Source organism: Macaca thibetana, chromosome 4 (genome assembly GCF_024542745.1).
Source record: "Macaca thibetana thibetana isolate TM-01 chromosome 4, ASM2454274v1, whole genome shotgun sequence".
Classification (NCBI taxonomy): domain Eukaryota; kingdom Metazoa; phylum Chordata; class Mammalia; order Primates; family Cercopithecidae; genus Macaca; species Macaca thibetana.
The window spans coordinates 33452692-33524780 of record NC_065581.1 but is presented as its reverse complement, the minus strand read 5'-3'; the positions used below and the strand labels follow the sequence as shown (position 1 = coordinate 33524780).

The window sequence follows — 72089 nt, the reverse complement described above, 5'->3', positions numbered from 1 at the left end:
CGTCAGCCGGGGGTTCCTTGTGCGGGGCCAGCTGAGCCCCGCGCCCGCCAGAACTCACATTGGCTGCGTCTTGAAGAACTGTAACACTCACTATGAGGGTCCGAGGCTTCATTCTTGAAGTCAGTGAGATCAAGAACCCACGGGAAAGAATGAATTTAGGACACATGGGCACCCCGAGGGCTAGGTGAAGAACTTGCAGACATCACTTTTGCACCAGATGCCAGCATGGGCCCAGCGAGGAGAGCTGCCTACCCCAGGCTGCCAGAAGGTGTGACATCCACCTGCCAGCTCCACGGACTGGGTGTGAGCACCGCCTTCCTCCCAGGAGGATCCAGGCCTCTGCATTCCAGGCTTTCAATGCCAAAAAGGGCCTCCTGTCCCTGCTTGGGGGATGTCTGCTTCCACTGCCTGACCTTTCCCAGCTCTCAGGCGCCCACTGTGATCTCAGAGTGTAGTTGGGGCCAAGCCCCAGTGCTGTCACATCCTGGCCCAGTGTGTGCATGCTCAGGGCAGCATTGACACGCCAGCCTCCTGCCACCTCAGCCACGGGGAAGCTGAGGAAAAATGGGCGGAAGGCAACTGCTGCTGGCCTACAGGTGCCCCTTGGCATGAGCAGCCTTAGTGCCATGGATGGCGGTGGGAGGCAGACAGCCTCCTGGGCAGAAGGTGGCAGGTCCCTCATGAGGCCTTTCCTGCAGCCCACGGAGGGCCTGAAAGATGCTGGCTGGGTTGCCACTCCTGCTGACAAGATTGGGAACTTGTGCCTTTTCTGGACCTGCCCCATGGCGGTCCGTGGTGCACACTTCCTCCCCTCTGAGGCATGTTAAAGTCCTGAGCTCAGGCAGTGGAGAGAAGAGAGAGAGAGGACGGGGAGATGAGGGATGACCTGCTGCAAACAGAAGTTGGTCTCCCCACGGTCTCCTCTCAGTGGCAGAGTGGAGCTGCCCTCCCAGGGTCTCCTCTCTGCTGAAAACGGAGGAGAGGACAGGACGATCAGCTGCAGAGTGGAGCTACTCTCTCTGCTGAGAGCTGAACAGGTGTCGGGACAACCTGGCTGTGGAGAGGAGCTGCCAACTGAGGATCTCTGAGCTCTTCCATTGCTTAATAAAGCTCCTCTTGATCCTGCCCACCCTCCACTTGTCTGCATACCTCATTATTCCTGGACTCAGGGCAAGAACCCAGCATCTACTGAATAGTGAGGCTAAAAAAGCTGTAACACAAACACGGCTGAAACATGCCCCTTGCTCGCCATGTCGTGAGCAAAGAGAAGAGAAGAGCTGTGGCTCCTCAGGGATCCCAAACCTGGGAGCTCACCAAGACAGGGATGTGACTCCCTTTTTGGGGCCTGTGGTTCCTGGGGTCCCCAATCTTCCAGGTGCCACCATGTTCCCCAGTGCCAGCTGTGGAAGCTGTTTGTGGTGCGCCTCATCCAGCTGCAGCCTCACAGGCAGCTGGGACCCATGCTGGCACCTAGAGCTGCCCACTCTGCACTGCCAATATTCCTGGCTGTGCACAGTGTCCGGATCACACGCTCACTTGCTCACACATCCCTCGCCACCTGACTCACCCTTGGCAGGAGTGGGATCCAGGCTGGTAGAGTGAGCCGAGCACAGCCTGCCAGGCGAAGTGGGTGGAATGAGCTCAGCTGGCCCAAGCAAAACTCAGGCAAAGGCATTACCAGCCACGGATTCTGACAAGAAAACCAACACCGCAAATGATCCTGTAACAGTGACATGGTTAGGCTGGCTGTTTCCCCACCCAAATCTCATCTTGAATTACAATCCCCATAATCTCCACGTGTCCATGGTGGCACCTGGTTGGAGGTTATTTGATCTGGGGGCCATTTCCCCCATGCTGTTCTTGTGATAGTGAGTGAGTTCTCATGAGATCTGTTGGTTTTATAACTTGTCAGTTCCTCCTACGGGTGCATTCTCTCCCGCCTGCTGCCGTATAAGATGGGCCTCTTCCCCTTCTGCCATGATTGTAAGTTGCCATCCCATCCATACAGAACTGTGAGTCAATTAAACCTTTTTTCTTTATAAATTACCCAGTCTCCGGTATTTTCTTATGGCAATGTAAGAACAGACTATTACAGGTGGCAAAGAAAAGTAATTCTTAATCAATAACATACTGAAATACGGTTAAAGGGAGCACTTTCAAAACTTGTTCCCAATCACCATGCAATGCTTCTGGAATACACTGTGTAGGATTCTTTCTCTACTGTAGAATTTTCCAAACATTCTATGGGGACGTTCTCCGTGTACTTATTGTGTCAAGGTTCTTCAAATAATGATTTTTCTGAATATACTATACTATTTTGATGGTTCTTTGGTGAATTTTCTGGTGTTTGAACTGGTTATTTGCAGTGAGGGGAGCGGGAGGATTTGTGTGATCCCTTCATCCTGAATTGTGTGAAGGTCAAATGTATCAAATAAGCTCTGGAATTGTCAGAGTAGGCAGACAGCCAGAAATGAGCAGGCAAGGGAGCCCCTGGGAAAAGGAGTCTTGGAGTCACTGCCCACTGATAGTCAGCACTGTGCACTAATAGCAAAAGGACAATGGCCACACTGGCTATACCTGGCCTTGTGGTTGGTCCCTCTGTCCCTGGAGGGAACTTATCAGGCCCTAGGCAGAAACAGCCATGGCAGGGACTCTCTCCACTGATGAAATTGTGCACTCCTCCAATAACTTCCCATAGAATAGCCTGTTGCTCATTATAACAATAAAAACCACAGCGCTGGGTGGAGATTTTTAAATACTGAGACATTCAACATATGTAGTAATATGTACAACCCCAGAGCATACGCACCCGAGGAATCCTCCCAAAACATGTTTGCAAGTGACACCCCCTCAGGTCCCTTCATGAATAATCATGTGAGATTCTCATAGACAGTCCTTCAGCACTGGCTGCTTCTGGCTCCTTCTTTTGAGCAGCCCACTCTGTCTCCTCTTTCAGAGCGTACTGTCTCTTTAAATAAACACTGCTACTATTCTTTTTCCCGCTGGAACAGCCCAGAACCGTTTTTCCACTCCTCCCTAGGAATGTACTGTATTTTCCTTCAATAATCTCTGCTACTCAACCCTTGCTATGCATCTCTTGACTGAATTCTTTCTTCCAAGTTAGGCAAGAATGGAAGATTCGTACACTTGTTAGTAACAGAATTAATCAGAAATGTCCAGGCTCATTGGGTTGGTCTCTTTCTGAACATGTGCAGGCAATTCTGTGTTCTCGTCCTCGGGAGGAAAACGCTAAAGCAGGGTTTTCTGTTGTTGTTGTTAAGAGACCTCTACTGGGCAATGGGCTCAGAATCAGTTTTTGATTCTTGAGTCTGCAAGTCAATGACATGTCTGTATCGTCAGCAGAGTAAATCTGAAACCCCAGGGTTTGGCCTCTGAGAATGAGTGAAACAGATGGAGAGGAGTAGATGGGGGTAGACTGGGGAGTAGAATGAGAAGAAGACCCACAAATATGACAAGATTTACATATCAGCATTGCTCATTCCAAACTTAATGAGGACTGAGATCAGACACTGAATATTGACATTGCCTGTTCTTTAAGAAAAAGCCCTGGATGCCTGTTTTATTCCCAAGAGAACAGTCTGACTTATTATTGAAACCATCATATATTTGGACACGTGTATTTGGGTAGAAAAACTGAGTAATGGGAGCAGCAGCAGGATATAGCATTAAGATGAGAAGAAAATATTAGAAACACAGTGAGCTCTTGCTAATTTGTCTGTAAAAGTACGACAGTATTTGTTTCTGAAATGGTTATGAGAACCTACCACAAAACATAAAGACAAATTATCCTTGACAGTGTGATAGACTGCAAATAAATATGAGTTAGATTTAGATTTTACCTGGCTGTATAATTCACTAGCTATGTTTTCACTGATATCTGGCCTACCTTAGCCTTGCCTATTATCCTCATAAAAATCCTGATAGTAATTTTTACTGCACTGAATTATTATCAGAATTAAAGGGAAAATGTAAGCAAAGGAATTAGGTACCATGTTTGGTGATAATAAAATATTGCACAAACTATACTTTCCATTTGTTTCTCAAAATTTCCACACCCGAATTATAAAAAATAAAAAAGCACACCCCAAGCCAGCACAACCTTGTAAGACTTACTAATAAATAACAAATTTCTCTGTGTGTGGTTTAGAGAATCCAAGCAGAATTTCTAGCATATTACAGATAGAATAGGCATAGGTGTTTTGTAACATATCTATAATTTTAATATAAAATAAGTAGATGAGTAATAGAGAATGCTGTCAAATGCAGACAAATATGGAATAAAAAAGCAAAAATAAATCCATATTGTTCTATGTAAGGAGACCATTATTTAGAGTAGTTTTAAATGTACAGAAAAATTGCAGAGAAAGTTCAGGGAGTTGCCACACCCCCTTTTCCCTAAAACAGCCCTCTGTTCAGTGTCTTCTATTATTAACATCCTGCATCATTGTGGTACACTTGTTACAACTGATGAACCAATACTAATACTTATTGTTAACTCAGGTCCATAGTTAAATTATGGTTCATTCTTGTTATACAACTCTGTGGGTTCTGACAAATACATAATACCATATATCCACCATTAAAGTGAAATGGTGGATCTTCAGGTCTTAAAGCCTGAAACTTATATTTGTTTTATCTGAGTTTCTTTCCAAAAACAGATCCTACAGGTCTATCAAAAAGTATAAAATAACGAACTCACCAGATCATCTCATCCAGACAATGAGACTCCCTGTTCCTCATTCATCATGATTGTTCCCTTACCCCTCCCTAGTTCCTGTTTTCCCATACCTAGCTACATTTCTTGCCTGATATATAAACTCCTAAATTTAGTCAGTCACACAGATGGATTTGACACCGGTCTCCCACCTCTTCAGCTGCAGCACTTGATTGAAGCTTAAAGCCTTTTTCTTTGGCAATACTCATTGTCATCTCAGTGATTGACTTTCTGTGTGGCGAGCAGCAAGATACAGACTGAAGCCCTTGTGTGCAAGACCTAGACTGAACCTGGTGTTTTAGTAACAAAAGTATCCTATGAAGTAGTTGCATTGACCTAAAATTGTCCCGGACTCCACCTCCTCATTCATTCCTCTTCCTCCCGAACCCCTGGAAACCACTATTTACTGTCTCTGTATTTTTGCCTTTTCCAGAATGTTATATAGTTGTAATCATATGGGATGTAGTTTTTTCAGACGGGCTTTTTCACATAACAGTATGCACACAGGGGCCGGGCTTGGTGGCTCATGCCTGTAATCCCAGCACTTTGGGAGGTCGAGGCAGGCGGATCATGAGGTCAGGAGTTTGAGACCAGCCTGGTCAATATGGTGAAACCCTGTCTCTACGAAAAATGCAAAAATTAGCTGGGCATGGTGGAACACGCCTGTAATCCCAGCTACTTGGGAGGCTGAGGCAGGAGAATTGCTGGAACCTGGGAGGCTGAAGTTGCAGTGAGCCAAGATCATGCCACTGCACTCCAGTCTGGGACACAGAATGAGGCTGTCTCAAAAAAAAAAAGAGAGAGAAGGAACAGTATGCAATAGGTTTTCTCCATGTCTGTTCATAGCTTGATGGCTTGTTTCTCTTTAATGTAGAATAATAACTCATGGTGTAGATATACCAGAATTTGTTTATCCACTCACTTACTAGAAAATATCTTGGTTGCTTTGATTTTTTGGCAATTATGAATAAAGCTGCTATAAACATTCGTGTACACTTGTTTGTGTGGACAGACGTTTTCCACTCATTTGGGTAAATACTTGGGATTGCAATTGCTAAATCTTATGGTTGAGTGTGATTAGTGTTATAAGAAACAGCCAGAGCATCTCCCAGATGAGGCAGGAGACTAGGGTCTGGAGGCAGGGAACTTAAGGTGGTTTCACGCTGACTTCTGAATAGAACTAAATTCAAAAGAAAACCCTAACTTTCTACGCCTAAGTAACAAAGTAACCAGAGACTGCTACTCCCTTGGCAAACCCCCACCTTTTCTGCTTGGCAGATGGTAAATTGAAAGTACCTCTGATTGGTTGTTTTTTGCAACTAATCAGATGTTTGCATAGAAGTATAACTTTGTAACTTTATTTTGGCCTCTTACTGGTTGCAGAGTTTTTTTCCTCAAAATTTCTACAGCCTAGTGATAAAAACCTAAGAAAAGCAAGATAAAACAAGCACAAACCAAGGTGGCATAACCTTGTAAGACTTACAAATAAATTATAAGTTTCTTTATCTATAGTTTAGAGAAAGCTGACTCGAAAATGTTGCAAATAGAATAAGTTTTTGTTAACATATCTACAATTTTAATATAAAATAAATAGATGAACAATAGAGAATACACTCAAACTCAGACAAGTATAGAATGAAAAGCAAAACTAAATCCATATCTTCCCATGTAATAAGACTATTTCTAAAGCGGTTTTAAGTGTAGAAAAATATTTCAGAGAAAGTTTAGGGAGCTCCCACATACTTCCTTCCCTAAAACAGCCCTCTGTCCAGTTTCTCCTATTCACATCTTGCATCAGTGTGGCACACTTGTTACAAGTAATGAACCAATGATGATACTTACTGTTAACTGAGGTTCACAGTTATATTAGGGTTCACTCTATTACACAGTTCTACGGGTTCCGATAAATACGTAATGTCATGTGTCTACCATTAAAGTGAAACAAACCCAATAGTCCCATAGATAGTTATTTGGATAAACATAAAAATTGACCCTTCTGCTCTTAAAACTTGAAATTTACATTTTTAAAATCTAAGTTCCTTCCTCAAGAAAGGATCCTGAGGTCTCTCAAAAATTATCGAAGAACTTTAACCCAGCAGATCATCACATCCACACCATGAGATGCCAGTCCCCATCTGGCAATTATGGAAACAATTATGACTGTTTCCTTATTGTCTGGAGTTGTTGTTTTCCCATACATAGTAACATTCCTTCTTTGCTACATAAACCCCTAATTTTAGTCAGTCAGGGAGATGGAATTAAGACTGATCTCCCATCTACTCAGCTGCAGTGCCTGATTAAAAATTAAAGCTTTCTTCCTTGGCAATACTTGTCGTCTCAGTGATTGGCTCTGTGTGTGGCCAGGGCAGGAGTTAGACAAACCCAGGGTGTTTCAGTAACAAAAGCATTATACAAAGTAGTTTTCCTAATTATGCCTGAGGCTCAACCTACTCACCCATCCCTCCTCTTCCTGAACACCTGGCCACTTACTGTCTGTAATTTTGCCTTTTCCACAGTGTCATATAGTTGTAATTATACAGTATAGAACTTTTTCAGACTGGATCCTTCCACTTAGCAATATGCCTATAGGTTTCCTCCGTGTGTTTTCATAGCTTGATAGCTTATTTCTCTTTACTGTAGAATAATACTCCACGGTATGGACATATCACAATTTCTTTCTTTCTTTTTTTTTTTTTTTTTTGAGACGGAGTCTTGCTCTGTCGCCCGAGCTGGAGTGCAGTGGCCAGATCTCAGCTCACTGCAAGCTCCGCCTCCTGGGTTCACGCCATTCTCCTGCCTCAGCCTCCCGAGTAGCTGGGACTACAGGCGCCCGCCACCTCGCCGGCTAGTTTTTTTTGTATTTTTTTAGTAGAGACGGGGTTTCACCATGTTAGCTAGGATGGTCTTGATCTTGTGACCTCGTGATCCGCCCGTCTCGGCCTCCCAAAGTGCTGGGATTACAGGCTTGAGCCACCGCGCCCGGCCTTTTTTTTTTTTTTTTTTTAAGACGGAGTCTCACTGTGTCGCCCAGGCTGGAGCGCAGTGGCACAATCTCGGCTCACTGCAATCTCTGCCTCCAGGGTTCACGCCATTCTCCTGCATCAGCCTCCCAAGTAGTTGGGACTACAGGCACCTGCCACCATGCCCAGCTAATTTTTTTGTACTTTTTCTGTAAAGACGGGGTTTCACCATGTTAGCCAGGATGGTCTCAATCTCCTGACCTAGTGATCCGCCCACCTCCGCCTCCCAAAGTGCTGTGATTACAGGAGTGAGCCACTGCGTCCGGCCAACAAAAAATTGCTTTTAAAAAACTTTTTACTTGGAAATCATTATAGAGTCACAGGAAATTGCAAAGCTAGTACAGAGAACATATACATACCCTTTTGAGAGGTGAAACCAGCTGGACTTCTGGGTTGAGTTGGGACTTAGAGAACTTTTCTGTCTAGCTAAAGGACTGTAAATGCACCAATCAGCACTCTGTAAAAACGCACCAATCAACGCTCTGTGTCTAGCTAAAGGATTGTAAATGCACCAATCAGCACTCTGTAAAAACGCACCAATCAGCACTCTGTGTCTAAAGGATTGTAAATTCACAAATCAGCACTCTGTAAAACCACACCAATCAGTACTCTGTGTCTAGCTAAAGGATTGTAAATGCACTAACGAACATTCCGTAAAATGGACCAATCAGCACTATGTAAAATTGACCAATTAGCTCTCTGTAAAATGGACCAATCAGCAGGATGTGGGTGGGGCCAAATCATGGAACAAAAGCTGGCCACTCAAGCCAGCGGCAGCAACCTGCTAGGGTCCCCTTCCACGCTGTGGAAGCTTTGTTCTTTGGCTCTTCACAATAAATCTTGCTGCTGCTCACTCTTTGGGTCTGCACTACCTTTATGAGATGTAACACCGCGAGGGTCCGCGGCTTGATTCTTGAAACCTGAGACCAAGAACCCACCAGAAGGAATAAATTCCAGACACATTTTGGCAACAAAGAAGGGACTATCACCTATCGCCAAGCGGTGAGCAACATCAGACCCCCCCTTTCACTTGCTATTCTATCCTATTTTTCCTTAGAATTCGGGGGCTAAATACCAGGCACCTATTGGCCAGTTAAAAGCGACTAGCACAGCTCGCTGGACTCAAGACACTGGTGTCAGGCTTTCTGGGAAAGGGCTCTCTAACAACCCTCTGTGTCCAGAATTGGTGGGTTCTTAGTCTCACTGACTTCAAGAATGAAGCCGTGGACCCTTGCGGTGAGTGTTACAGTTCTTAAAGATGGTTGTGTCTGGAGTTTCTTCCTTTTGGTGGATTCGTGGTCTCACTGACTTCAGGAGTGAAGCCACAGACTTTTGCAGTGAGTGTTACAGCTCTTAAAGGCAGCACAGCTGGAGTTGTTTGCTCCTCCCGGTGGATTCATGGTCTCGCTGGCTTCAGGAGTGAAGCTGCAGACCTTCACGGTGAGTGTTACAGTTCATGACGGCAGTGCATCTGGAGTCGTTCATTCCTCGTGGTGAGTTCGTGGTCTTGCTGACTTCAGGAGTGAAGCTGCAGACCTTCACGGTGAGTGTTAAGCAGTGAAGCTGCAGACATTCACATTGAGTGTTACAGCTCCTAAAGGCGGCATGGACCCAAAGAGTGAGCAGCAGCAAGATTTATTGTGAAGAGCAAAAGAATAAAGCTTCCACAGCATGGAAGGGGACCTGAGTGGGTTGTTGCTGAAGGCTCGGACAGCCTGCTTTTATTCCCTTATCTGACTCCACTCACATCCTGCAGATTGGTCCATTTTACAGAGAGCTGATTGGTCTGTTTTGACAGAGTGCTGATTGGTGCGTTTACAAACCCTTAGCTAGACACAGAGTGCTGATTGGTGCATTTGCAATCATTTAGATAGAAAAGTTCTCCAAGTCTCCATCCATCCCAGAAGCCCAGCTGGCTTCACCTCTTACCGGCACTCGCCACGGGACTCTGCGGCACCCAGCCTGGGCACTCCGGCAGCCCAGAGGGAGCTCATCCCCTGATCCCGCCCAGCAGGTGCCGGGTGTCCACTCTGAGTGTGGGGCCCCCTGAGCCCGTGTCACCCGGAACCTGCACTGGCCCGCGAGTGCCATGCACAACCTTGGCTCCTGCCTGCGCTTCTCACTCCACACCTCCTACGAGCAGAGGGAGCTGGTTCCGGCCTTGGCCAGCCCCAGAGAGGGGTCCCACAGCACAGTGGCAGGCTGAAGGGCTCCTCAAGCGTGGCTAGATTGACGTCAAGGCCGAGGAGGCGCCAAGAGTGAGCAAGGGCTGCTGTCATGTTGTCACCGCTCACCCCGACTCTTTGGAGTTGGAAGGGTTGGTTTGCCTGGAGCCAGCTTCTGCTTTTCCTGTACTTCTGGCCTGAGCTGAGGGTTGACAGAGAGGAAAGCCATTCAGCTCTGGAGTCTTGACAACAAGTTGGTTGACCCTGCTGCCATGAGCGGAACTCTCAAAGTCATGTTGCCCAAGTGAGACTTGCCCATCTATCCTGTCTACACTGACCCTTGCCTCCTGGGTCCTAATGCCTGTCAGACAAACTTCCTCTTGCCTCTCTTCTACAAGGCGAGTCCTGCTTCTAAAAACCACTCCCTGTGTCTGGTGCTTGCCTACTTTCTCCTATAAGAATGATTTCTAGTACAAACCTCAGGACTCTGTTCCCTTCTTTAGGCACCCAGACTCACCAATCAGAAAGAAATAATTTTTGCCCAAAGCCCCTCTGATGGGTGGGACTATCTGGAATTTTAGAATCCTTCCTCAGACTAGCAGGCCTAACAAAATCTATTCCTGAAGCTAGGATATGGGGAGCTTCAGAAATGATATCCTTCCTATTCAAGTGGGGACAAAAGGCGTCACTCTTCCAACCCTGGAGATCCCTTCCCTCTGTCAGGTTATGGCCCTCCAGTTCATTTTTGGGGCATAGCGTCTTTATAGGACAGGGGTAAAGTCCCAGTCCTAACAGGAGAATGTTTAAGACTCTAAGAGGTTTTTGAGAATGCGTTTGTAAGGGCCACTAAATCTGATTTTTCTCGGTCCTCTTTGTGGTCTAGGAGGACAGGCAAGGGCGGAGGTTTTTGAGAATGTGTCAGTAAGGGCCACTAAATCCGACCATCCTCGGGCCACTTTGTGGTCTAGGAGGAAAACTAGTGTTTCTGCTGCTGCATTGGTGAGCACAACTATTCCGATCAGCAGGGTCCAGGGACCGTTGTGAGTTCTTAAGCAAGAGGTGTTGCTGCTGCTGCGTCATTGAGAGCAACTATTCCAATCAGCAGGGTCCAGGGATCATTGTGGGTTCTTGGGCAGGGGAGAAACAAACAAACCAACACTGTAGGCGGTTTTGTCTTTCAGATGGGAAACACTCAGGCACCAACAGGCTCACCCTTGAAATGCATCCTAAGCCATTGGGACCAGTTTGATCCACAAACCCTGAAAAAGTGGTCACTCATTTTTTTCTGCACTATGGCTTTGTTCCGATATTGTCTCTCTGATGGGACAAAATGGCCCCCTGAGGGCAGTATAAATTACAATACTGTCCTGCAGCTTGACCTTTTCTGTAAGCGGGAAGGCAAACGGAGTGAAATACCTTATGTCCAAGCTCTCTTTTCATTGAAGGAGAATCCACAACTGTGCAAAGCTTGCAATTTACATCCCACAGGAGGACCTCTCAGCTTATCCCCATATGCTAGCCTCTCTATACCTCCCCTTCCTATTAATGATAAGCCTCCTCTAATCTCCCCCACCCAAAAGGAAACAAGCAAATGAATCTCCAGGGACACAAAAACCCCAGGGCTATTGGTTATGTCCCCTTCAAGATGTAGGGGGAGGGGAATTTGGCCCAACCTGGGTACATGTCCCGTTCTCCCTCTCTGATTTAAAGCAGATCAAGGCAGACCTGTGGAAGCTTTCAGATGATCCTGATAGGTATACAGATATCCTACAGGGTCTTGGGCAAACCTTCCATCTCACTTGGAGCAATGTCATGCTATTGTTAGATCAAACCCTGGTCTTTAATGAAAAGAATGCAGCCTTAGCTGCAGCCCTGGAGTTTGGAGATACTTGGTATCTTAGTCATGTAAATGATAGAATGACAATTGAAGAAAGGGACAAATTCCCTATCAGTCAGTAAGCTGTTCCCAGTATGGATCCCCACTGCGACCTCGACTCAGATCATTGGGACTGGATTCGCAAATATCTGTTGACCTGTGTTCTAGAAGGACTAAGGACAATTATGAAAAAGCCCATGAATGAATTATTTAATGGTGTCCACCATAACTCAGGGAAGAGAAGAAAATCCTTCTGCTGTCCTGGAGCAGCTATGGGAGGCCTTAAGAAAATATACTCCCCTGTCACCTGACTCACTTGAGGGTCAATTGATCCTAAAAGATAAGTTTATTACCCAATTAGTCACAGGAATCAAGAGAAAGCTCCCAAAGCCAGCCCTGGGCCCTGAACAAAATCTGGAGGCATATTAAACCTGGCAAACTCGGTATTCTACAATTGGGACCAAGAGGAACAGGTGCAAAAGGAAAAGCGAGATCAGAGAAAGGCCACAGCCTTAGTCATGGCCCTCAGACAAACAAACCTTGGTGGTTGAGAGAGGACAGAAAATGGAGCAGGCCAATCACCCAGTAGGGCTTGTTTCAGTGCGGTTTTCAAGGACACTTTAAAAAAGATTGTCCAACGAGAAACAAGCCATCCCCTCGCCCATGTCCACTATGCCAAGGCAATTACTAGAAGGTGCACTGCCCCGGAGTATAAAGGTTCTCTGGGCCGGAAGCCCCCAACCAGAAGATCCAGCAACAGGATTGATGGTGCCCAGGGCAAGTGCCAGCTCATGTCATCACCCTCACTGAGCCCTGGGTACTTTTAACCATTGAAGGCCAGAAAATTGACTTCCTCCTGAACACTGGTGTGGCCTTAATCTCCTGTCCCAGACGACTGTCCTCAAGGTCCATTACCGTCTGAGGAATCCTGGGACAGCCTGTAACCAGTTATTTCTCCCACCTCTTCAGTTATAATTGGGAGACTTTGCTACAGATAGTAAGTATGCTTATTTAATCCTACATGCCCATGCTGCAATATGGAAAGAAAGGGAGTTCCTAACCTCTGGGGGAACCCCCATTAAATATCACAAGAAAACTATAGAGTTATTGCACGCAGTGCAAAAACCCAAGGAGGTGGCAGTCTTACACTGCTGAAGCCATCAAAAGGGAAGGAGAGGGGAGAACCACAGCATAAGCGGCTGGCAGAGGCAGGGAAAGACCAGCACAAAGAGAGAAAGAGACAGAAAGAGAGAGAGAGAGGAAGTGGCAGAGACAAACAGGGAGTCAGAAAGAAAAGAGAGAGAAAGGGGGGAAAGACAGAAAGAGAGAGACAGAGAGAGGAAGAGACAGAGAAACAGAAAGTTAGAGAAGGAAAGAGAAGAAGAGACAAAGAAAGAGTCAAAGAGAGAGAAAGAGACAGAAGTAGTAAAGAAAAAACAGTGTACCTTATTCCTTTAAAAGCCAGGGTAAATTTACAACCTGTAATTGATTATTGAAGGTCTTCTCCATAACCCTATACCACTCCAATACCACCTAGTTGTCAGTGTAAACAAGAGCATAGCCCCAAAAGCACTGAGGCCACTGACAACCCATAGCCTTCCTATCAAAACTCCTTAGCCCAACTGGGTGCCATGGCTGACGCCTGTAATCCCAACACTTTGGGAGGCCGAGGCAGGCAGATCAGAAGGTCAGGAGATCAAGACCATCCTGGCTAACACGGTAAAACCCCCTCTCTACTAAAAATACAAAACAATTAGCCAGGTGTGGTGATGGGCGCCCGTAGTCCCAGGTACTTGGGAGGCTGAGGCAGGAGAATGGCGTGAACCTGGGAGGCAGAACTTGCAGTGAGCCCAGATTGAGGCACTGCACTCCAGCCTGGGTGACAGAGAGAGACCCTGTCTCAAAAAAAAAAAAAAAAAAAAAATCATTAACCCATCAGGTTTCCTAACAGGGGATCTAAATCTTAACTAATTACCATACAAAGGTCCAACCAGATCTAGGAGGAACTCCCCTCAGGACAGGAGGATAGATGGTTCCTCCCAGGCGATTAAGGAAAAAAGGCACAATAGGTATTCAGTAAGTGATAAGGGAACTCCTGTAGAACCAGAGTTAGGAAAATTGCCTAATAATTGGTCTGCTCAAACGTGAGATCTATTAGCACTCAGCCAAACCTTAAAGTACTTACAGAATCAGGAAGGAGCCATCTATACCAATTCTAAGTTAATATGTACTCAATGAGGTCTTATTAATAGCAGAGAATAATTGAAATCCCAAACTTACAAGGTTTCCAACAAAAGTAAAGTTTACTAAAAGTTAACAGTGTAACATGTATTATCCTAACTTCTAATCTTGTAGAAATCAGATCCTATCTGTGCCCCTCAAAGCTCAAGTCCGTCAGCACAGAGCCATACAACTAATACCCCTACTTATAGGGTTAGGAATGGCTAGTGCTACAGACACTGGAATAGCAGGTTTATCTACTTCATTATCCTACTCCCACACACTCTCAGAGGATTTCTCAGACAGCTTGTGAGAAATAACAAAATCTGTGCTTACTCTACATTCCTAAATAGACTCTTTGGCAGGAGTGACTCTCCAAAACCGATGAGGCCTAGCCCTCCTCACTGCTGAGAAAGGAGGACTCTGGGCCTTCTTAGGGGAAGAGTGCTGCTTTTACACTACCCAGTCAGAGATAGTATGAGATCTGCCTGGCATTTACAGGAAAAGGCTTCCTAAATCAGACAATGCCTTTCAAATTCTTATAGCAACCTCTGGAGTTGGGCAACATTGCCTCTCCCCTTTCCAGGTCCCATGACAGCCATCTAACTATTACTCACCTTCGGGCCCTGTATTTTTAACCTCCTTGTCAAATTTGTTTCCTCTAGGATTGAGGCCATCAAGCTACAGATGGTCTTACCAATGGAATCCCAAATGAGCTCAACTAACAGCTGCCACCAAGGACCCCTGGACCAACCCACCGGCCCTTTCACTGGCCTAAAGAGTTCCCCTCTGGAGGACACTACAACTGCAGGGCCTCTTCTTTGCCCCTATCCAGCAGGAAGTAGCTGGAATGGTCATCACCCAATTCCCAACAGCAGTTGGGGTGTCCTGTTTAGAGGAGGGATTGAGAGGTGAAGCCAGCTGGACTTCTGGGTCGAGTGGGGACTTGGAGAACTTTTCTGTATAGCTAAAGGATTGTAAATGCACCAATCAAAACTCTGTGAAAATGCACCAATCAGCGCTCTGTGTCTAGCTAAAGGATTGTAAATGCACCAATCAGTACTCTGTAAAAACGCACCAATCAGCACTCTGTGTCCAGCTAAAGGATTGTAAACACACCAATCAGCGCTCTGTGTCTAGCTAAAGGATTGTGAATGCACAAATCAGCACTCTGTAAAAGTGACCAATCAGCAGACTTGGGCGGGGCCAAATACGAGAATAAAAACTGGCCACCCGAGCCAGCAGTGGCAACCCACTTGGGTCCCCTTCCATGCTGTGGAAGCTTTGTTCTTTCACTCTTCACAATAAATCTTGCTGCTGCTCACTCTTTGGGTCTGCACTATCCTTATGGGCTGTAACACTCACCGTGAGGGTCTGTGGCTTCACTCTGAAGTCAGCGAGACCATGAACCCACCAGAAGGAATAAATTCTGGACACACTTTCACCCAGTTTTTCCAAATGTTTATATCTTAAGTAGCTCTAGCACAATAGCAAAACCAGGAAACTGACTTTGGTATAATATGTGTCCGTAGTTCTATGCCTTGTCTTATCATTTTTGCAGATTTATGTAACCATCACACAATACAGTGGCGAGCTATTCCATTCCACAGAGATCTCCCCTCATGGTGCCCTTTAGAGTCACACCCTACTCCCTACACGTCATCACCCTGACAACTGACAACCACTAATCTCTTCTCCACCAATCTCCATTATAGTGTCATTTTGAAAATGTTACATAAATAGAATCACACAGTATGTGACTTCTGTGACTGGCATTTCCCCCTCAGCATAATGTCCTTGAGATCCATCCAAGTTGTTGCATGTATCAACAATTTGCTCTTTTTATTGCTAAGGAATACTCCATCAGATGGAGGCACTGCAGTTTAACTATTTCCCTGTTGAGGGACATTTCGACTGTTTCTATTTTGGGGCTATTACAAATAAAGTTGTTGTGAACATTTGTGTAAGATTTTTTGTGTGAACATGTGTTTTTATTTTCCTGTTTTTAATGTCCCAGAATGTAATTCCTGGTTCATATGGCAAATATATGTCTAGTTCTTCAAGACACAGCCAAAGTATTTTCTAGAAGGACTGCCGTTTTACATCCCACCACCAGTGTATGGAAATCCAGTTTTTCTTCATTATTACCAGCATTTATAATTGTTAGTTTTTAAAAGAATTTTAGCTGTATTAAAAGGTGTGTAGTGCTATAATATCAAGTTCTTAATTTGCATTTCCTTGATAGCTAGTGATTTGCATGGATTTAATTGTGGTTATTTGCCATGTATGTATATCTTCTGTGATAAAATGTCTCTTCATACCTTTTGCCAATTTTGTAATTAAATTTTATAGCTTTCACTCTACTACAGATTTTACAGTAGAGCTTTTACACTTGATTATATATTCTAGATAATGTATTCTTGATAACATATGTAGTTTTAAATATTTTCTTCATATCTCTAGCTTACTTTTCATTTCTTAGCGGATACCTTTCAGAAAAAAAGTTTTTAAATTTTGATAAAGCTCCATTTATTGATTTTTGTTTGTTTTTGTTTTTTGTTTTTTACAATAGCACTTTTGGTGTCATATCTAAGAACTCAGAACCCAGACACCAGGCCCTGGCTCCTGATGATTTTCTCATGTTTTCTTCTAAATGTTTTACATGTAGACATGATTTAATAGGGTAAGTGTTTTCACAAGATGAGAAAATTTGTTAAGTTTCTTTCTTGCTTCTTTTTCCTTTGTTTCTTTATTGTTTTTGTTTGGTTTTGTTTTTGTCTATGGATTTCCACTTTCTCCTGGATTATTGTTTGAAAAAACTATAGTCTATATTACCTTCATTGAATTCTTTTGCATCTTTGTCAAAACGAGTTGGCATAGCTGTATTTCTGGATTCTCTATACTGCTCCACTAGTCTCGGTCTATCCCTGCACTAATGTCAATCAGTATTGACTACTGCAGCTGTAAAAATTCTGAAATTTGGTTACAGTTACTTCTCCATGTTTTTTTCTATGAAATTTGTTTGACCTATACTAGTTCCCTTGCTTCTCCATATACATTTTAGAATAACTTTGTCTACAACTATTACAAATCTTGCTGGAATTTAGAGAGAAATGGTATTAAACCTGGATATCAAATTGGGGAGAATTGACATGTTTACAATATTTAGGTTTTTGGTTGATTAACACAAAATATCTCCATTTCTTTAGATTTTTTTATTTCTTCATCAGCATTTTAGCATATGAATTGTGTACATGATCTATTGCTATACTTATGAAGTTTTTTGAGTGCAGAAAATTCATGTTTTTCTTTTTTTTTGAGATGGAGCCTCACTCTGTTGCCCAGGCTGGAGTGCAGTGGCGTGATCTCGGCTCACTGAAAGCTCCACCTCCTGGGTTCACGCCATTCTCCTGCCTCAGCCTCCCAAGTAGCTGGGACTACAGGCGGCCGCCACCATGCCCGGCTAATTTTTTTGTATTTCTAGTAGACACAGGGTTTCACCGTGTTTGCCAGGATGGTCTCAATCTGCTGACCTCGTGATCTGCCCTCTTCGGCCTCCCAAAGTGCTGGGATTACAGGTGTGAGCCACCGTGCCCGGCCTCATATTGTATTTTTAACATTTGTTTTGATTTCTTTGTTACTGTATATTCAAATAAAATTGATTTTTTGGGTTGATTTTAAATTGTGACTTTTGTGAATTTCCTCATTAGCTGAAGCAGAAGAGGAAAAGCATTCAGTTTTCCACCATTAAGTGTAATTTAGCCACATTTTTGTAGAAATTATTTATCAAGTTGAGGAGGTAGTCTTCTATTTCTACTATTTTGAGGGATTTCTGTTGTTGTTGTTGTAGTTATCTCAAATGAATGTTGAATTATGTCAAAGGCCTTTTCTACATCAATTGATAGAATCATGCGATGTTTTGGCCGGGCACAGCGGCTCAGGCCTGTAATCCCAGCACTTTGGGAGGCTAAGACAGGTGGATCACCTGAGGTCAGGAGTTCAAGACCAGCCTGGCCAACATGGCAAAACCCCGTTTCTACTAAAAATACAAAAATTAGCTGGACATGATGGCGGGTGCCTGTAACCCCAGCTACTCGGGAGGCTGAGGCAAGAGACTAGCCCGAAGCCACGAGGCAGAGGTTGCAGTGAGCCAAGACTACACCATTGCGCTCCAGCCTGGGTGACAGCTGGGATGTTTCTTCTTTAGCTTGTTAATATGATGGATGACATTGATTGATTTCAAACATTAAACCAGACTTGCACCCTAGAATAAACGCTACTTGGCATAATTTATTTTTTCAGTGTGGCTGATTTTTATTTGCTAACATTTTGTTAGGGAGTTTTGCATCTACAGTCATGTGGGTATATTGCTTTTTAATTTTCTTTTGCTGTTCTAGTTTTGTGTGCTTTTGATTTTAGGAAATGCTGTCCTCATAAAATAAGTTGGGATGTGTTCCGTTCTCTTCTGTTTTCTGGAAGAAATTTTGCAGACTTGTGTTAATTCTACTGAAATGTTCCGTACATTTCTCCTGTGAAACTATTCTGTCCTAGAGATTTCTCCTTCAGTGGTCTTTATGTTATAATTTCTATTTCTTTCATAATTATATAGCTTTTCAATTTATCTATTTCATATTGAGTTAGTTGGAATAGTGTGTACTTTTTAAGGATTTCTTTTCCATATCACCTAAGTATTTTTGGTGTATTCTTTTGGTGGACTATTGATGTCGAAGGACTTCTAGTGATATAACATGTTTCAATTCCAATATCGGTGTTTTTTCTCCTTTTTCTCTTTTATTTTGTCCTAGAAATTCGTCAGTTCTATCAATCTTTTCAAAGAACAAACTTTTTCTTTCACTGATTTTCTCTCTTTCTCTTTTCTTTTTGTTTGAGACGGAGTTTTGTTCTTGTTGCCAAGGCTGGAATGCAATGGCACAATCTCGGCTCACCACAAGCTTTTCCTCTCGGATTAAAGTGATTCTCTTGCCTCAGCCTCCCAAGTAGCTGGGATGACGGAAATGTACTACCACTTCTGGCTAATTTTGTGTTTTTAGTATAGACGGCATTTCTCCATGTTGGTCAGGCTGGTATCAAACTCCCTACCTCAGGTGATCTGTCCCCTCGGCCTCCCAAAATACTGGGATTACAGGCGTGAGCCACCGAGTTCTGCCCTTATATTCGATTTTTTTTTCTTCTTCTTGCTTTAGATTATTTTAGACTACTTTTCTAGATTCTTGAGGTGGGAACGGAGATTATTGGTTTCTGACCTTTTCTCTTCTTTAGTGTATAGGTTTTGTACTATAAATAGTTTTTCAAAGCACTGCTTTAGCTATGTGTCAAACATTTTCATATGTTGTATTTTCATTTTCACTTAGTTGAATACATTTTTATTTTCCTAAAGACATCTTTTTTGATCCATGGGTATTTTAAAAGTATGTTATTAAGTTTCTATGTGTTTGGAGTTGTACCAATTTCCTTCATGTTGTTGATTTCTGGTTCAACTCCATTGCTTCCAAAGAACACAGTCTGCATTATTTCAGTTCTTTCACATTTGTTAAGGTTCCTTTTATGGTCCTGGGTACGGTCTATGTGTCTATGTTGGTAAATATTCCATGGACAGTTAAAAAAAGTATATTCTGTGGTTTGGTGTGGTGGTCTGTAAATGTCTATTAGATCTTATTGGTGGATAGTTTCATTGGGTTTCATTATCTTGCTGAGTTTTTATACAGTTGTTTTATTAATTTTTCAGAGATGTGAATTCTCAAAGTTTAACTGTGTATTTGTCCATTTCTCCTTCCAGTTCTGACCATTTTTGCTCTATTTATTTGTAACTTGGTTGTTTGGTGCGCACACATTTAGAGTTGCTCTGCCTTCCTTGTGAATTAACATTTTACCATTATGTAGTGTTTCTGTTTGTCTCTCAGAATATTCATTTTTCTGTGTATTTTATGTTATCTGATATTGTAGCCATTTCTGCTTTCTTTGACAAATGTTTTCACGGTTCACTTTTTTCCATTTTTCTATTTCAACCTTCTACTCTTGGAATATTTGCAGTAAGTTTCTTATAGGTAGCATATTGGTGGGTTATTATTTTTCACTCTGACATTTGCCTTTTTAGACAATTTACATGTAATGCAATTATTAATATGTGAGCTCTTATGACTACCATTTACTTTTTGTTTTCTTTGTTGTTTCCTTTGGTTTTTGCTTCTCTGTTTTCTTTTTTGGTTTTTTGATGTGTTCCTGAAGCAATATTTAGAATTCTATTTTTAATCAACCATTTTTTGGTGTATCTCATTGTAGTGTTTTGTGATTTATCTATCCATTAACATAACTTATCATAGTCTACTGGTGCTGACATTTTACCAATTTGACTCAGGTGTAGAAATTTACCTCCTTTATATCCCTTTCCACTCCTGCATTTATAATATATATTTTTTATTTTCTCTACCTGCATCAAAAACCACATCTGATGATGTTGTAATATTTGCCTCAACCATCAAATTAATTTACAAAACTGAAGAAGAGAAATCTGTTATATCTACCCATACTTTTACTCATTCTATTGTTTATTTTTTTCCTGATTGTCCAGGATTTCTTCCATTATCATTTCTATTCCAGTTCAAGCACTTCCTTTAGCCTTTGTTTTAGGATAAGTCTGCTAGCATGAAATTCTCTTGATTTTCCTTCCTCTAAGAATGTCATGGCCCGGCACTGTACCTCACGCCTGTATTCCCAGCACATTGGGAGTCCAAGGCAGGCGATCCTCTGAACTCAGGAGTTTGAGACCAGCCTGGACAACATGGGAAAACTCTGTCTCTACCAAAAATTCAAAAAATTAACCAGGCATGGTGGTGCATGTCTGTAATCCCAGCTACTCAGGAGACTGAGGTGTGAGGATGAGACTGGGAGGCAGAGGCCGCAGTTAGCTTTGGTCGTGCCATTGCCCTCCACCCTCCAGGGTGACAGAGCAAACAAAAACAAACAAAAACAACCACAACCACAACAAACAACAACAACAACAAAAGAATGTTATGATAGAACCTTCATTTTATATTAATATTTTTACTGGATATACATTCTAGGTTAACATAACATTACTTTCAGCCATTAAAATATCTTGTGCCACTTCTGTCTGGTCTGCATGATTTCTAGTGAGTAATCCACTGTCATTTAATTTATTTTCTCCTATGCATGAAGTGTCATTTCTATCTTGTTGCTTTCAAGATTTTTGGCATAAATTTCTTTGGATTTATCTTCGTTTGGGTTTGCACAGATTCTTTAATTTTTACCTTTAAGTCTTTGTCCAAATTTGAAATTGTCAATCTTCCTTCAAACACTCTTTGGGCTTCATCCATTTGTGATCTCCTTCTAAGACGCCAGTGACACAAATTTCTTATCTTTTGTTATAGTCTTACAGATTTATCAGCATGAAATAATATTAAATATTATGAAAAACTATACAAAAAATTTGCATATAATGAATAAGTTACTCAAAATGTACAATATACTGAAGCTGACAAATAATATAACATATGACGAGTGCCACATCTCATACAGAAATTAAGCCCATTCTATAAAGTTTTCCCAAGACAAGACAGCAGGTTGATCTAACTTCAGTAACTATTTAAAAATATTTAAGGAACAATCAACACTAACTTTATGCTAATTTCAAACATATTTGAAAAAAGGAAAAACATTTGCAGTTACATTTGATGAGATCTGTGTAAACTTTAAGATCTGAAAAGAACTCTACAACAAATAGGAATTTATAGACACATAACTCTTTTTTTTTTCTTTTTTCTTTTCATTATGCTCTAAGTTCTGGGGTACATATGCACAACGTGCAGGTTTGCTACATAAGTATACATGTGCCATGTTGGTTTGCTGCACCCATCAACTCGTCATTTACATTAGATATTTCTCCTAATGTTAACCCTCCCTGAGTCCCCCATCCCCAACAGGCCCCAGTATGTGATATTCCCCCGCCCTGTGTCCAAGTGTTCTCATTGTTGAATTCCCACCTATGAGTGAGAACATGCAGTGTTTGGTTTTCTGTCCTTCTGATAGTTTGCTGAGAATGATGGTTTCCAGCTTCATCCATGTCCCTGCAAAAAGGAGCTGGTACCATTCCTTCTGAAACTATTCCAATCACTAGGAAAAGAGGGAATCCTCCCTAACTCATTTTATAAGGCCAGCATCATCCTGATTGCAAAGCCTGGCAGACCGCATCCAGCAGCACATCAAAAAGCTTATCCACCATGATCAAGTAGGCTTCATCCCTGGGATGCAAGGCTGGTTCAATATTCACAAATCAATAAATGTAATCCAGCATATAAATAGAACCAAAGAAAAAAGCCACATGATTATCTCAATAAATGCAGAAAAGGCCTTTGACAAAATTCAACAGCCCTTCATGTTAAAAACTCTCAATAAATTAGGTATTGATGGGACGTATGTCAAAATAATAAGAGCTGTTTATGACAAACCCACAGCCAAAATCATACTGAATGGGCAAAAACTGAAAGCATTCCCTTTGAAAACTGCACAAGACAGGGATATGCTCTCTCACCACTTCTATTCAACATAGCATTGGAAGTTCTGGCCAGGGCCATCGGGCAGGAGAAAGAAATAAAGGGTATTCGATTAGGAAAAAAGGAAGTCAAACTGCCTCTGTTTGCAGATGACATGATTGTGTATTAGAAAACCCCATCGTCTCACCCCAAATTCTCCTTAAGCTGATAAGCAACTTCAGCAAAGTCTCAGGATACAAAATTATTGTGCAAAAATCACAAGCATTCTTATATACCAATAACAGACAAACAGAGAGCCAAATCATGAGTGAACTCCCATTCACAATTTCTTCAAAGAGAATAAAATACCTAGGAATCCAATTGACAAGGGATGTGAAGGACCTCTTCAAGGAGAACTACCAACCACTGCTCAACGAAATAAAAGAGGACACAAACAAATGGAAGAACATTCCATGCTCATGGATAGGAAGAATCAGTATCATGAAAATGGCCATACTGCCCGAAGTAGTTTGTAGATTCAATGCCATCCCCATCAAGCTACTGATGACTTTCTTCACAGAACTGGAAAAAAACTACTTTAAAGTTCATATGGAACCAAAAACGAGCCCACATTGCCAAGACAATGCTAAAGCAAAATAACAAAGCTGGAGGCATCACGCTACCTGACTTCAAACTATACTACAAGGCTACAGTAACCAAAACAGCAAGGTACTGACAAAAACAAGAAATGGGGAAAGGATTCCCTATTTAATAAATGGTGCTGGGAAAACTGGCTAGCCATCTGCAGAAAGCTGAAACTGGATCCCTTTCTTACACCTTACACAAAAATGAATTCAAGATGAATTAAAAACTTAAATATTAGCCCTAAAACCATAAAAACCCTAGAAGAAAAAATAGGCAATACCTTTCAGGACATAGGCATGGGCAAGGACGTCATGTCTAAAACACCAAAAGCAGTGGCAACAAAAGCCAAATTGACAAATGGGATCTAGTTAAACTAAAGAGCTTCTGCACAGCAAAAGAAACTACCATCAGAGTGAACAGGCAACCTACAGAATGGGAGAAAATTTCTTCAATTTACTCATCTGACCAAGGGCTGATATCCAGAATCTACAAAGAACTCAAACAAACTTACAACAACAACAAAAAAACCCATCAAAAAGTGGGCAAAGGATATGAACAGACACTTCTCAAAAGAAGACATTTATGCAGCCAATAGACACATGAAAAAATGCTCATCATCACTAGCCATTAGAGAAATGCAAATCAAAACCGCAATGAGATACCATCTCACACCAGTGATCCTGACCTTGCGATCCACCTGCCTCGGCCTCTCAAAGTGCTGGGATTACAGGCATGAGCCACCACGCCCAGCCACAATGTATTATTTTTTATAAAGGAATTATTTTAACAGGTTTACTAAAGCATAATTTATATACTACAAAATTTACTCATTGTATATATAAAATTTAGGATTTCAGTAAATTAATAGATTTGTACAATTATCACAACAATCCAGTTTTATAACATTTCTGTCACGTTCAAAATTTCTCTATTTATAGCTAATTTCCACTGACATTCCAAGTCTTATGCACCCAGTGATCTGCTTTTGTGTCTATAATTTAACTCTTCTGGGTATTTTAAGTAAATGAAATCATACAACATGTAATCTTTTGTGTCCAGTTTCCTTCACTTAGTTAACATTATTGAAGTTCACCAGTTTTGTAGAATGTATCATCATTTTGTTTCCTTTCTTTTCATTCCTTTTTATTCATGTTGTCTTTTTTCATTTGTGTAAATATATAAGGTACAAGTATAGTTTTGTTACCTGCATTGATTGCATAGTGGTGAAGTCGGTGTTTCTACAGTATCCATCACCCCAATCACAGGCATTGTACCCATTAAGTAATGTCTCATCATCCGGAGTGCAAGGGTTGAAACTTGCCTTGGCAAAACTACCTTCATGTTTGTGGTATCTCCCCTGCCAGATAAATCTGTTTTTCTTCCCTTTTATTGTTGAATGATATTGCTTTGCATGGATGTAGTACCATTTTGTTTATCCATTTACTATTTGTAGGATATTTGGATTGTTTTCAGTTTGGGCCTGCTGTGGCTAACACTGTTCTTGAATACACATTTTTGTGAGGACATATGTTTTTATGTCTCTTAGGTAGATTCCAAGGAGTGAAATTGATGGGTCATATGGCAAAGTATGTTAAACTTTCTAGGAAATTGCCAAATTTCCAGGTATTTGTAAAATTAAACATTCCCACCAGCGCCACATAAGGGTTTAGAAAGTCTGTTTATCTTCAAACGTAATTATAATGTTGAGGATACTATTAGAAATAAGATCTATCAGCCAAACATGGTGGTTCACGCCTGTAGTCCCAGCACTTTAGAAGGCCGAGGCAGGCAGATCACGAGGTCAGGAGTTCGAGACCAGCCTGCCCAACATAGTGAAACTCTCTCTACTAAAAACGTAAAAATTAGCCGGACATGGTGGCACACACCTGTAACCCCAGCTACTCAGCAGGGCCAGGCAGGAGAATCCCTTGAACCCAGGAGTCGCAGGTTGTGGGGAGCCGGGATTGCACCACTGCAATTCAGCCTGGGCAACATAGCAAGACCCTGTCTCAAAAAAGAAAAATAAATAAATAAATAACATCTGTCTTGTTAATTTTGTATTTTCTCTTTATGTTTCAATTTTTATTTATCCAGGATCTATTTAGTGAAAGAAATGAGTTTGGAATACAACTTACCAAAAACTGAAACAAAATCTCAATTCTTTCTAATTCTAGACTCTGTTTTACTAGCGTATTTAATGAAAAAAAAATCAGTAACAAATGCTTTTCAAAAAATAAATGTATAGTGTGTTTTAAAATAGCACCTTGTAGAGCTAGTCATTCCTTATTCTGCTTTTTTTCAAAAATTTCCCTAGAAAATATATTTATCTCATAAAATAACATGTCAGCATACTTGAGTTCTAAAAACAATCCTTTTTGCCTGCTTTTTTTACTGTAATTGAGTTAATGGCTGACATTTAATACTCAATGTATGCATATTTTATAGATATATATTTATGCTTTTAAAATATATATATATTTAAATACATATATAATAAATATTTATGTATTTAAAAAGACCCAAAAACCCTGAATTAAGGATGCCTATCAGGAATCTCTAGGCCTCCATGTGGAAATTAACTACAAATACTAACAACCTAATAGTACCATAATCTTTCCTTTCCCTACTCTGAAATCAATCTCTCCTACTCCATCCACCATTTCTTTATTTTTAAAAACACATGATTTTACTCCATTTCTTCCCATGTGCATCAGGCCCACTCTGCAAAGGTTGAATCCTGGCTTGTCTGAGCCCGTGTGATCCCACAGTCATTCCAATGTGTGAGAAAGTGGGTACTGGGAACACTCTAGAAACAGTTTAGTTGATCCTTATGAAGACACACAGGAAAAAGTCATATCCTTTTCCTGCCTTTGGGAGTTGTTGTGAAACAATAAGAAACCTAAAGCGGCCGTGGGGGTCCTCCTACCACCTCAGGAAAGCGGACGTGCTGTGTGTGACAGAGACGAGCTATGAAGTTCCAGGATCACTGCTGATGCCCGTGGCCTCCTGACTTGAGGAACCCCGGAGATGCCCAGCGTTGGATCTAGCGGCAATGTGAGATAATAGGTTAAAGGAAAAGAAAAATCTACTAGATGGGATTTCCTGCTATTCTCAACAGAAGCATCTTCATTCAAATATTCATCCCACACATTTTAGTTCTACCTTAGAATTCCACACCACAAGTCTCATATAAAATGAGACAAATCATTTCCTAAACTTAGGGGAAAAAAGCGTATTTGTTGCAACTCTGGGATCAAACAGAACAGACATAATTATCAGCTTAATATATTCCTATAGGATTTATATTCTTATAGGATTTATACATACACGCACTACCGTGTATGTACAATAACATATAACTAAAAACAAAATATGCATAAACATTTAATTTGATTGAAAATAACAGTTGTCTCTGACAGTACAGAAATTATGCTCAACTGATTATTTCTTTGAAGTAAACTTTTGAATTGATTATGTACTTTCAGATTTGACATATTTGATGCTGACTCTCAGATAGAACACAATGGAGAACCCTCCGTCTTCTAAATTTGCCTTTCTCTGAAATCTGTACAAGTCCTTTGATAATACTATATTATTGAAGTCTCTGGAATGAAAAACTATATACTAATTTAAAGGTATAGATTCAGAATATTGTAGGCGGGGTTAAGAAAAGCTCTGATGGACTTGCTGGCTGGTTTCTCACCTCATGTTTGCTGAGTTTGTTTCAGTTGTTATAGTCTGTTCTCAGTTTTTATGCACTGCCTTCTTGAATGTTAGGTTTACTTTTTTAATTGACAAGCAAAAATTGTATAGTGTATTTATGTTGTACAGTATGAAGTTTTGATACATGCCTATAGTGTGGGATGTCTAAATCAAGCTATTTAACATGTGCATTTACCTCACCCGCTTATTATATACACATGAAAACCATTATTCTATTGGGAAATAATCTTCCCTTTTTCTTATTTCCAGTCCTTGCAGCCAAATGGACCAGATGATTTTTAACTCTATGTTTGAGAAACATTTAATAATGTAACATATTTGTGGCACCAGGGGGAGTACAGATGCATGGGAGGCAGGAAAGTTTAGGTAAAGGGAAGCACAAAAGTTGAATACGACGCGCTGCCATCAAGGCTGTGGGGCTTCAGGCCAAGAACAGGAGCTGAGGAAGCCACGAGGGAGGACATTTTCTGCAGAGTTGCTGAACCAGTAGCAACCTGGTCCTGAGAAAGCTCTTGCGGAAGAATAGGAGAGGTGCAAAAGGACAGCCTCTCCTGCCTGGCAGGCGTGACTGCTTCTCCAGGAGGTACCAGTGTTTCTAGAAGCTATTACAGGGCTACCCCCAGTGAACCATGCTGATGGAGATGAGAACATGGAGCAAATGAAAATAGGATGTGGGAGAGGAGAAACCTGACACTCAGGGATTAGCACCCCTTCTTGGTGGGTGAGAAATGTATGAAGTCAGAAAGCTGCTCACTCCATTCCACTGTGAGAGGGCTCGTCACGCTTGGGTGCTCCACTTGGCAGGTGTAAACCTCTCCACTCCGAGGAACTGTTTCCAGCATCACCAGGGTCTGGAAGGTCCAGTCTCCATTCTGGATCAGGCCTGCAGACACCACCCCAGCCTTCTCTTCCTGGCCGTTCCGGAACCACCTGACTTCAATGCTGCCTGGATAGAAACCGTTCACAGAGCAGACCAGGAGGGTGTGGTGCTGCAGGGGCTGGGTCTTTGCAGGATACACAGTCACCTTAGGTTGGACTAGGAGAAAAAAAGGTAGAGAGAATGAATCAGGAAGTTAGAGTCTCCTTGTTTGACGGTTTGCTTCTCTGTAAACCCAGGCTCTGACCTTGACCAGGCCTCCAGCACAGCTGGCCATGTGGCCTCACAGTGTCATCAGTCTGGAATTTAATCTTGATAGTGTGGACCTATTTGATTTGAAAGATGTTATAAAAATTGTATTTGTTTCTTCATAGCTTGAAATTGGCATGCATTGTTAAAGTGTTTACAAATTTTTGAAAGTACAGCGTGTAGTAATTAAAATTGATTTCTGAGCCCGGTTGCCTGATTCAAATCCAAGGTCTGCCTTTTACTGGTTGATCCTGGAACAGTTTTTTGATTCTTCTGTGTCTCATCTTTCCCACGTATAATGTAGGTTAATTATACTAATTTACCTCTTGAGGTTATATGAGGATTAATTTACATAAAATATATAAAACAATGACTGAAGATAGCCATTAATTTATGAGGTCAGAAGCTTCTCACTCCATTCCACTGTGAGAGGACTCATCACACTTGGGTGCTCCACTTGGCACCTATTTATCATCCTCTTACACCTTGAGAGAAGAATATGTTTTAAAACAATGTGGATAGATAAAGGGACAGAGTAGGGTACATGAGGAAACCGAGTATGAATTTTTAGGAATACTGCCGCCATGCACTCACACCTTAGAACACCACAGAAATGGTTCTGACCCGGGAACGTGGGACAGAGAGAAATGATTCCCCAAATCTTTATATTCCTAAAAAATCCTGAGATTTAGGAATTAAGGAACGTCATTTTAGTTTTGAAAGTTCTTATATTTACATTTAGGTGATCAATGCATCTCCTGTGCAAAACAAGCAGAAATGATTCTCCAATTCTTTTTATTTTTTGAGATGGAGTCTTGCTCTGTTGCCCAGGCTGGAGTGCAGTGGCGCCATCTTGGGTCATTGCAACCTCCGCCTCCCGATTCAAGTGATTCTCCTGCTGCGGCCTCCCCAGTAGCTGGAACTACAGGCACATGCAACCATGCCCAGCTAATTTTTTGTATTTTTAGTAGAGATGGGGTTTCACCATGTTAGACAGGATAGTCTCCATCTTCTGACCTCGTCGTCCACTCTCCTCGGCCTCCCAAAGTGCTGGGATTACAGGTGTGAGCCACAGCGCCCAGTCGATTCTCCAACTCTTTCTCCTAGAAAAGCATGAGTCCTAAAGCAGCAAGAAGGATTAAGGAAAGCCACTTTAATTTTGAAAGTTCTTATATTTACATTTAGCTGATCAATGCATCTCCCGTGCAAAACAAACATAACTATTATCAGACCTATCATTGTAAACTGATTTTTTTCCAGAAGGACGTTTGGATCAAGGCAGGGTCTGGGACTCGTTACTTGGGGTGCTTATGCCCAGGAAAATCCCTGACACTAGCAGACTCTCAACAATACAATTTTTGTAAGAAGGAAGGAGAAACCTGGAGACAACAATACCACGAAATGGTAGATTTAAGATAGATTGTAAATCATTAATAAAAATTTGCAATATATTTTAATAAGTAAAAACGTTCAGGCGAGGTGCTGTGGCTCAAGCCTGTAATCCCAGCACTTTGGGAGGCCGAGGTCAGGAGTTTGAGAACAGCCTGACCAACGTGGTGAAACCCCATCTCTACTAAAAATAGAAAAATTAGTCGAGCGTGGTGGTGCGTGTCTGTAATCCCAGCTACTCAGGAGGCAGAGGCAGGAGAATCGCTTGAACCTGGGAGGTGGAGGTTGCAGTGAGCCGAGACCGCACCACTGCATTCCAGCCTGGGCAACAGAGTAAGACTCTGTCTCAAAAAAAAAAAAAAAACCAAAAAACAAAACAAACAAACAAACAAAAAACGTTTAAATCCTTAACATGGAAAAGAATTTTCAAAATCAACATACAAACCACAAACTTGAGAAAATGCTGAATAAAATATCAAGAAAGTGTTAATAATCTTACAGTACAAATAATCCACAAAATCACTGAGAAAAATACTAAGCCCTAGAGATAACAGACAATAGATTATTGTCCATTACCTACCAAATACAACAGGGAATTCTTAGAGCAGTAATTATAACCGGCACACAAATAGGTCAAAATTATTGAAAAGAATTACAAATCAAAAAATATAAATTAAAAATTAACCAGAAACATACATTTTCAGCTTTTGGAGAATGTCATAATAAAGGTCAACAAAAGAGAAAGTGAGGTAAGTTGTGTCACAACTATTACATATGAAATAATAATACATAACTACTAGAAAACTATTAGCATTATAATAAAATAATAACAATGTGCTAAAACTTTAATTCAAGAAGTTAGTTTCACAATCATTTCAGCTATGTAAAAATATACACACTAAGAAAACAACAAAAAAAGAAATTTAGACCTAAAGAAGCTTCAGAATTGCCTCAGAGGTCTCCTCAGTTCCCTTAGAAGTTAATCTAATGCTTTCGCAAACAAACACCATGCACTTTTATTTCAGAGATTACATGAAGGGTGTGTGCCAGGGACAGTCTGGAACTGGCCCCCTCACGTTATCCCGAACCTTCCATACCCCCCTAAACTTTCACCCCAACCACACACACCTTACACTTCCCTTCCCTGCATCTCTAAGGATCCAGGACAATCAAGGTCTCCTCTTTCTCCAGTCCCCTGCACCTGCCTCCCATGTCACCTCCCCACAGAGACCTCCAAGGATAAGAAGAAGCCCCCTCCTGCTTCCCCTCCCACAACAGACACACAGACAAATCCACACTCTACACACACCTGTGCTCTCAGAACTGCTTCCTCAGGATAGAGAGGACTCTAAATGCTCACAGATGGCTCTCTCTCTCTCTCACATACACACACACAAACACACACACACACACACACACACACACACTCTCAGATTCCCAGCTCACAGGGACTCAGGCCCTGCCCCCCGCCGCTCTCACCTCATCACTGCACCGTGAAGCTCTCAAAAACCCGGTAATTGTAACTCTGTGACAGGCCGCCCCAGTTGCGTCACCGCCTGGAACTCCCCCACGTCGCTGTGGAAGCCCAGGTTCTCCCCCCGTTTATGGATGTTTCTGTTCAGGTACTGCACCTGCTCAGACCCATTGAAGATATGACACTCACACTTAGCCTGCTCCAAGAAACCTGCTGTGGGGACACGAACGATCCAGTCACAGGGATGGCCTCCGAGGAAGACACTGACAGCAATGCCGCCATCCAGGGCTCTCTGGGCGGGGCGCGGGGCCTGGGAACCTTGATCTGCCCCACCTGCAACCCTGACCACGCACAGCCCAGGGACTCATCCTCCGTCTTCCTGAGGCCTACAGGGGTTTGGGGGACCAGGCGGGAAAACTACCACTGATTCCAAGGCTTTTGGGATCCCCTCCCTGCCTCCAGCCTGTTCTGGAGACCTCCAAGCAGGAGCTGGAGGAGGATCTGTCAAGCACCGCAGCCCGCGCTGCCTCCTCCTGGGAGCCTCCACCCCAAAGACACTCTCTGCTCCTTCTCTCATCCCACAGGCTTTACCCCTCCTTAAACAGCACCCACCGCCTTCACCCTGTGAACACTTCCTTAGTGCTGACCTTGTGCCTGGCCTGCGCTGCCTCTAGGAATCCAAACAAGGGAAAACAGACCTCTCCACTCTGCTGGGGGAGATTAAAGAGCAGTGAAAGCGATGGCCAAAACCAAACACACAAGAGCTTAGACAGGAATGAGAAATGTCAGAAGTGGGGAGTTCTAGAACAGAGAATAATAGGATGATCTCAATTACATTAGGGTGCCAGAGAAGGACCCTCTGAAGAGTGACAGTTCAGATGGGACTTGACAGGTTAAGCAGATGTGAGCCAGGGGGCAGAGTGGAGCCTGTGTGTCTGTTTGGACAAAACGGGAGGCACATTTCAGGTTTAGGAAATCCCATATACAAAAGCTTGAATTGATGAACTTCTTCAAGAAACTAGAACAAAGTTCACTAAAGCAGAGAGGCTGAGGGGAAGGAGGGTAAAATATTAGCCTGGGGAAATCACAAGAAGCCAGGTATTAAGAGTCTCGTGGATGGTGTTAGGATTTTGGATTTATACTAAAGACAATGGGAAAGTATCGAAGAGTTTTAAGGAGAATAAAACCATGATCCCTGTAAATGTCCACAAACCTTCCTTTGCATTTCTAAATCCACAAAGCTCAGAAATTCAGTTAAAAGAAATTTGTTCCCAAAACTCATTTGTCAAATCTCATCTGATAAGGGTAAGTGGTCAAAGGTGTCTCAGAGCTCTCATTGGTGACATGTGCTTCTGTAGTTTCAATACATATAAACATACATACATATATGTGTGAAAATATACACAGATGTAAAACACTTTGTATATATGCTTGATGTTTTGTCTTTATGTTTTATTGAAGTGTGAAAATGACAAAAATCACTTAAAAATAATCCTGTGGGTAAAAGTGAAATGAATAAATAGGAGCATTTTACATTGTGAATAATATCTAAAGTAGAATCACTGCAGAAATCTGAGGCATGTTAGTGAAAAATAATTGCAGCAGCATCACTATTTGTGACTTACAAGGGCAAACTGTTGAAAGTTAATAGAGATAGTGATGACCAACAACTCATGAAAATGTTGAAAAATATTGCATAAGGCAAAAAATAAATATGAAGGTATTGATCTTGCATTGACTAAATTGCCACGGTCCCTGTTGGACTGAACCAAGGAGGATGAACAGGGGAATAAAGACAAAAGACAGAAGAGTATATTTGGAAGAAGGGGTCAGGGGGCACCTTGCTCTTAGTGAACAAGGACCCTGAGGTTTGAGCTCCCTTCATATTTACTGAAAAGAGATAGCGAGAAGGGGGTGTGTGTCAGTCTGCTGCTTGATCCAGAGCAGGTTTGCAAGACTGCATTCCTTGAACAATAGGTTCTAGATGTCCCAGTACATAACCTCAAGGAACCCGGCACCAGGGAGTGATTGCCCTCAGCAAACCTTCTGGTGCCGGCACAGAAGCAAGTTTGCTCACATTCTGTATTCATGATAAACAGTTTGCTGTTTGACCATATAGCCTCTGGGGAATGTTGAGTTGGTCACGATTCTCCAGCCTCCGGCTCTCTACATTTCCCTCTTTCTGTTTATGTATTAATTGTAAGAATGTAAGGCCAGGTTGGGCAGCTCTCATTTTCTGATTGGTGGTCCATCCAATTTTACAGACTATGAACAGAAGACAGAGACAAAACAACATTATTCCCAGAATTACATGTGAGATGTTAAGGTAGTGTTTTAGGTAGGTCCAAGGATCTCTCCAGGCCTTGCTGGAATTCAGTCCAGGCTTCTAAAGAAAGCTGAAATTCTTGAGTTTGCTTATTTAAGTCAAGAATTTTGTTTTGTAATTCACCAATATCAAAGGTGATGTCAGATGTGAAAGCTCCCTGCAAATGGACTTTCACAAGGTCCCATGGATACTCACTTTGGTTACATTCTTAGTTGGTTACACAAATATGAGTGTGATTAAAATGACAATGCAATTGCTGCTGCAACTGTAAGCTTTGTACTTGTTCTCCTAACCATAGAACCGTGGATTTCAACATTACCACTTCAGTTTTTAACTCAGTGTTAATTTTATTCTGAAGTAGCCATGCCTGGTCAGCCATACGCTTCCAGTTCTCCATGTAATAAGCTGTTTGAATAGAACTGTGCAAAGCTACAGAGGACATCACAACAGAAGTTATTAGTGTGACCAAGGAAACAAGAACAAAAATTATCATGCCTAAGACTCTACGGGCATGATGAGTAAGCTGAGTTAGAAAAAGTTTCACATAATGCAAAGCAGGTGTGGCAGTCCAAGGCTTGGACAGACTAATGGGAGTCCATAGTCAAGGGATGCGACCCAAAATTATCAAGGTAGAGATATTATGTGTTTGCAAAGTGCTATGATTAATGCAGTGATATAACTGGCAAGATTTACAGGTGAAAACACAAACCGTAATTGAGTGGTGATATTCCCTACAAATGTAACATTAAAACTGTGTCGCTTACTATTGCTATTATTGGATAATATCCCAACCCAGATGCTGCCATTCATAAATGGGAGTGCTGCCTTCCACAACATCTCTTGGATTAGTCCCTTCCTCCCCAGATAATGCCACTGAGGAAGAGGCGGGCTAAAGCCTGCTCCATGCCAAGCAATCTGGGCAGCAGAATGGGATTGGATCCTGGTGTGGTATAAAGAAGAAGGATTATGAGCTTGCCACCAATGCCAGCGAAGTTTGTGCCATGATTTCTGATCATTAGCTTTTCTATCTAGTTGACCTTTAGACCCCCAATCCACAATATCTCCAGTTAACATAGATTGATTTTTAGCCAGTGGGCCAAGACACTGGGTCCACAGAGGGAGATAGGAACTATTGAAGGGAATCCATTCCATATGGTCAGCACAATTAGGGTGACTGGCCCAGGAATGGTTAGTTAGCACACCAGTTACATTAATAGAACCAAGACTTAACAAGTACATGATTTTTCCATAGTGACTCAACCATGTTTGAGCTTGAGTTGTAAGACAGCTATGGCTGAACGACGTCTTTGCGGTGATACACAAAGGGAGTCCTTCCAGTGGAGCGGTATAATTGATGACATTGTTCTGAGAGTCTAACTTTCTATGTCATGGGGAGTTAGGGGTCCTGGAGTCGACGCTCCCTGATCATGATAAGTCTCAGGAGGAGTGTCACTCCAGAGTATGAGCCATACAGCTGGGGGATTGGGAACATATGCCCAATATGTTTTTACCTCTGCAGAGGGAAAACATACTGCACAAGACGTTACGGCTATCATAGCCAAGAACTTGGAATCAGGGGTTTTTGCCTGTCCCTGATGCTCCAGTAGTTTCTTAGCTTCCTGCATGGTTTTCCTGAGTTACCCCAGTTTATGGGGATTGATGTCATTGTGACTCTGATCAGCCTTCTCTCTGTCTTCGCACTCAGGCTCAGCTGGCTCATGGCTCATAATGGAGGGACTGGGCCCATTGTTGGCCGCCCTGTGCTACTCCAGTCTCCTGTTCCATGGTCGCACGCACCTTTAAGGCACCCACACAGTTTGTCCATCTCCTGTAAAAACACAAGCATACCCTCGTCCCCACATCAGTAAATCCACCGGACTTTTCCATTGTCCTTTTTCCGGGGATTTCCATAACACTTTCGGAAAACCTCTCCTCTTTTTCTCTAACAGTGGCCAATGTCTTTCTGCTGGAGTCTTGCCATCCATACCACGAGTCAAAAAATTTAAAGTAAATAAGGCTAAGTGTAACTTTGATTGCAGTGGTAACTTGTCTCCTACTCCTCTTTTTTGTCTTTCCAACATGCCCGCTCTATAATGTCTTGTCCTCTAGGATTATAAGGAATTCCTGTTTTATGGGTTATAGCCCAAAGCTGTAAGAAATTCTGAAAAGCATGACTAGTATAAGCAGGTCCATTGTCAGTTTTTAATTGTTTAGGTATCTCCGCATGAGCAAATGACGACAGACAATGTTGCCGCACGTGACCAGCTGTCTCACCTGTTTGACATGTAGCATGCAGCATATGTGAATAAGTGTCTATAGGCACATGAAGCTTACCAAAGGCTGCTATGTGTGTAATATCCATTTGCCAAATTTCATTTGGAGCCAAGCCTGGTGGATTACATCCTTCTACAGGTGTGGCTCCAGGGACATGCTGGCAAATAGGACAGGCTTGTATTATAGATCTATCTTGGCTGTGAGACAAGTGAAACATACGAGTAAGGGCAGAGGTGTTTTGATGCAGTAATACATGAGAGGCTTGAGCTTGCTGAAACATAGAACCAGTCAATATATCTGCTCTATCATTACCTAGAGATAGTGCTCCAGGAAGTGTGTGTGTGAGAGCGAATATGAGAAATACAAAAAGGAGCTGCATGAGAGCGAATAGTTTGCTGAAGTCTTAGGAAGAAATTAAGCAGTTCTGGTTCTAAGGTACTTTTAATTGTAGCAGTTTCTATGTGACTGGCTTCATGTACAACATAAGCTGAATCACAATGTTGACAGGATCTGAAGCTGTGAGCTGTAAAACCTGAATGACAATCAACTCTGGCAATGGCAGTCAACTCTGGCAATGGCAATCAATGGCAATCAACTCTGAGCATTGAGCTGAAACCCAGGAGGTCACTATTGTTTGAGTTTGCTTGGGTCCATAAATAGCTGCACAACCTTGGGAAGAGCCATCAGTAAAATGGGTTTGTCTCCCTGGAATAGGCTTGTGATGAGTAATCACAGGAAAAATGAAAGAATAGAGTCTATAAAACTGCAAAATTTTGTCTGAGGGAGAGTAAAAGCAAAGGTTTTTGTAGCTGTGGCCAGGAGGCATGCTGTCGCTGAAGCATCTGTTCCATAAGCTGTAACTCAACTCTACCTCTGGTCAATTGCCACTGAGAATCTAATGAAGACTCTCCTTGTAGGGTTTGATGAAGATGTGTAAGTTGATAAGCGGCAATACCTAGCATCGGGTGCAGCCAATTAGTATCCCCTAACAACTGTTGAAAATCATTGAAGTCTGTAACCTGTCTTTATGGAGAACTACTTTGTGAGGCTGTACACTTCTTTCAGTAACAATATTGTCTAAGTAATGGTAGGTGAAGTTGTTTGTACCCTTTCTGAAGCTATTTTGAGAGTTGAGATTCCATTTAGTTAAAACCTGCTTTGTTTCTCTGAATAATGATATAAGATTTGATCTGTAGGAGTGGACAAAAAAATGTCATCCATAAAATGAATGATGTAAGCAGCAGGAAACATATTTCGAGGCTCCTTTAATGCCTGTCCTACAAAATGCTGACATAGTATAGGACTGTTAAGCATGCCTTGGGGTAAAACTCTCCATTGATAGCAAGAAACAAGCTCTCTTTGATTAATAGAAGGCACAGGGAAGGCAAATCAAGGCTTATCCTTCCCGTGTAATGGTATAGTGAAGAAAACAGTCCTTAAGATCTATTGCTGCAAGAGTCCAGTCTCTAGGAATGACCACTGGAGTTGGCACACCTTGCTGTAACAGACCCGTTGGTTTAATCTGTGCATTAATAGCTCTCCAATCATGCAGCAGTCGCCATCTTCTGGACTTTTTTGGAATAACAAACACTGGTGAATTCCAAGGGCTAACTGACTCGTCTATATGTCCTGTGTCCAGTTGTTCTTATACTAACTGCTGAAGTTGCATCAGCTTCTCCTGTGATAGGGGCCATTGATCCACCCATACGGGTTTGTCACTGGCCATTCTAATGGTAAGGCAGAGGTTGGAGGAGAAATATCAATAACCCCCATTAGAAATCCTGACGTCTTGGCCCTTTTTTATCTGTTTTTTCAGTTAATGATATCGGGTTAGGTTTTCCTGGTAGGAATTTCCCTAAACCTTTCCCACTCTGATATCCCATGTCCTTCAACATTTTAAATCCTGGGTTATCAAACCTTTCATTTGTAAGTCTCACATTCCACAGTGTAGGTAAGTCTCGATCCCATACATTGATTGCTATATTTGCAACATAAGGCCGAAAAGTACATGGCTGTCCATCCGGACCAAGACAAGGTAAAATCTCAGCACTCTGTTGAACACTTTTAGCTGCTCCTACTCCCACTAGGGATGTGGAGGTTAGTCTGAGAGACCATACTGGGGGCCAGTCCTTACTGGATATTACTGACACTTCAGCTCCTGGATCCATAAGCCCATAAAACTTCTTTCCTTTAATTTGTACTACACAGGTGGGTCTACTTGTGGGCTATGGGCTGGGATAGATAGATTTTCCATGTAATTGTGCTCCCAAACCCTTTATTTTCTTGTTTCTCCTTTTGTGGAGAAGGGTGTAACTTGCAGGGAATAAGCAACAATTGAGCAATATATTCTCCCAGTTCAAAAACCCAAAGATCTTTTGACATTAAAACTACTTGGATTTCTCCTTCATAATCGGAGTCAACTCCTCCAGGGACTACAGTGATGCCTTGCAAGTTAAGGGGGCTTTTGCCTAAAATTAGTCCTATGTATCCTGTTAGTAAATGTCCCCAAATGCCAGTGGGAACTTTGGTAGGTTTGTCTCCTCCAACTAGTGTAGTTCTTTCTCTGGTGGGGAGATCGAATCCTGCGCTTCCTAGTGTTCCTGGGGTGAGGAACACCAGGAATCAATGTTTCTCCTGAGACCCATCCCTGAAGTGGGACTGTGGTCTGAACTGGAAATGCCCTCATTGTTTGAGGGGCCTGGGTCCAGGCCCCCTTCTAGTTTCCTGACAGAGGGGTGCTATTTTGATGAAATTTTAAGCGGCACTGATTAGCCCAATGATTTCCTTTGTTACAGCTGGGACAACGTCCTGGTGTTTTTTCCCGCTGGGTGAGGCACTGCATTGTAAAGTCCTCTCTGTCCTGAGATCTGGCGGCATTGCTTTTTAAAATGTCCGGTTTTTCCACAATTATAACATCTTCCCATTTTAGGGTTTGACCCTTGGCTCCTTTTAGATTTGTCAACTGGTAAATTAGCCATTGCCTGAGCTAATATTGTAGAGCGATGAAGCTCAGTTCCCACATCTTGACAAGCTCTGAGAAAATTTCCCAAGTTTTTTTGTATACCTCACAAGTGCCAATGCACATTTACAATCTGTGTTTGCATTCTCAAAAGCTAGAGTTAAGGTTAGCATTTCTGCAGCAGAGGTACGAGGAATCTGATGTTTATATTGCTCGCAGTAACTCTTTAGGGCACTGACCTTATATCTGCTGCCAGCAGACTCATCCCAGGGTCTGCATTTGTCCTGTCAATTTCAGTTCCTCTGCTCCAGCAGAACTTCTTTGTTCACAGCCTCATGTCCCTGGGTTTAGAAACCACTATAGTGTTGCCCTGATGCTGTTTGAATGTCACAATGCCAAGGACTCTGTTGGACTGAACAAAGGAGGACGAACGCAGGAATAAAGACAAAAGAGTACATTTGGAAGAAGGGGTCAGGGCACCTTGCTCTTCATGAACAAGGGCCCTGAACTTTGAGCTCTCTTGTAATTTATGGAAAAGAGATAGTGAGAAGGGGGTGGTTGTAGGTCTGTTGCTTGCTCCAGAGCAGCCTTGCAAGACTGTATTCCTTGAACAATATGGCTCTAGATGTCCCAGTAGATAAACTCAAAGAGCCCTGAGCCAGGGAGTGATTGCCCTCAGCAAACCTTCTGGCAGCCGGCACAGAGAAGAGTTTGCCCCTGTTCTGCATTCATGATAAACAGTTTGCTGTTTGATCATATAGCCTCAGTGGAATGCTGAGTTGGTCATGATTCTCCGGCCTCTGGCTCTCTACACTAAATGGATTCAGCAAGAAAGTGGTTGAATTTATGCAACGGTCCAGTTTTTTTATAATGAAATAAACAAAAATTAATCATAAAGAAGTAAATTGGGTGGTGAGTATATAAAAGATGTGAGTATAGGTCGGGCTTGGTGGCTCACTCCTGTAATCCCAGCAGTTTGGGAGCCTGAGGCGGATGGAACACCAGGTCAGAAGATCGAGACCATCCTGGCTAACACAGTGAAACCTCGTCTCTACTTAAAATACAAAATATTAGGCGGGTGTGGTGGCGGGCGGGTGTGGTGGCGGGCGCGTGTGGTCCCAGCTACTCAGGAGGCTGAGGCAGGAGAATGGCATGAACCCGGGAGGTGCAGCTTGCAGTGAGCCCAGATCGCGCCACTGCACTCCAGCCTGGGTGACAGAGCGAGACTCCGTCTCAAAAAAAAAAAAAAAAAAAAAAAAAAAGATGTGAGTCTAGACTTTTCAGAAAGAGCACAGTGTGAACCAGTGCTCTCAGCCTCAGCACTATTGACATTTTGGACTGGATAATTCTTTATTGGTTATGGAGGCTGTTGTGTACATTGCAGGTTCTCTAGAGGTGTCCCTGGCTTCATTTCATTGCATATCAGAAGAAATCCCTGTTGTGACAACCAAAAATTCCTCCAAACATTGCCACACGTTCCCCAGGACTGATGGGAAGAAAGGGAGGGGTGGTGAACTATCCCTGGGTAAGAATCATGTGTGTGAACCATCTGAAAAAATCTGTGTAGAACAAGCCACTATTAGTTATGGAGAAGCTGAGAATTACTTTGAAAAATATCTGTTGAAAATCTTGGTCCTACACAAAATGAAAGTGTTGTAGAAATCTGGTCCCAATACAGTGCTATGTTTCCAGAAAATGAACTTGTTAAGAACCAAGATTTACTGATTTCCTTGCCTTAACAATCAGTCACTAAATCATATCATTTATCTTTCATAGCACCTTCTTTCTTAATTTCTGTGCCACTGGTCCACTGATTATCTGTAGTAGTGAATCACAACCACAGCCATTTTCTTCCCGTTTAAAGCCCCAACTAACTCATGTCTTTCAGTCTCCCATTCCCAACAATACTAGCAGGCATCAAATTACCAGCCTTGGCCAGAGGCAGAACTCTAGGTTTTGTAGTCAAGTCCCCTCAGAAAGGGAGAAACCAAGAAAATGACCTTCTCATACAGACAGTTTACAAAAAATGAACAGCTCTCCAGACTTTGAGTACGACCTTCACAAAACTTCCTTTGCCTTTTAGAAACAATGCCCTGGATCAAAAATGTCTGTCTTTTTATTCTTAAATTAGGTAAGCACTTTCTTTGCAGAGAGAAAGTTAAACAATAAACATGTGTCAAGTCGCTGTCATTGTGGCTTGCATGGTTAGCACGGTAATCCATGCTCATGTGTCCCAGTCAGGGTTGAAAGTTTGGCAAAGAAAACCAGAGGATGCCCCGTTAAATTTGGATTTCCAATAAATTATGGTGTGTATCTGAAATTCAGATTTAATTAGGAACCTGTATTTTATTTGGCAACCCCCGGCCAACTTGCTAGTCAAACCTCAGAACAAGGAGTGATTTAATACTTCCTTGTGTTCTTCAACACATGCGCAGGGTAGACATACAGAACTTTTAAAATGATAAATGCAAAATGAATGAAAGTTTCTCCTCTACATTGGAACTAGCAGCCCTTGCATCTCTGCTCCCACCTCAAGAAACAATATGACACATATGCATATCAGGAATTCTGTCAATAATTCAGACACAATCTCGTCACTACTCACTAATGATGGACACTCTCAATCTCTAGAATCAGAAAATCTGAATGGAAACATGATCTCTTCTCCTTCAGTAAATTTTTACCAACCATAAGCCTTTTTGTAATCTAGCAAATACATTTAATAATAGCATCATCCTCACAGGATTATTTTAAAGGTAAAATTAAATGACTCTTCTTAGCACTGACCACATAATAAACACTCAAATATATTTCCATTTTAATTTTTATGATCCCTTTAGCAGCAGCTCACATTGTTTTTCCTATTCCTTGATTCTAAAGCAATTACTGTCTTCATCATGAATGTGCAATTGTCTTCTGTTCTTCTACTAGTTTCATAAAGAGTTGTCATGTTGAAAACATAGGGCAGAAACATTAGCTTATGTCTAATAAAGCAGTATACCTGAACAAACCTCACACAAAAGGCATCTGTTGACATGGGAGAAAGGGACTTTCTACATGCTCAGATTTAAACTGCAATCTGATTTCTAGCACTACATTTGGGATACTGGGTTTTACTTATAACCTCTCAATTTTAGATTCCAGAGATGTGTATGTTTTTAAACACCACTGATACAATAGGATCATTACTGAAATTGCATACTGAAATTCATAGACCTGGAACACAGTCACTGCAAAATGTTATATGACCTGTACTGATGGAGACCAGATTCATTTTATTCATCACTCCATTCTCATGACTTAGAGTAATAGCTGGTATATTCTAAGTCACTAATACATATGGGCTGTGTGAAATATTGGCTGTGTGACGTTTTGCATGAGCAGTCACCACTACACACAGGGACCCTCTCATATTTCTTTGCCAGTAATGACTGAGCATCTCTGGTTCACAGGTCCTCCTCCTTCTCTTCAGCTTCTTTAGCCTTTTCCTTTAGATTCAGCTGGCTCCCTGAACCCAGAGTGCAGTCCTTCCCTGAAGCTTGCTACTCAAAACAGTCAACCTTAACCTCGTCCTCACTTCTACTCGCTCTTCAAATGATATAATCCATTTTCCATCCTGGATACTCCAGTGACTGCAAATATCAACTCCAGCAAACCCAGCACTCGCTCCTCTCTCAAATTTTCACTTCACCCACTGAGTGATACTCATTGACCTCTCACTTCTTCTTGAAAAAAACCTATTTTACTTGACTTACATGCATTATATTCTCTTGTTTTTTTCCAACATCCCTGGGACTCCCTCTCAGTCCCCTCGCTCGCCTGTGCCGCCTTCTTTTTTCTACACACAAGCTATTACCCCATGTATCCTCTTCCACTCCCTGGAATTGAACACAGTCCACGTATTGATGCTGTCAGCATAAACACCTCCAGCCCTGGACTCACCGTGAGTCTCTCAAATTCCATTGACCTTCTGATTGTTCCACATAAATATCAATAAATCATTTCTAACCACCCACTTCAAATAATTTCCTCCCACAATTTTTTCCTATCTCAATAAACACCACCACCATTCACTTATTTGTCAAGACAAAATCCTTAGGAATAAGCTTGATTGTTCTATCCCCTTTACAGTAATCCATTAACAAGCTGAGCAAAATACATGCCGAGTCTGTCCACTTAGGGTTTTTACTGTCTTTATCACTAATGCACACCAGAAAGCCTTGAGCTGTTTTCCCTAAGGATTCCCTGCTGTGCTTCTAAATAGGCTTCCTGACCACTTGTGAACCCCAGCAATCTAATCCCCGTCAGAGTAACTAGAATTAGTTTTAAAAATTGAATATAAATGGACTCTCCTTGTAACCATCCAGTAGCTTCCCATATCTGTTTAAATAAAATTAAAATTTCTTACTATCAACATCAGGGTCTAATATGATGAGGCTTCTGACTTCCTCTCTGCATCCTACCTCATCTTCTGCCTCTCCATTTCCTTGCTTCTTATACGTCAGTCCCTTGAGCCTTCTTTCTGTCCCTGTACACAATTTCCCACACCAGGGTTTTCCCCCCATTTGTGTCTCTCTGGAACATTTGGCCCTTAGATCTTCACATGGTTGTCTACTTATTTTGTTGTCTCAGCTGAATGTCACTTTCTCAGGTAGAGCTGCCTAAGCATATGAACTAAAGTTGGGTAAATCCAATTCTCTCTTTCCACAGACCTCATGTCTTTTCTTTTGTGCACGATGACTCTCTAAAATTTTCTTCTTTGTTAAATGATTATTGGGTTAGTGTCTATCTCCTCTATGATTGTGTAACTTCCATGAGTAGGGACGAATCCACTCCATCTTACTCAAATAGAGTGATTTGAACCTAGAAGGGAGCCCAGTACACAGTAGCTGCTGATAAAAATAAGTGTGGTTTACATGAATAAACCAGGGTTCTGGGAACTGATCACTGTGTGGATCCTGGAAAGTAAGAAGGGGCTCAAGCTCCAGCACTCTTTCATTTTGATGTCATACTAGACCCCTTCTCTTTCCGCAGAGAAATACAGTCAAACTTCTTCTTTCTCCTCCTTCTAGTTGGAAGAATAATTCACAGATAAGGACACAGTAATTCTTTTTTTTTTTTTTTTCTTTTTGGGATGGAGTCTAACTCTGTCACCAGGCTGGAATGCAGTGGCATGATCTGGGCTCAAGCGATTCTCAGGTTCAAGCAATTCTCCTGCCTCAGCCTCCCAAATAGCTGGGATTATGGGCACGTACCGTCATGCCCAGCTAACATTTTTATTTTTAGTTAAGACAGATTTCACCATGTTGGCCAGGATGGTCTCGATCTCCTGGTCTCATGATCTGCCCACCTCTGCCTCCCAAAGTGCCAGGATTACAGGCGTGAGCCACTGTGTTCAACCAAGGAAACAGTAATTTTAAGAAAAAATAATTTTTTTAAAAAAATTAAGATTCATCACTTTTCATCTAGGCACGGTGGCTCACATCTGTAATCCTAGCGTCTTGGGAAGCAGGAGGATCACTTGAGCCCAGGAGTTTAAGATCAGCCTGGGCAGCATGGCAAAACGTAGTCTCTACCAAAATTACAATAATTAGTTGGGTGTGGTTTCCTGCCTATAGTCTCAGCTACTCTGGAGGCTGAGAAGGGAGGATAACTTGAGCTTTGGTGGCAGAGGTTGCAGCGAGCCTCTATTACATCACTGCACTACAGCCTGGGTGACAGAGCCAGGCCTTGTCTGAAAAAAAGAAGAAATTATCTCTTGAGATAAACCTCATAGTGCTCTGAGTCTGTGCAAGCTTTAAGGATTTCAGGAAATAATGACAACAGAGCTGGGGAAAAATAGAGAGAAACTGGAGGAAGAGGTAAGCAGACATGGCTAATTAAGAAAAGCCAAGGGCATAATGGGTGAACTTATAAAATTTAGGACAAGACCCGAGTAAGACAATGAGTTTCCAAGACTTGCTCATTGACTTTCAGTCCTATGAGATGTGAACAATGTCCACATTATCTCAGTAACTCGGCTCAGAGTAAATAGTTTGAACCTTAGCAAATTTCTGATATTTGACTATTTTTGACTTAGAAAATATAATTTCATACATTTTATCCTACACTCATTGTATCTCTTCTTGTGGTGTCTAGTTAGAGTATGTAGGAGAAGCTAGCATAGAAAGGTTAAAAGAGATTTATAATAAACACTAACCTGGGCCATGTGTTCAGAGGATGCCTTAAGTCCTTTAGGCACCGAAGAACACCCCATAGATATTCTTTGCCTGTACAGTGAGTACTAAAGATCTCAGCTTCAGTTCCAGGGATTTTTCCCCATAAGAAAGAAAGAGCACTAAGCATAATTTTTGTCAAAGAACCTACATACACTATAGGCTTTATAAAGATTAGAGTTCAGACAGAAAAGAAAGGAGACAATGGGGAGGCCACTGGTATATCCTCACATATGAGGAAGAGGGTCCAACACCACAGGTCCTGTGGAGGACATAACACTGGATTGTCTAGGAGAGACACTTTGAATTCCCTTGACTCCCACAAAATTTTCAGTAAAAAAACCTCATTTTGTCTGAAATAAGTCAACATAATAAAGGTAAGTGCTGTATTGGGAATTTATTTTAGCATCCTTATTTTTAAATCCTCTAAAGACCCTGAGGAAATGTGATGCAAACGTTTTATTGGTGGAGATTTAAAGAGAAATGGCCTATACAAAGGCCCCTTACACAGTCTCATGGAGAGGGCAAGTAGACAAGCTCCTTTTGTGGAGGAAATAATTTGGGATCCATATGATAAAGATGGGCAATCCCTGTTGAAAACGTCACAAATTCTTAAGGGACATGGCCTGGGCACAGTGATGAATTTAGCTCCCTACTTTACCCACCTTATAGTAGCTCAGCACCCACAATGTGCATTTACGTCGGGTGTCCCCAGTCAAAGCCAGTGGGGAGCTCAGCACCATCAGCGTCACAGTCAGAGCTGCCATGCAGGAGCCTCCAGGGAGCCTAAGACACACCGTGCTGGAGAACAGGACAGGACCAGGTGCCAGGGTCGCAGGCAAGTCTCACATTCACGGAGAACTATGACCTCCCTCTACTCACATCCCAAACATAGGGAGTAAGTTACTAATTTCTTTGCTCCTGGATTGGGTAATCTCGTGTTGGAGAACCAATCAGCATCTGAGTTCAATAGCATCATCAGTTGCTGCTCAGAGATGCTGTATGAAGGTCCCCTTCTGAAACAATTTCCTTCTTTAAATGATTGTTTTAATTTCGTACTTGGAAGGTTTGACCCAGTTCCATGTAAAACACTTTAATTGGGTCCTTATTGTGAACCAGCTCTGTGCTGGTCAGTGATGTGTTCACAAAATGCAGTCTTGTAAGAGCATTCATTTCCCACTTGACAACAGAAGTATTTGCAACAGTGACTGTGTTTAGTAGTAAATGAGATGGAGGGAACATGGTTGAAAATCATGACACCTTTCATCTGGTCCTTATTGCACCATATCTTAATGCTGTCGATTTGGGAAAATTACTTCATGTCTCACAGTTGATATGAATGCACTGCGATCTTTCAGGTCTCTCAATACTGGAAAATGCTGTGATTCTGTGGATGCCTCAAGGAACAACAGCCCCGGGTATCTGATGATATGACAGAATGACAGCTGCTGACTGGAGAATGTAATCTATACCTATTTCCAGATAGGGATGTCTTTAGTAAGTTAAAGGAAATAGAAAGTTTGTTAATAATTTAATTTGAGTAAAAAGGTTTTTTTCAAATGTGTTTCCTGTTGCTGCCCCCAAGTTTAGTGGCACCTCCAGAACACACACAGACAAGGGGCTTGCAGGGGCCACCTATGTGCAATGGCGGGTCTGAAGGTGCCTTTGTATAGCACTTACCCTAACAATGTGAAAAGGTCAACTGTCCAATCAGAGTATTCAGGGGGCTGAGAGATCGATCAAGGACTCAAAGTCAGCTGTTGACAGAACCACTGTGTTTTAAAATAATTTTATGTGAAGAGTATTCAATCCCTCATTCCTGGTTCCCTTTAGGATTTCCTCATTTGATTGAAGCTGTGGCCCTTTACTGTTATGCTTCTTTTGTCTTATCATAAGGGAAGATATAAGAAGACTGTACTAACTAATACGTTACAGAATGTTCAGCAAAGAGAACCCTAGGGAAAAACTATGAATTACATCAGTTGACATAACCATATAATTTTAAACATATAATTCTACATTTAGATAATTATTATGCTTTTTATTTACATAAATGTGACATCTAAGATTCAGAATGGACTTCAAAGTACAACTGTACGTATGAAGCTCTGCAGTAATTCACACTGTACCACAGTTCTGATAGGCACTCCTTCCTTATGTGCCTTAGTGTTTCCAGAAGCAGGATTCTCATCATGCTGCAATAAAAATGAGCATTTTACTTTGTACTCAAAATTGTACTAAAAGCTTTCTATACTTCATGTTTTTATTTAATTCTCACATCAGCTCAGTAAAATAAACACCTTTTTCATGCTTACAGGTGGAGAGACTAAAACGACGGAGATAAAACAACTTTTGCAAAGATACACTAGTAAATGGTACACTGTAGACTGAACCAAATTATACACCCCTCAAGCTCAGCCACTCTATCACACTCCTTCAGAAAGAAGGAGAAAAGACAAAGAAAAAGAAAAAAGAAACAAATTGTGAAAAGAAGAAGCGAATTGTGATGGTAGTAATCTAGGAAAGCCAGCTAAGGTTCACCTTAGTATTTTAGGGTGAAAGGGTGGTGATGCTGGCAGTGGCAAGCTGTCCAGAGTGGCGGGCTGTAGCAGGAAGCTGCAAGCGGTGGCAGCAGGAGCCACTGTGGGAGCAGTGGCCGTGGTGGGACCCTTGTGCCCCATGTCCCCTGTGCCTCGTGTCACTGAGGCAGCGGACTGCACTGCCCGGACCCTAGAGCAGCCGCGGGACCACCCCCACGCCCATAGCCTTTACCACTCCTGCGTTGCTGCTCTCACCCTGCAGTTGTGGGGAGGGTATGGAGCTGGGGCCACCCTTCAGTGGCCCCGGGGTGGGCCATGGGAGTGGCCTCACTTTGAGGACCCGGCCAGCGGCAAGGCCACTGTCCCATCCTGCCAAGGGCGCCCAGTTCCTGCCCCTGAGGAAGAGGCTCTGCCCGAGGTCGTCCAGGGTTTTGGCCTTGTGGGTGGCCACCAAGCCTGATTCTCCTGACAGCCAGGCCCGGGCTGTGATCCGTTCCACAAGGTGCCTCCCCCACCCCATCCAGGCGAGAGGAAACCAGGGGCACCCTGAGTGCTAGGAGAATAACTTGCAGAGACATCATCCTTGCCCCACATGCCGGCCTGGGCACAGTGTGTGAAGCTGCCCACCCCAGGCTGCCAGAAGGTGTGACAGGGGTGCTACCTGCAGGCTCTACGTAATGGGTTGGAAGGCCCACCCTCCCAGCCCTCCCCGCAGGCAGCAGGATCTAGGCCTCTCTACACTCTGAGCCCTCAAGACTGAGAAGGCCACCTGTCCATGCAGGCTTGGGGGTATCTGCTCCCACTTTCTGGCCTCTCCCTTGGCCTCACCCGGGTCCCAGGTGCCCACTCTGATCTCAGAGTGGAGTTGGGGCAAAGCCCCAGTGCTGTCACAGACTGGCTGGGTGTGTGCACGCTCAGGGCAGTGTTGACACACCAGCTTTTTGCCACCTCAGTCACACGGAAGCCAAGGGAAGATGTAATATTCGCAGTATCTAATAGGCAGCATATCAATGGGTCATTATTTTTCACTGTGACATTTGTCTTTCTACACCCTTTACATGTAATGCAATTATTAATATGTGAGCTCTCATGACTGCCATCTGCTTTTGGTTTTCTTTTTTGTTTCCCTTGGTTTTTTTCTTCTCTGGTTTCTTTTCCTATTTTCCAATGTGTTCCTTAAGCAATTTTTAGAATTCCAATTTTAAATCAACCTTTTTTTGGTGTATCTCATTGTATAGTTTTTGTGATTTACCTATTAACATAACTTCTCATAGTCTACTGGTGCTGACATTTTACCAATTTGACTAAAGTGTATAAACTTTCCCTCCTTTATATCCCTTTCCATTTCTGCATGTGTAATATATATTTTTTATTTTCTCTTCTTGTATCAAAAACCACATCTGTCAATGTCGTAATTTTTGCCTCAACCATCTAATTAATTTACAACACTGAAGAAGTCTGTTGTATCTAACCATATTTCTACTCATTTATTGTTTACTTTTTTCCCGATTGTCCAAGATTTCTTCCATTATCATTTCTATTCCAGTTCAAGCACTTCCTTTAGCTTTTGTTTTAACGTAAGTCTGCCAGCATGAAATTCTCTTCATTTTCCTTCCTCTAAGTGTGTCATGGCCAGGTGCAGTGGCTCTTGCCTGTAATCCCAGCACTTTGGAAGGCCAAGGTAGGCGGATCCCATGAGCTCAGGGATTCAAGATCAGCCTGGGCAACATGGCAAAATCCTGTCTCTGCCAAAAATACAAAATATTAGCCAGGCATGGTGGTGTGTGTCTAATCTCAGCTACACAGGAGGCTGAGATGTGAGGATCACATGAGCCTGGGAGGCAGAGGCTGCAGTGAGCCGTGGTTGTGCCACTGCCTTCCAGCCTGAGTGACAGAGCAAGACTCCATCTAAAAAACAAACAAAAAAAAAAAGAAAAAGAAATAAAGGAAAAAAGAGAAAAAAAAGACTGTCATGATAGAACATTTTATAATAATATATTTACTGGATATACATTCTAGGTTAGCATTCCTTTCAGTCGTTAAAATATCTTGTGCCACTTCTGTCTGGTCTGCATGATTTCTAATGAGCAATCCACTGTCATTTTATTTATTTCCTCTGTGCATGAGATGTCATTTCTCTCTTGTTGCTTTTGAGATTTTTTTTGGCATAAATTTCTTTGGATTTATCTTCATTTGGGTTTGTACAGATTCTTGAATTTTTACATTTAAGTCTTTGTCCAAATTTGGAAAATAGTCAATCTTCCTTCAAACACTCTTTGGGCATCACACATTTGTCATCTCCCTTTAAGACTCCAGTGACACAAATTTCATACCTTTTGTTATAGTCTTACAGATTTATCAGCATGAAATAATACTAAATATTATGAACAACTTCAAAAATAAATTTGCATGTAATAAATTACTAAAAATGTACAATGTACTGTGCATGTAATGAATAAATTATTCAAAATGTTCAGTGTACTGTGCAAGTAATGAATAAATTATTCAAAATGTACAATGTACTGAAGCTGACAAACAACATAAAATAGGAAGAGTTCCACATCTCATGGAGAAAGTAAGTCTATTCTATAAAGTTTTCCCAAGACAAAACCCCAGGTTCATCCAGCTTCAGTAACTTCATACAAACTCCAAACATATTTGAAAAAGGACAAGCACTTGCAGTTACGTTTGATGAGATCTGTGTAAACTTTACTTCAAGATCTGAAGGGAACTCTGCAACAAATAGGAATTAAGAGACCAGTAACTCTTATGAGCCAAGTTCTTAAGAAAATATTAGCCAAGTGAATTCAGTGATATAAAAGATGGCTACTACCTCATGACCAAGTGGAGTTTATTCCTGAAATGTGAGGTTGTGTGAGCATTTGAGAATCCATTAGTGTGATTCACTACATGAACTGAAGGAAGGAGATCACACATGCAACCACCTTGATAGAGTTGTGAAATATGATTTGACAGAATCCAGCACTTGGCCTTAACTTTTAGAAAACCTGTTTTCAAACTTGTGTTAAAAAGATATTTCTTCAGTCTGAGAAATGAGAGCTACCCAATTGCACACATTAGTCTCAGCAGTGAAATATTTAAAACTGTCTCCTTCATATCTGGAGTACTAGAGGAGTTAGGCAATGATAATGGCAAGAAAAATATATCAAAGAGATAATAATTGCATCTGGTAAAATGGTCATTAATTACTCTTGACATAATCAGGTACTTAGAAAATAAAAACAACAGACAAGCTCGTAGATTTAATAAGTAAATTTAAACAATGTTGCTGATTACAAAGTCAGTATACATTAAACCAATTATGTTATTGATACAGTTTGGATGTTTGTCCCCTCCAGATCTCATGTTAAAATGTAACCTCCATTGTTGGAGGTGAGACCTGCTGAGAGGTATTTTAGTCAGGGAGCAGATCCTTCATCAATGGCTTGGTGCCATCCTAGCTGTAATGAGTGAGTTCTGACTCAGTTCACATGAGATCTGGTTGTTTAAAGGAGTGCTACTCTTCCCCACTTTCTCTGTGCTCCTGCTCTCACCATGTGATACCCGGGCTCCCCTTTCCTTCCCCCATGATTGTTAGCTTCCTGAGGCCCTCACCAGAAGCAGTTGCCAGCACCACACCTCCTATGCAGCCTGCAGAACCCTGAGTCAGTTAAACCTCTTTTCTTTATGAGTTATCGAGCCTCAGGTATTTCTTTCTGGCAATGTAAGATGGACTAACATAATTATGCTCTATCATAAACAAATAGAAAACAAAACCAAGAAAATAATTTCATCGATTTCCTCACCTCTTTGCTTTTTCCTTCTACTTTTTACAACTTAAATTTGCTTTTTTTTTTTTATTAAGTTAAAAGTTTACACCTTTGATTTTTACATATTTATCCTTTTATAATACAAGCATTTAAAACTAAATATTTTTCTCTAAGGAATGTCTTGGTTGCGTCTTGAAAAATTTTAAAATTCGTTTTAGTATTATTTTTATTTAAAATTATTTTCTAATTTCCTTCTGATTTCTTCTTTGACAAGCCACAGATTATTTAGAAATGTGTTATTTTACTTCCAAAAATTTGGGCAGTTTTCTCAATCTTTCTGATTAGTAATTTGATAAGATGGTGTTCAGAGAATATAGTCTGTATGATTTTATTCTTGTAAAAGTAATTGAGACTAGTTTTATAGTCATAGTATTTGTTCTATTTCATGGATTATCTTTGTGCAATGTAAATAAATAAATATTCTGTAATTATCAGATGTTGTCAATTTATGTCAATTATAAATGACAGCTAAGTCAAGATGGTTGAAAGCATTGTTCCTATCTTGATTTCCTTCCTGATCTTTGTTTGCACGAAGCTACAGAGATGTTTGTTGTCTTCTATCTACCTCCCTAGTCCCCACACCACCAGCACGAAGTCAGAAAACGTTCTGGAAGGAGAATCAGCCGGCAGAGTAAAGTAGATGCATATTATTCAGGGGGTCTCTATAGATTGTAATGCATCACACAAGCCCACAGGGCTGTTTACAACTCAGCTGGTTTGTCCTCACTCCCTCACAGTCTCCCTTTCCCAGCCAGGCTCAATCTTCCACCCATGTTAAGATTCAGTAGATGGACCAAAGAATAAGAGTGGACACTTGTTCCTGCTCACGTAAGTGGAATTTGTTCATCTATGGAATTGGGAATTTTCATACTTTTTGATGCACGGCTGGTTAAAATTATAAAAATAAGATTATTTTCCAGTTTATCCATTCAGTTTAGTCTATATATCTTTTTGCTCTTATAGTAGTGACAATTCTTGTAATTATCCACCTACTAACTGGCATTATCGTTTATGATTTTTTTCCAATCCATTTTGATAGTCTTACATAATTTACTTAAAGCCCTGAATATTATTCCTTTCTATGGCTATACCACAGTTTACCTTTCTTCTATCTAAATGTAGAGAATGTTTCTTTTCTCCCCTGTTACATTTTTTATATGTCATCATGGACAACCGAGGAAAAATTTACTGAGACAGCAACAATCTAGAGTGGAAATACCGTATTATCCAAACTACTCACAGGGTTACACCAGTGTATGCTCACAGTGCCCCACACGGCACCAAATGCCATCCTGCAGTGTGCTGTCACTTCACATACTGCATAGTTTTTAGGATGTACAAAATTTTTATAATCAAGACAAATTAATCAGTTTTTCTTTTTGAATTTGGAAATGTTTTTGTTATTCCAAACTATGGCTCAACAAACGACCAATTTTGTGTCTCCTTGGGCTCATGTAGGATTGTTCTTTAAGACAGATGTTTAGAATGGGATTTTTGTTTTCATCAAGCATGTAACAATTGTATTTTGAGTTTTAATAGATACTACTACACTGCCATAACTCAAAATCCTAATAATATGAGAGAGTCTATTCCCTTAGAATCTTCTAAATCCTGGATTTTAAAACAAACTATTGTACTTGCCAATTTTACAGTGGGAGAAATAGTTTATTACATTGCTGTTTGAATTTGGATTTTTCTGTTCATTGGTGAGTTTGAGCAAATATTTATATTTATCGACTATTAGAATATTCTCTTCTATAGTGAGTCTATATCCTTTGCCCAATTATCTATGGCATTTCCATGAATTTATTTATTGATTAGTTAACAATTTTTCATAAGAAAGTTAGCCCATTGTCTGCCTTACGTGATCAAAATTTTTCCTGAGCATCATATACTTCTTTTAATTTTGTTATTTTCTTCATGCAAAGAAATCAGTAATTTTCTTCAAATATTTTTTCATTTGTGTCTTCTGGATTTTGTCTTGCTTACAAAGTCTTATTTTTAAAAAAAGAATTATTTTAACAGGTTTGCTAAAGCATAATTTACATACTACAAAATTCACTCATTGTATATGTAAAATTTAATGATTTGAGTAAATTAATAGATTTGTGCAATTATCACAACAATCCAGTTTTAGAACATTTCTGTCATGTGCCAAATTTCTCTATTTATAGTTAAGTCCCACTGAGACCCCAAACCCTAGGCACCCAATGATCTGCTTTTTGTGTCTATAAATTTACCTTTTCTAGATATTTCAAGTAAATGAAATCATATGACATGTAATCTTTTGTGTCCAATTTCCTTCACTTAGTTAGCATTATTGAAGTTCACAAGTTTTGTAGTATGTGTCATCATTTTGTTTGTTTTCTTTTCATTTCTTTTTGTCTTTTTTCATTTGTGTAAATTTATAAGGTACAAGTGTAGTTTTGTTATCTGCATAGACTGCATAGTGGTAAAGTCAGTGTTCCACAGTATCCATCACCCCAATCACATGCATTGTACCCATTAAGTAATCTCTCATCATCCGGAGTGCAAGGGTTGAAACTTGCCTTGGGAAAACTACCCTGATGTTCATGGTATCTCCCCTGCCAGATAAGTCTATTTTTGTCCCCTTTTATTGTTGAATGATATTGCCTTGCCTGGATGTAGTAGAATTTTGTTTATCCATTTACTAGTTGAAGGATATTTGGATTGTTTTCAGTTTTGGCCTACTACGGCTAAGGCTGTTCTGAACCCTTGAACACATATCTTTGTGAGGACATATGTTTTTATGTCTCTTAGGTAGATTCCAAGGAATGAGATTCCTGGGTCACAGGGCAAACATATGTTAAAGTTTTTAAGAAATTGCCAAATTACCAGGTATTTGTAGAATCATACACTCCCACCAGAATCGCATAGGGGTTTAGAAAGTCTATTTGTTTTCAAACATAATTATAATGATAATGACAGTATTAGAAATAACATGTGTCTTGGTAATTTTATATTTTCCCTTTATGTTTCAAGTTCTATTCATCCAGGATCTATTTAGTAAAAGAAATGAGTTTGGAATACAGCTTACCAAAAACTGAAACTAAATCTCAACTCTTTCTGTTTCTAATTCTAGACTCTGTTTTACTAGGATATTTAATAAAAAAAACAGTAACAAATGCATTTTTAAAAGTAAATGTATAGTATGTTTTGGCGCCTTATAGAGCTAGTCTCTCCTTTTTCTACCTTTCTTCAATAATTTCCACGGAAAATATATTTACCTCATAAAATAACATGTCAGCATATTGGAGTTCTAAAAACAATTCTGTTTGCTATTTTGTTTGATTGTAATCGAGTCAATGGCTGACATTTATTACTCTCTATATGTGTATGTGTGTATATATGTGTATATACACATATATATGTGTGTGTGTGTATATATATATATATAGAAAGTCCCAAAACCCTGAATTGCGGGTGCCTATCAGAAATCCATAGGCCTTCGTTTGGAGGTTAACTCAAATACTTACAACCTGATAGTACCACAATCTATCATTTCTCTACCCTGAAATCAATCTCTGCTACTCCATCCACCATTTCTTTATTTTTAAAACTATATAATTTTGCTCACTTTCTTCCCATGTGCATCAGGCCAACTCTGCAAAGGATGAATCCTGGCTTGTGTGAACCTGTGTGATCCCACGGTCATTCCAATGTGTGAGAAAGTGGGTACTGGGAACACCCTGGAAATAGTTTAGTTGCTCCTTATAAAGGCATACAGTAGAAAGCAGTATCCTTTTCCTGCCTTTGGGAGTGGTTGTGAAAGAATAACAAACCTAAAGCTGCTGCAGGCGTCCTCTGACCATCTCAGGAAAGCTGACGTGCTGTGTGTGATAGAGAGATGAGCTATGAAGTTCCAGGATTGCTGGTGATGCCACTGGCCTGCTGAGTTGAGCAACCCTGGAGACGCCCAGCCTTGGATCTATCGGCTATGTGAGATCATGGGTTAAAGAAAAACAAAGCCCACTAGATGTAATTTCCGGCTATTAGCAGCAGAACGCATCTTCATTGAAATATTCATTCCACACATTTTGCTTCTACCTTGTAATTCCACACCACAAGTCTCATATAAAATTAGAAAATCATTTCTTCAACTTAGGAAATGAAGCCTAATTGTTGCAAGTCTTTGATCAAACAGAACAGACATAATTATCAGCTTAATATATTTCTATAGGATTTATACTCTTACAGGATTTATATGTACTTGTACTGCTACGTATGCACAAGTAACATATAACTAAAAATAAGATATGCATAAAACAACTTTTAATTTGATTGAAAATAAAATAACAGTCGTCTCTGACAGTGGAGAAATTACGCTCAAATGATTATTACTTTGAAATAGACCTCTGAATTATATACCTTCAGATTTGACATTTCATACTGACTCTCAGAACATAATGGAGAACCCTCCATCTTCTAAATTTGTCTTTCTCTGAAATCTGTAGAAGTCCTTTGATAACACTATATTATTGAAGTCTCTGGAGTGAAACACTATACACTAATTTACAGTTATAAATACACAATATTGTAGACGGGGTGAAGAAAAGGTTCTGATTGCCTTGCTGGCTGATTTCTCATCTCACATTTGCCGAATTTGTTTCAGTTGTTATAGTCTGTTCTCAGTTTTTTGTGTTTTTTTTGTTTTGTTTTGTTTTTGTTTTTGTTTTTTTTAATTATTATTATACTTTAAGTTCTAGGGTACATGTGCATAACGTGCAGGTTTGTTACATATGTATACTTGTGCCATGTTGCTGTGCTGCACCCATCAACTCGTCAGCACCCATCAACTCGTCATTTACATCAGGTATAACTCCCACTGCAATCCCTCCCCCTTCCCCCCCCCCCCCATGATAGGCCCCGGTGTGTATTGCCTTTTCAAACATTAGGTTTACTTTTTTAACTGACAGGTAAAAATTGTATAGTATATTTATGTTGTACAGCCTGAAGTTTTGATATATGTCTGCAGTGTGGAATGTCTAAATCAAGCTATTTAACATAAGCATGAACTCACATACTCATGACATGTACAAGAAAATCACCATTCTATTGGGAAATAATCTTCCCTTTTTCTTTTCATTTTTTGTCTTTGGAGCCAAATGGACCAGATGATATTTAACTCCATCTTTGAGAAACATTTAATAATGTAATGTGTTTGTGGTACAGGGTGAGTACAGATGCACGGGAGGCCATAGGGTTTAGGTAAAGGGGAGCACAAAAGTTGAAGATGAGGCGCTGCCATCAATGCTGGGACTTCAGGCCAAGAGCAGGAGCTGAGGAAGCCACAAGGGAGGACATTTTCTGCAGTTGCTGAACCAGTAGCAACCAGGTCCTGAGAAAGCCCTCTCTTGTGGCAGAATAACAGCCAGGCGGGAAAGCTTTTCATCCTGCAAAGCTGGGGCAGAAGGTTCTTCCTTGAATGTGGTCATCTGCACTTCAGCTCAGGAGTCCTGCAAAAGACAGAAGAGAGTGTTGTTTTCAACCTGGCTCCACTAACAATTTCTTTTCCCCTCTTTCAAGGACTCCAATGAGAGCACTGCAGGAAGAAGAAAAACAAGTTCCTGAGTCTCCCAGAGCCAATAGTCCCACAGAGCACAGGCCTTTTCTAAGTGGAGAGGAGGAGCTTTGGTGTAAATTGCCTGATCAGAAATTTGGATCCAAAGTCTTTCCTATTATTTCTGTCTCATGCCTTATCATCTCTATCATCATTCTAGTGTGTCCAGAGTTTGTTCCTTCCAATGGGTTTGCGGTCTCGTTGACTTCAACTATGAAGCCATGGACCTTGGCAGTGAGTGTTACAGCTCTTAAAGGCGGCACGGACCCAAAGAGTAAGCAGCAGCAAGATTTATTGTGAAGAGCGAAAAAACAAGGTTTCCACAGCATGGAAGGGGACCTGAGTGCGTTGCGGCTGCTGGCTGGGGTGGCCAGCTTTTATTCCCTTATTTGTCCCCGCCCATGTCCTGCTGATTGGTCCATTTTAAAGAGTGCTGATTGGTCCATTTTACAGAGTGTGGATTGGTCCATTTTACAGAGTGCTGATTGGTCCATTTTACAAACATCTAGCTAGCCACAGAGTGCCTATTGGTGTGTTTTTACAGAGCACTGATTGGTGCATTTTACAAACCTCTTGTAAGACAGAGAAGTTCTCCAAGTCCCCACCCGACCCAGAAGTCCAGCTGGCTTCACCTCTCACTAGGGAAACCGTATCTGTTTCTAAAAGAGGATTAAAAGGTATTACCTGTTGGCTGAAGTCCAGAGTGTCCTGGGAAAAAGAGGAAAAGATATACACTTAAAAATTATTGAAGCAAATCTATCCTCCAACACAACGTCCCAGCCCCAGATCTCCCACCTGAGATTTCTCTAACACCACAACCCACACCAAACAGGGCAGAGAGGAGCAGAAACAGACCATGTGACCCATGAGGTGTGACATGTCTGTCACAGGATCCAGTGTAATTCCATTAGCCTTAGTGGTTCTTCCTTAATTTGCTCTAGGATCTCAAACCAAAGGACCCCTACTTGTTAACCTTCCTCTTGTCTCTGCAGGCCACAAGCTATCATGCTTTGACATAGTAACCATGCACTGATCATTTCTGGATTAGCAGGAAATTAGAGCCGTTTGGGGAAAGAAAGGCTTTATTCAGGGCCACTCATATACTGAGAACTAACCTCAGCAAAGCCATAGTTCCTCCTCCAGAAAAGCCTATGGAGAGAGCCAGTTACCAAAGGCTCCTCACCTTTCTGATTCCTGAAGTAGATGAACAGCCCGGCCCCAAGGAAGAGCAGGCCCAGCACAAAGCCCCCGACTCCACTCAGCATCTTGCTCTGTGCAGATTCAGACCGTGCTCCTGAGAGAGGAAGCCAGGTTTAGTGATGTTTATTCCAAATTCAGCCTCTTTAATTGAGACTCTGATTCAGAGCTTTGAAAATGGGGAAGAAGGCTGCCCCACAGGAACTAAAATAACTGCCATTTCTGGAGAAAAAAAGGATTTCAAATCACACTGAACAGTTGCAGGGTTCAGACATCAAACTCATTCAAATATTACAGCCTTGATGTAAGGCACGAGTTCAACATCTGATCCACAGAAAGCCTGAGACTCAATGAGGCTAAGTAGTTTGTCTAGAGTGACAGAGCTAATAAAAGGCAGAGCTGAGATTGGACTCCCCTCATGTCAGGAAGGCCCCTACACTTCTCCTCTTCCCAGATCACAATAAATAACTCAGAGCAACAGCACCAGAAACTCAGTTTCAGACCCAGAGGCAGGGCCTGGAGCCTGGGGAGAGCGGGTGACCCTGACCTGTGACATCATGGGGAGGTTCAAAAGAGGGACAGCCTCTCCTGCCTCGCAGGCATGACTGCTTCTCCAGGAGGTACAGGTGTTTCCAGAAACAATTACAGGGCTATCCCCAGTGACCTGTGCTGATGGAGAGGAGAATATGGAGCAAATGAAAATAGGATGTGGGAGAGGATAAACCTGACACTCAGGGATTAGCAAAGTTCTCTTGGTGGGTGAGAAATGTATGAAGTCAGAAAGCTGCTCACTCCATTCCACTGTGAGAGGGCCCATCACGCTTGGGTGCTCCACTTGGCAGGTGTAAACCTCTCCACTCCGAGGAACTGTTTCCAGCATCACCAGGGTCTGGAAGGTCCAGTCTCCATTCTGGATCAGGCCTGTGGACACCACCCCAGCCTTCTCTTCCTGGCCGTTCCGGAACCACCTGACTTCAATGCTGCCTGGATAGAAACCGTTCACAGAGCAGACCAGGAGGGTGTGGTGCTGCAGGGGCTGGGTCTTTGCAGGATACACAGTCACCTTAGGTTGGACTAGGAGAAAAAAAGGTAGAGGGAATGAGTCAGGAAGACAGAGTAAGTCTCTTTGTTTGGCTGTTTGTCTGCTTCTCTGTAAACCCAGGCTCTGACCTTGACCAGGCCTCCAGCACAGCTGGCCATGTGGCCTTACAGTGTCATCAGCCTGGAATTTAATCTTGATAGTGAGGACTCATTAGATTTGAGAGATGTTGTGAAAAATTGTGTTTGTTTCTTCATAGCTTGAAATTTGCATGCGTTGTTGAAGTGTTTACAAATTTTTGAAAGTACAGGGTGTAGAAATTAAAACTGATATCTGAGCCAGGTTGCCTGGGTCAAATCCAAGGTCTGCCTTTACTGGTTGATCCTGGAAGAGTTTTTTGATGCTTCTGTGTCTCAACTTTGTTACCTACAATGAAGGAGAATTATACTAATTTACTTCTTGGGGTTATATGAGAATTAAATTACGTAAAATACATAAAACAATGACTGAAGTAGCCTTCAATTTATGAGGTCAGAAAGCTTCTCACTCCATTCCCCTGTGAGAGGGCTCATCACACGTGGGTGCTCCACTTGGCACCTATTTATCATCCCTGTACACCGTGACAGAAAAATATGACTTAAAGCAATGTAGATAGATAAAGGGACAGAGTTGGGTACATGAGGACACCAAATGTGAATTTTTAGGAATACTGCCGCCATGCACTCACACCTTAGAATACCACAGAAGTGGTTCTGCCCCTGGGAAGGTGGGACAGACAGAAATGATTCTCCAAATTTTTACGTTCCTAGAAAAGCATGAGTCCTGAAGCAGAGAGAAGGATTAAGGAACATCATTTTAGTTTTGAAAGTTCTCATATTTATATTTAGCTGATCAATGCATCTCCTGTGCAACACAAGCATAATTATTATTAGGCCTATAATTGCAAAATGATTTTTCTTTTCAGAATGACATTTGGATTAAGGCAGTGTCTGGGACTCATTACTTGAGGTGCTTATGCCCAGGAAAAATCCCTGACACTAGCATACTCTCAATAAATACAAGTTTTTTTAGAAGTAAGGAGAAACCTAGAGACAACAATACCACAAAATGGTAGATTTAAGATGGATTGTAAATCATTAATAAAAATTTTGCAATATATTTTATTAAATAAAAATGTTCAAATTCTTAACATGGAAAAGAATTTTCAAAATCAACATACAAACCACAAACTGGAGCAAATGCTGAATCAAATATCAATAAAGTGTTAATAATCTTAACAGTACAAAGAACCCACAAAGTCACTGAGAAAAATACTAAGCCCTCGAGATATTAGACAGTAGATCATTGTCCATTCCCTACCAAATACAATAGGGAATTCTTACAGCAGTAATGGTAATTAGCCAATAAATAGGTCAAAATTATTCAAAAGAATTACAATTAAAAATATATAAATTAAAAATTAACTGGAAACATACATTTTCAACTTTTGGTGAATGTCATAATAAAAGTCAACAAAGGGGAAAGTGAGGTAAGTTGTGTCACAACCATTACATACAAAAGAATAATATGTAACTACTAGAAAACCATTAGCATTATAATAAAATAGTAACTGTGTGAAAACTTTAATTCAAAAAGTTAGTTTCACAGTCATTTCTACTATGTAAAAATATACACACTAAAAAACAAAAAACTAGCAAGAAATTTAGACCTAAAGAAGCTTCAGAGGTGCCTCAGAGGTCTCCTCAGTTCCCCTAGAAATTAATCTAAGGCTTTTACAAACAAACAGCACACACTTTTATTTCAGAGATTACATGAAGGGTGTGTGCCAGGGACAGTCTGGAACTGGCCTCCTCACATTATCCCAAACCTTCCTTACCCCTCAGCTCTCCTCCCCTAAACCTTCATCCCAACCACACACCCCTTACATTTCCCTTCTCCGCATCTCTAAGGACCCAGGACAATAGTCTCCTCTCTCTCTAACCCCGTGCACCCACCTCCCTTGTCACCTCCCCACAGAGGTCTCCAAGGATAAGAAGCAGCCCCCTCCTGCCTCCCCCTCCCACAACAGCCACACAGACATAGACAAATCCACATTCTACACACACACCTGTGCCCTCAGAACTCCTTACTCGGGATACAGAGGATTCTAAATGCCCACAGATGGCGCGCGCGCTCTCTGTCTTCCTCTCTCCCTCTCTCTCTCTCTCTGTCTCTCTCTCTCTGTCTCTCTCTCTCTCTCTGTCTCTCTCTCTCTGTCTCTCTCTCTCTCTTTCTCTCTCTCTCTCGTCTTCCTCTCTCTCTGTCTGTCTCTCTGTCTGTCTCTGTCTCTGTCTCTCTCTCTCTCAGACATACACACACACACACACACACACACACACACACACACACACACACACACACACACAGATTCCCAGCTCACAGGGACCCAGGCCCCGCCCCCGCCGCGCTCACCTCGCCGCTGCACTGTGAAGCTCTCACCAACCCGGTAGTTGTGTCTGCACACGGTGTCCACCTCGGCCCGCCTCTGCTCCAGGAGGTCCTTCTGGCCGTTCCAGTACTCGGCGTCAGGCCGCCCCAGCTCCGTCACCGCCCGGTACTCCCCGACGTCGCTGTCGAAGCGCACGTACTCCTCTTGGTTATAGAAGTATCTGATCAGGTTCAGCACCCGCTCCGTCCCATTGAAGAAATGGCACTCAAACTTACAGTACTCTAAGAAACGTGCTGTGGGGACACGAACGATCGATCCGGTCACACGGGCGGCCTCCCGAGAAGATACTGACAGCGACACCACCATCTGGGGCTCCCTGGGCGGGGGGTGTGGGCACTGGCACCTTAACCGGCCCCATCACCAGCAGCCCAGGGGCTCATCCTCCGTCTTCCTGAGGTGGACAGGGGACAGAGAGACCAGGAGGGAAAACCCCTTCTGATCCCCAGGCTTTTGGGACCCCCTCCCTGCCTCCAGCCTGTTCTGGAGACCTTCAGTCAGGAGCTGCAGGAGGATCCGCCCAGTACCTCAGCCCCCGCCGCCTCCTCCTGGGAGCCTCCACCCCAAAGACACTCTCTGCTCCTTCTCTCATCCCACATCTTTACCGGTTCCTTCAGCAGCACCCACCGCGATCCCCCTGTGAACACTTCCTTAGTGCTGACCTTGTGCCAGGCCTGCGCTGCCTCTAGGAATCCAAACAAGGGAAAGCAGATCTCTCCACTCTGCTGGGGGAGCTTAAAGAGCAGTGAAAGCGATGGCCAAAAACAAACACACAAGAGCTTAGACAGGAATGAGAAATATCAGAAGTGTGGAGTTCTAGAACAGAGAATAATAGGATGATCTCAATTACATTAGGGGGCCAGAGAAGGGCCCTCTGAAGAGTGACAGTTCAGATGTGACTTGACAGGTCAAGCAGGTGTGAGGCAGAGTGGAGCCTGTATGTCTGTTTGGACAAAACGGGAGGCACATTTCAGGTTTAGGAAATCCCATGTACAAAAGCTTGAATTGATGAACTTCTTCAAGAAACTAGAACAAAGTTCACTAAAGCAGAGAGGCTGAGGGGAAGGAGGATAAAAGATTAGCCTGGAGAAATCACAAGAAGCCAGGTATTGAAAAGCCTCGTGTGTGGTGTTAGGATTTTGGATTTATACTAAAGACAATGGTAAAGTATCGAAGAGTTTTAAGGAGAATAAAACCATGATCCCTGTAAATGTCCACAAACCTTCCTTTGCATTTCTAAATCCACAAAGCTCAGAAATTCAGTTAAAAAACTTGTTTCCACAACTCATTTGGCAAATCTCATCTGATGAGGGTAAGTGGTCAAAGGTGTCTCAGAGCTCTTATTGGTGACAAGTGCTTCTGTAGTTTCAATACATATAAACATACATACATATATGTGTGAAAATATACACATATGTAAAACACTGTATATATTTGTGATGTTTTTTTCTTCATGTTCGAAGTGTGAAAATGACAAAAATAACTTAAAAATATTCCTGTGGGTAAAAGTGAAATGAATAAACAGAAGCATTTTACATTGTGAATCATACCAAATATAGAATCACTACAGAAATCTGAGGCATATTAGTGAAAATTAAATGCAGCGGCATCACTATTTGTGACTTACAAGGGCAAGTTGTTGAAAGTTAATAGAGATAGTGATGACCAACAACTCATGAAAATGTTGAAAAATATTGCATAAGGCAAAAAATAAATATGAAAATATTGAGCTTCCATTGACTAAATGAATCCACAAGAAAGTGACTGAATTTATTTAACTAATTTTTTATGATGAAACAAGCAAAAATAAACCATAAAAAACAGAACTGTGTGGTGAGTGTATAACGGATGTGAGTTTAGAATTTTCAGAAAGAGCATAGTGTGAACCAGTGCTCTCAGCCTCAGCACTACTGACATTTTGGACCAGATAATTCTTTGTTGATGGTGGAAGCTGTTATGAACATTGTAGGTTCTCTAGCAGTGTCCCTGGCTTCTACTCCTTAAATATCAGAAGAAACCCCTGTTGTGACAGCCAAAAATTGTTCCAAACATTGCCACCCCCAAGGATGATGGGAGGGAAGGGAGGGGTGGTGAACTATCCCTGGGTAAGAACCACAGGTGTGAACCATCTGAAAAAATCTGTGTTCAACAAGCTACTATTAGTTATGGAGCAGCTGAGAATTGCACTGAAAAATATTTGTTGAAAATTTTGGTCCTGCAATAAAAGGAATGTTTTGTAGAATTCTAGTCCCAATACAGTGCTATCTTTCCAGAAAATGAACTCGATGAGAACCAAGATTTAATGATTTCCTTGCCTTACCAAGCAGTCACTAATCATATATCGTTCACATCGTCTTATTTCTTAATTTGTCTGCCACTGGTCCACTAATTATCTTGGTAATGAATCACAACCACAGCTATTTTATTCCCGTTAAATGCCCCAACTAACTCATGTCTTTCAGTCTCCCACTCCCAACAATACTAGCAGGCATCAAATGACCAGCCTTGGCCAGAGGCAGAACTCTTGGTTTTGTAGTCAAGTCCCCTCAGAAAGGGAGAAACCAAGAAAATGACCTTCTCATACAGACAGTTTCAAAAATGAGCAGGTCCCCAGACTGTGAGCAAGATCTGCGGAAATCTCCCTTTGCCCTTTAGAAACGATGGCGGAGAGGTGAGCACCCTGAATCAAACAGTGTCTATCTTTTCATCCCTAAATTATCTAAGCACTTTCTTTACAGAGAGACAGAAAATAAACATGTGTGGAGTTGCCGTCCCTGTGGCTTGCATGGTTAGCACTGTAATCCATGTCCATGTGTCCCACTTAGGGTTGACAGATTTGGCAAATAAAACCAGAGGAGGCTCAGTTAAATTTTGATTTCCAATAAATTATGGTTGTGTATCCGAAATTCAGATTTAACTAGGAACCTGAATTTATTTGGCAATCCTAGCCCAACTTGCTAGTCAAATCTCAGAAGGAATGATTTAATGCTTCCCTGTGTTCTTCAACACATGACCATTATGGACATACAGAACTTTTAAAATGATAAATGCAAAATGAATGAAAGTTTCTCCTATACACTGGAACTAGCAGCCCTTGCATCTCTGTCCCCACTCTAAGAAACAACCTGGTACATATGAATATCAGAAATTCTGTCCATAATTCAGACACAATATAGTCACTGCTCACTAATGATGGACAAACTCTCAAACTCTAGAATCAGAAAACCTGAATAAAAACATGATCTCTTCTACTTGGGTCAATTTTTACCAACCATAAGCCTTTTTGTAATCTATAAAATGCATTTAATAATAGCATAATCCTCACAGGATTGCTGTTAAGTGTGAAATTAAATGATGACTCTTCTTAGCACTGATCACATAATAAACACTCAAATACATTCCCATTTTAACTTTCATGATCCCTATAACTGCAGCTCATATTATTTTTTGTATTCCTTAATTCTAAAACAATTAGTACCTTCATCATGATTTTGCAGTTGTCTACTGTTCTTCTATTAGTTTCATAAAGAATTGTCATTTTGAAAACATAGGTTAGAAACACTGGTTTATGTCTAATAATGCACTATACCTAAACCTCACACAAAAGGCATCTGCTGACATAGAAGAAAGGGATTTTCTATATGCTCAGATTTAAACTGCAATCTGATTTCCAGCACTACATTTGTAATACTGGGTTTTACTTATAACCTCTCAATTTTAGATTCCAGAGATGTATATGTTTTTAAATACCACAGATACAACAGGATCATTATTGAAATTGAATACTGAAATTCATAGGCCTGGTACACAGTCACTGCAAAATGTTACATGGCATATACTGATGGTGACCGGATTCATTTTATTTATCACTCCATTCTCATGACCTAGAGTAATAACTGGTATATGCTATGTCACTAATAAATATTGGCTGTGTGAAATACTGGCTGTGTGACCTTTTGCATGAGTAGTCATCACTGCACACAGGGACTTTCTAGTGTTTCCTTGCTAATAATGATTGAGCATCTCTGGTTCACAGGTCCTCTTCCGTCTCTTTAGCTTCTTTAGCCTTTTCCTTTAGATTCAACAGGTTCCCTGAACCCAGAGAACAGTCCTTCTCTGAAGCTCTCTACTCAAAAAAGTCAACCTTAACTTCGTCCTCACTTCTCCTCACTCTTCAAATGGTCCAGTCCAGTTTCCTACCTGGACACTCCATTGACTGCAAATATCAACTCCACGAAACCTAGCACTTGCTTCTCTGTCACGTTCTCACTTCTTCCCACATTCTCACTTCCTCCTCTTAGCAGTACTCACCACAATTGGCCTCTCCCTTCTCCTTGAAAAAAATCTATTTTCCTTGACTTACACGCATTATGTTCTCTTGGTTTTTCTCCAACATCCCCAGGCTCTTTCTCAGCCCCCTTTGCTGGGCTGTGCCCTCGTCTTTTTTCTGCACACAATCCATCTCCCTATATATCCTCTTCCACTCCCTGGAACTTAACAGACTACACGTATTGATGCCACCAACATAAATACTTGAAGCCCTGGCCTCACTATGAGTCTCTTAAATGCCACTGACCTTCTGATTACTCCATATAAATGTCAATCAGTCATCTCAAATTTAAAGGAAAATTTTATTTCCAACCACCCACTTCAAGTAATTTCCTGCCATAATTGTTCCTATCTCAATAAGCACCACCACCACCCACTTATTGGTCAAAACAAAATCCTTAGGAATAAGTTTGATTGTTCCACCCCCTTTACAGTAATTCATTAACAAGCTAAGCAAAAATACATGCCGACTCTGTCCACTTTATCTTTTTCACTGTCTTTATCACTAATGCACTCCATGAAGCCACAGGCCTTTTTTCCCTGGAGAATTCCCTGCTGTGCTCCTAAATAGTCCTCCTAACCTCTTGTGAACCCCACAAATCCAGTTCCCACAGAGTAGCTAGAATTAATTTTAATAATTGAATATAGGCAGGGCGCAGTGGCTCACACCTGTAATCCCAGCATTTTGGGAGGCCAAGGTGTGCGGATCATGAGATCAGGAGATCGAGACCAACCTGGCTAACATGGTGAAATCCCATCTCTACTAAAACACACAAAAAATTAGCCAAGTGTAGTGGCATGTGCCTGTGGTCCCAGCTACTTGGGAGGCTGGGGCAGGAGAATCACTTGAACCTGGGAGGTGAAGGTTGCAGTGAGCTGAGATTGTGCCACTGCAATCTAGCCTGGGCAACAGAGTGAGACGCCATCACACACACACAAAAATAAATCGAATGTAAATTGACTCTCCTTGTAAACATGCAATATCTTCTCATATCTATTCAAATAAAATTTAGTCTGGGTGTGGTAGTTCACGCCTGTAATCTCAGCATTTCAGGAGGCCAAGGCAGACAGATTATCTGAGGTCACAATTTTGAGACCAGCCTGGTCAACATGGTGATACCCCATCTCTACTAAAAGTACAAAAAAATTAGCCAGGTATGGTTGTGGGTGCCTGTAATCCCAGCTACTTGGGAAGCTGAGGCAGGAGAATCACTTGAACCCAGGAGGTGGAGCTGAGATTGTGCCATTGCACTCCAGCCTGGGCAATAAGAATGAAACTCCGTCTCAGAAAAATATATAAATAAATAAAATAAAAAAATAAATAAATACATAAATAAATAAAATAAAATAAAATTCAAATTTTTTACTGTGGACATCACAGCCTAATATGATGAGGCTCCTGACCTCCTCTCTGTGTGTTACTTCATCTTGTGTCTCTCCATTTCCTTGCTTTCTCTACATCAGCCCCTCTAGTCTTCTTTCTCTCCCTCCACACAATTTCCCATACCAGGGCTTTCCCCCATTCGGTCTCCCTGGAACTTCGTCGCATAGATCTTCACGACTGTCTACTTGTTTTGTTGTCTCAGCTGAATGTCACTTTCTCATGTAGTGCTCCCTAAACATTCAAACTAAAGTAGGTGAATCCATTTCTCCCTTTCCACAAACCTGATGTCTTTTCTTTAGTGCACTATGACTTTCTAACATTTTCTTCTTTGTTAAATGCTTATTGGGTTAGTGTCTGTCTCCTCTACGTTTGTGAAACTTCCATGAGAGTAGGGACCCTCTCTATCTTAATCAAATAGAATGATTTGAACCTAGAATGGAGCCCAGGCCACAGTTGCTGCTGAGAAAAAGAAGCGTGGTTTACATGAATAAACCAGGGTATGGGAACTGATCACCGTGGGCATCCTGGAAAGCAAGAAGGGGCTAAAGCTCCAGCACTCTTTCATTTTGGTGTCACACTAGACCTCTTCTCCTCCCGGTGAGAAATACAGACAAACTTCTTCTTTCTCCTTCTTCTAGTTGGAAGAAGAATTTACAGAAACAGTGATTTAAGAAAAAGGAAATCTTTTTTATTAAGAGTCATCTCTTTTTGTCTGGACACAGTGGCTCACATCTATAATCCTAGAACTTTGGGAGGCCAAGGCAGGAGGATTGCTTGAGTCCAGCAGTTTAAGACCAGCCTGGGCAACATGGCAAAATCTCATCTCTACCAAAATTACAAAAATTAGCTGGACGTGGTTGCCTGTCTGTATTCCCAGCTACTCTGGAGCCTGAAGAGGGAGGATTGCTTGAGTGTGGGAGGCAGAGGTTGCAGTGAGCCTCAATCGCACTACTGAGCTTCAGCCTGGGTGACAGAGCCAGGACCTATTTCAAAAAGAAAAAAATTATCTCTTTCAATGGATCTCCTAGTGCTAAGGATCTGTGTAAGCTTTAGAGATTTCTGGAAACGATGACAACATAGCTGGGGAAAAATAGAGAGAAACCGGAGGAAGAGGTAAGCAGACATGGCTAATTAAGGAAAGCTGAGGGCATGATGGGTGAACCTATGAAATTTAGGACAAGACCCCAGTAAGATAATGAGTTCCCAGGACTTGCTCATTGACTTTCAGCCCTATGAGATGTGAGCAATGTCCACATTGTCTCGGTAACCCCACACAGAGCATATAGTTTGAACATTATTAAATTTCTGATATTTGATTATTTTTTACTTACAAAAACAGAATTTCATATCATTTATACTATGTCAGTTAAATCTCTTCTGTCATGTCTAATTAGAGCATGTAGAAGATGTAGGAGAAACAAGTATGGAAAGGTTAAAAATATTCATAATAAACACTAACCTGGGTCAGTTTTTCAGAGGATGCCTTAAGTCCTTTAGGCACCAAAGAATATGTCATAAATGCTCTGAATCTGCAAGGTGACTCCAAGTACTAAAGATCTCAGCTTCAGTACCAGGGATTTTTCCCCATAAGAAAGAAAGAGCACTAAGTATAACTTCTATCAGAGAAGCTACATACACTACAGAGATACAGGCTTTATAAACATTGGAGTTCAGAAAGAAAAGAAAGGAGATAATGGGGAGGCCACTGGGTCCATCCTCACATATGAGGAAGAGGGGCCAACACCACAGGTCCTGTAGAGGACATAACCCAGGATCGTCTAGGAGAGACACTTTGAATTCCCTTGACTCCCACAAAATTTTCAGTAAAAACCTGCTTTTGTCTGACATAAGTCAACATAATAAAGGGAAGTGCTGTATGGGGAATTTATTGTAGCATCCTTATTTCTAAATCCTCTAAAGACCCTGAGGACATGTGATGCAAAGGTTTTATTGGTGGAGATTTGAAAAAGAAATGACCTGTATGGAGGCCCCTTACACAAGTCTCATGGAGACGGCAAGTAGCCAAGCTCCTTTTGTGGTGGAAATAATTTGGGATCCAATGATAAAGATGGACAATCTCTGAAAAACGTCACAATTTCTTAACAGACATGGTCTGGGCACAATGTTAACAAAACTCCCTATTTTCCCCACCCCATAGTAGCTCAGCACCCACAATGTGCACTTACGTCGGGTGTCCCCAGCCAAAGCCAGTGGGGAGCTCAGCACCATCAGTGTCACTGTCAGAGCTGCCATGCAGGAGCCTCCAGGGAGCTTCAGACACACCATGCTGGAGAACAGGACAGGACCAGGGGCCAGAGGAGCAGACAAGTCTCACTCAGGGAGAACTATGACCCCCCTCCACCCACATTCCAAATTATAGGGAGGAAGTTACTGATTTCCTTGCTCCTGGATTGGGTAATCTCGTGTTGGAGAACCAATCAGCATCTGAGTTCAACAGCATCATCAGTCGCTGGTCAGAGATGCTATATGAAGGCTCTCTTCTGAAACAATTTTCTTCTTTAAAGGATTGTTTTAATTTAGTACTTGAAAGGTTTGATCCAGTTGCATGTAAAACACTAATTGGGTCCCTATTGTTAGCCAGCTCTGTGCTGGTAAGTGAGGTGTTCACTAGTTTGAGCCTTGTACGAGCCTTCATTTCCCGCTTGACAAGACAACTGTTTGCAAAAGTGAGTTTGTGAGTGTGTTTAGGAGTAAAGGAGATGGAGGGAACGTGGTTGCCAGTGTGCAGACCTTTAATCTGGTCCTTATTGCACCATATCTTAATGTTGTAGATTTGGGAAAATTACTTCATGTCTCACAGTTGAAATGAAGATACTGTGATCTTTCAGGTCTTTCAAACTGGAAAATGCTGTGATTCTCTGGACACCTCAAGGAGCAGCATCCCCGGGTATCTGATGATATGACAGAATGACAGCTGTTGACTGGAGAGTGCAATCTGCACCTCTTTGCAGGTAGGGATGTCTCTAATAAGTTAAAGGACAATGAAAGTTTTTAATAATTTAATCTGAGTAAAAGGTTTTTTTCAAATGTGTCTCCTGATGCTGCCCTCAAGTTTAGTGGCACCTCCAGAACACACACAGGCAAGGGGCTTGCAGGGGCCACCTATGTGCAATGGAGGGTCTGAAGGTGCCTTTGTATAGCACACCCTAACTGTGATAAGATCAACTGTGCAATCAAAGTATGCAGGGGGCTGAGAGATCGATCAAGGACTCAACATCAGCTGTTGACAGAACAACTGTGTTTTAAAATAATTAATATTTTATATGAAGAGTGTTCAATCCCTCATTCCTGGTTCCCATTAGGATTTCCTCATTTGCCTGAAGCTAAAGCCCTTTACTATTATGCTTCTCTTGTTTTATCGTAAGGGAAGACATAAGAAGACCGTGCTAACTAATACGTTACAGAATGTTCAGGAAGGAGAACCCTAGGGAAAAACTACGAATTACATCAGCTGATGTAATCATATAATTTTAAACGTAAAATTCTACATTTAGATAATTATGCCTCATATATATTTTTTTATTTTTATTTTTTCTTTGACACGTTGTTTCGCTCTGTCGCCCAGGCTGGAGTGCAGTGGCACCATCTCAGCTCACTGTAAGCTCTGCCTCCCTAGTTCACACCATTCTCCTGCCTCAGCCTCCTGAGTAGCTGGGACTATAGGCGTCCACCACCGCGCCCAGCTAATTTTTTTGTGTGTTTTTAGTAGAGACGGGGTTTCGCCGTGTTAGCCCAGATGATGTCAATCTCCTGGCCTCGTGATCCACCTGCCCCGGCCTCCCAAAGTGCTGGGGTTACAGGCTTGAGCCACCGTGCCCAGCCTATGCTTTATATTATTATAAATGTAACATCTAAGATTCAGAATGGACTTCAAAGTACAACTATACACGTAAAGTTCAGCATTAATTCACACCCTACCACGGTTCTGATAGTAGGATATGTGCCTTAGTGTTTCCAGGGGCAGGATTCTCATCATGCTGCAGTAGAAATGAACGTTTTACTTTATACTCAGAATTGTACTAAGGGTTTTCTAGGCTTCATATTTTTATTTAATTCTCACATCAGCTCAGTAAAATAAACCCTTTTCATGCTTACAGGTGGAGAGAATAAAAAGATGGAGATAAAACAACTTTTGCAAAGATACAAACCTAGTAAAATGTACAGCATAGAGTGAACCAAATTATATAACCCTCAGGCTCAGCCACTGTATCATACTCCTTCATATTTCATTTCTGAGAATAATGTTCCTTGTATTAAAATTATTTATATCCCTATAATTTATGGGTGTGTATAGCAATAAGACTACTTCTTTTAATGAATGGTAGCATTACATAATTTAAGAAAGATACTGTGTAGCAATTCTAGTTCCTTCAAAAGATTCCCCTCATCATCATTGACAAGAGGAAGATCCTGTCAAAAACAAAAACAAACAAAAAAACACAAAGAAAAAAGAAAAGAAGAAAAAAATTGTGAAAAAAGAAGCTAATGGCGATGATGGTAATCTAGAGCCACCTAAGGTTCACCTTAGCATTTTAGGATAAAAGGGTGGTGATGATGCAGTGGCGAGCAGTCCAGAGTGGCTGGTTGCAGCAGGAAGTTGCAAGCAGTGGTGGCAGGAGTGACTGTGGGAGCAGTGGCCATGGTGGGACCCCTGTGCCCCATGTCCCCTGTGCCTTGCGACCCTGAGGCAGCCGACTGCGCTGCCCCAATCCCTGAGCAGCCGGCAGGACCCGCCCCCAGGCCCAGAGCCTCCACCAGTCCATTGCCATTCTCACCTTGCAGCTGTGGGGAGGGCAGGGAGCTGGGGTCATGCTTTAGGGGCCTGGGGTGAGAAGTGGGAGTTGTCCCACTTTGGGGACCTATCCAGCCGCAAGGCCACTGTCCCACCCTGCCGAGGGAGCACTGTTCCTGGGTCTCAGGAGAAGGCTCTGCCTGAGGCCCCCAGGGTTGTGCCCTCGGGGGTGGCCACCGAGCCTGATGCTCCCCATGGCCAAGCCCTGCCACGATCTGGTCCCCAAGGTGCCTC

General features: G+C 41.7%; 1 protein-coding gene and 1 pseudogene across 4 annotated transcripts in view; both read right to left on the bottom strand.

The window, feature by feature from the left end:
* Window positions 1-27588: 27588 nt before the first annotated feature.
* Window positions 27589-47338, bottom strand: LOC126953358 (HLA class II histocompatibility antigen, DR beta 4 chain-like; annotated as a pseudogene).
* An 8830-nt stretch (window positions 47339-56168) lies between these two features.
* The window catches only part of LOC126952699 (HLA class II histocompatibility antigen, DRB1 beta chain), a 68088-nt gene continuing 52167 nt past the window's right edge, over window positions 56169-72089 (bottom strand). Inside the window, exons 1-6 of one of the 4 annotated variants that reach the window (XM_050787515.1) lie at window positions 69229-69435; window positions 61296-61565; window positions 58598-58879; window positions 57792-57902; window positions 57293-57316; window positions 56169-56504 (exon numbers count right to left, since the gene is read on the bottom strand). In XM_050787515.1, coding sequence (XP_050643472.1) covers window positions 56491-56504; window positions 57293-57316; window positions 57792-57902; window positions 58598-58879; window positions 61296-61565; window positions 69229-69328 — 801 coding nt within the window. In that variant the 5' untranslated portion in view covers window positions 69329-69435 and the 3' untranslated portion in view covers window positions 56169-56490. Of the gene's footprint in view, window positions 56505-57292; window positions 57317-57791; window positions 57903-58597; window positions 58880-61295; window positions 61566-69228; window positions 69436-72089 lie in introns of those variants that run through there. The other 3 variants (XM_050787513.1, XM_050787516.1, XM_050787517.1) reach the window with 3 other exon arrangements.